At 38.0% G+C, this 72,089-nt stretch overlaps 2 protein-coding genes and 1 pseudogene across 2 annotated transcripts; 2 read left to right on the top strand and 1 right to left on the bottom strand.

Annotated features, from left to right (window-relative positions):
• The first annotated feature begins 22,373 nt into the window (after positions 1-22,373).
• Positions 22,374-23,306, top strand: LOC113905081 (olfactory receptor 4C16-like). Its single transcript, XM_027562100.1, has one exon. The coding sequence runs from the start codon at positions 22,374-22,376 to the stop codon at positions 23,304-23,306; it is 933 nt and encodes a 310-aa protein (XP_027417901.1).
• A 22,074-nt stretch (positions 23,307-45,380) lies between these two features.
• On the top strand, positions 45,381-46,315 carry LOC113905164 (olfactory receptor 4S2-like). Its single transcript, XM_027562142.1, is given in 2 exon segments — positions 45,381-45,420; positions 45,423-46,315. Coding segments are annotated over 2 exon segments (933 nt in total).
• A 7,424-nt stretch (positions 46,316-53,739) lies between these two features.
• On the bottom strand, positions 53,740-54,671 carry LOC113905080 (annotated as a pseudogene).
• Positions 54,672-72,089: the final 17,418 nt, after the last annotated feature.

The following is a 72,089-nucleotide window of genomic DNA, read 5'->3' as shown; positions in this document are numbered from 1 at the left end:
TGGTTTATTTGCTTATTTAACTTATATGCAGAGTACATCATGAGAAATACTGGGCTGGAGGAAGCACAAGCTGGAATCAAGATTGCCAGGAGAAATATCAATAACCTCAGATATGCAGATGACACCACCCCTATGGCATAAAGTGAAGAAGAACAAAATAGCCTCTTGACTAAAGTGAAAGAGGAGAGTGAAAAAGTTGGCTTAAAGCTCAACATTCAGAAAACTAAGATCATGGCATCTGGGCCCATCACTTCATGGCAAATAGGTGGGGAAACAACGGAAACAGTGGCTGACTTTATTTTTCTGGGCTCCAGAATCATTGCAGATGGTGATTACAGCCAATAAATAAAAGACGCTTACTCCTTGGAAGGAAAGTTATGACCAATCTAGACAGCATATTAAAAAGCAGAGACATTACTTTGTCCACAAAGGTCCATCTAGTCAAGGCCAAGGCTTTTCCAGTGGTCATGTATGGATGTGAGAATTGGACTATAAAGAAAGCTGAGCACCAAAGAATTGATGCTTTTGAACTGTGGTGTTGGAGAAGACTCTTGAGAGTCTCATGGACTGCAAGGAGATCCAACCAGTCCATCCTAAAGGAAATCAATCTTGGGTGTTCATTGGAAGAACTGATGTTGAAGCTGAAACTCCAGTACTCTGGCCAACTGATGTGGAGAGCTCACTCATTTGAAAAGACCCAGATGCTGGGAAAGATTGAGGGCAGGAGGAGATGGGGACGACAGAGGATGAGATGATTGGATGGCATCACTGACTCAATGGACATGGATTTGGGTGGACCCCAGGAGTTGGTGATGGACAGGGAGGCCTGGCGTGCTGCAGTTCATGGGGGTAGCGAAGAGTCGGAAACAACTGAGCGACTGAACTGAACTGATTTGAGTAAGTGTATTTTTTGAAATGGCAATAGATCATACTGATAGATATGATACAATAGATATGATACAATAGATACAAATAGATCATACTTACATCTGATTTTTAAAGTGTTACTCAATAGTGTGGGCTTCCCTGGTAAGCCAGCTTGTAAAGAATCCGCTTGCAATGCAGGAGACTCAGTTAGATTCCTGGGTCAAGGAGATCCCATGGAGAAGGGATAGGCTGCACCCTCCAGCATTTTTGGGATTCTCTGGTTGTTTAGACAGTAAAGAATCTGCCCACAGTGCTGGAAACCTGGGTTTGATCCCTGGATTGGGAAGATCCCCTGGAGAAGGGCATGGCAACCCACTCCAGTATTCTTGCCTGGAGAATCCCCATGGACAGAGCAGACTGGTGAGCTACAGTCCATGGGGTCACAAAGAGTCAGACATGACTGAGTGACTACGCACAACACGACACTTAATAGTGTGGGCATATTTTTGTGTGAATATGTGTATTTCTGCCTCGTCATTTTCCTGTTGTCTGGTCTGTCTGTCTGTATTCATTGCTTTAATAGCTGCCTCCTATTCTGTGAGTCATTAAATCCAATCCTCATGATGGAATATTTCCTTATCTTGTAAATAACTGTACAACCAGCATCGTTGCACACAATTCTTTGTGCTTTTATCTGCTTCCTCAGGATAAACTCCTAGAAATGGGGTTGTTAGAACAAAAGTAGATGGAGGGCCCAGGAAGCTTTGCCAGCCTGAAATTCTCACTGGCAGTGCTGAGAACCCATACCTCCCAGCTGTCCCCAATGCTCACTGCCCAAATGGGCTTTCATGCCAGTATTAACAGTCACACATCTTGGGCTGAGGCTCTGAACTTAAATTTGCATTGATCTCTATTTGCTCAATGTGTCCATTCTTTTTCTATCACCACACAGTATGAAGTAGTGATAGTGGTAAAGAACCCGCCTGCCAATTCAGGAGATGTAAGCTACGTGGGTTCGATCTCGAGGTCTGGAAGACCCCCTGGAGGAGAAAATGGCAACCCACTCCAGTATTCTTGCCTGGAAAATCCCAAGGGCAGAGGAGGCTGTTGGGTTACAGTCCGTGGGTTTACAAAGAGTCGGACGCGACTGAAGCAACTTAGCATGCACGCAGTCATGCCATCCATATAGTAATCTATCATTAAAGTGTATTTATAAGTTGTTACAAAGTTACTGGAAACTGTTAGGAAACATGTTAATTTCATTACAGTGCCTCCTGTATCTTTTCAGTACTTTCTCATTACACTTTATTACACTCTGTTACACTCTCATTACACTCTGTTACACTTTATGTCAACTCATATATAGTGATTCTAGTGTTTTTTGTTTTTTTAAATTTCATCCCCTTATACAAATCACACATATATCATTATTGGAATTCCATGCAACATTCCCTGTTTTACAAATCTCTATCATCCTTATACTCACAGTCTCAATTACCTTGCATGGTTTCCTATTTCCTAAGAGTAACAGAAAAATCCACTGGCTTTACATTCATAGCCTTTACATTCATTTTCAACCTCTTGGGCTTAGCTATTACTATGTGCTCACTCAGTCATATTTGACTCCTTGCATTTGCACGGACTGTAGACCACCAGGCTCCTCTCTCTATGGGATTTTAAAGGGAATAATTGCAATGGGTTGTCATTCCTTTCTACAGGGAATCTTCCTAACTCAGCAACTGAAACTGCCTCTCCCCTGTCTCTTGCATTGGTAGGCAAATTCTTTCCCACTGAACACCTGAGAAGCCCTGCTACTACTATGTGTAAGACCTATTGATTCACATTAGGTTCTGGGTCATAATCTCTCATGATTAAGTGAGCACAGATGGTCTCCAACCAGTGTGTTCATAGAGTTCCTCAGGTCTCCAACTATAAACATATCCTAGGAGGGGATTTGAGTTAACTTTAAGAGATCAGAAGTATTTTTTCCTATATCAAAAGAAAAAAAAATACCCTTCAAAATTCACAGCTCAATAGAATTTGGCATTTATTACATGAAAAGGATAATGAATTCAAAATTGACCTATTATGATGTTTTTTCAGGTAATATAATTAAGCATGATATACATGACAACGTGAGAGTTTGTTCTACTGGGACTCACACAGAATCCAAAGATGCAGAAAGTCATATTTGCTGTGTTTCTGGTCATTTACATTGTCTTTATGGTACGGAATGTGCTCACCTTGGTCACCATCACAGTCAGCCCATTACTGGGGTGCCCAATAAGGAGAAAAGGAAAGATATAGGCATCTGAATGCAGAGTTCCAAAGAATAGCAAGGAGAGATAAGAAAGCAATTCCTCAGCAATCAATGCAAAGAAATAGAGGAAAACAACAGAATGGGAAAGACTAGAGATCTCTTCAAAAAATTAGAGATACCAAGGGAATATTATATGCAAAGATGGGCTCGATAAAGGACAGGAATGGTATGGACCTAAGAGAAGCAGAAGATATTAAGAAGAGATGGCAAGAATACACAGAAGATCTCTACAAAAAAGATCTTCACGACCCAGATAATCATGGTGGTGTGATCACTCACCTAGAGCCAGACATCCTGGAATGTGAAGTCAAGTGGGCCTTAGAAACCATGACTACAAACAAAGCTAGTGGAGGGGATGGAATTCTAGTTGAGCTATTTCAAATCCTGGAAGATGATGCTGCAAAAGTACTGCACTCAGTATGCGAGCAAGTTTGGAAAACTCAGCAGTGGCCACAGGACTGGCAAAGGTCAGTTTTCATGCCAATCCCAAAGAAAGGCAATGCCAAAGAATGCTCAAACTACCACACAATTGCACTCATCTCACACACTAGTAAAGTAATGCTCAAAATTCTCCAAGCCAGGCTTCAGCAATGTGTGAACCATGAACTTCCATATGTTCAAGCTGGTTTTAGAAAAGGCAGAGGAATCAGAGATCAAATTCCCAACATCTGCTGGACCATGGAAAAAGGAAGAGACTTCCAGAAAAACATCTATTTCTGCTTTATTGACTATGCCAAAGCCTTTGACTGTATGGATCACAATAAACTGTGGAAAAATGTGAAAGAGATGGGAATACCAGACCACCTGACCTTCCTCTTGAGAAATTTATATGCAGGTCAGGAAGCAACAGTTAGAACTGGACATGGAACAACAGACTGGTTCCAAATAGGAAAAGGAGTACGTCAAGGCTGCATATTGTCACCCTGCTTATTTAACTTCTATGCAGAGTACATCATGAGAAACGCTTGGCTGGAAGAAGCACAAGCTGGAATCAAGATTGCTGGGAGAAATATCAATAACCTCAGATATGCAGATGACACTACCCTTATGGCAGAAAGTGAAGAGGAACTAAAATGCCTCTTGATGAAAGTGAAAGAGGAGAGTGAAAAAGTTGGCTTAAAGCTCAACATTCAGAAAACGAAGATCATGGCATCTGGTCCCATCACTTCATGAGAAATAGATGGAGAAACAGTGGAAACAGTGTCAGACTTTATTTTTTGGGGCTCCAAAATCACTGCAGATGGTGACTGCAGCCATGAAATTAAAAGACGCTTACTCCTTGGAAGGAAAGTTATGACCAACCTAGATAGCATATTGAAAAGCAGAGACATTACTTTGCCAACTAAGGTCTGTCTAGTCAAGGCTATGGTTTGTTCAGTGGTCATGTATGGATATGAGAGTTGGACTGTAAAGAAGGCTGAGCACTGAAGAATTGATGCTGTTGCAGTGTGATGTTGGAGAAGACTCTTGAGAGTCCCTTGGACTGCAAGGAGATCCAACCAGTCCATTCTGAAGGAGATCAGCCCTGGGATTACTTTGGAAGGAATGATGCTAAAGCTGAAACTCCAGTACTTTGGCCACCTCATGCGAAGAGTTGACTCATTGGAAAAGACTGATGCTGGGAGGGATTGGGAGCAGGAGGAGAAGGGGACGACAGAGGATGAGATGGCTGGATGGCATCACTGACTCGATGGACGTGAGTCTGAGTGAACTCCGGGAGCTGGTGGTGGACAGGGAGGCCTGGGGTGCTGGGATTCATGGGCTCACAAAGAGTCGGACACGACTGAGAGACTGAACTGAACTGATATATTTAAGTGATCACCAAAATAAGCCATTGACTTTCATCACCCCACAACTTTGCCATTTTTTCTTGTGATAAGAATGTTCATTATTTACTTTCTTAACAACTTTCAAATGTAAAATACAGTACTGTTAACTAAAACCATCATTCTATACATTACATATCCAGGAAGGATTTATTTATTTTATAAATAAATTTGATAACTGCAACTTTGGACCTTTTGACTCTCTTCACCCATTTTGTTATGCTCCTTCCACCCACCTCTGGCAACCGACAATCTGTTCTCTGAGTCTATGAATTCAGGTTTGTTTGCTTTTCTTTTTTTTACGATTTCACATATAAATACAATTATATAGTATTTGTCTTTATGTGTCTGTCTTACTTCTTTTATTATAATGCTCTCAAGTTCCACCTATGTTATTAAAATGGTAAGATTTCCTTCTTTTGTATATGCATATGCATATATCACATTTTCTTTATCCATTCATCTGACAGTAGACACTTAGGTAGTTTCCGTGTTGTGCTTATTGTGAATAATGCTGCAGTGAGAATGGGAATCATATATCTCTTTGATGTAGCAATTAATTTATATTTTCTTTATATTCCACAATTCAGTCCAACATACCGTGTTTCATTTAGTATTCTTCTCTCTTTACATCATTATTGCTCCTATGTTCAATCTCTTAATCTATATGCTGAGGGATGTAAAGATGAAAAATGCTGTAAGAAGAGCTTAGCATTAAACATTCTAACCACATCTTAAAAACTGCTGCTGCTGCTGCTGCTGCTAAGTCACTTCAGTCATGTCCGACTCTGTGATCCCATAAATGGCAGCCCATCAGGCTTCCCCCATCCCTGGGATTCTCCAGGCAAGAATACTGGAGTGGGTTGCCATTTCCTTCTCCAATGCATGAAAGTGAAAAGTGAAAGTGAAGTCGCTCAGTCGTGTCCGATTCTTAGCGATTCCATGGACTGCAGCCTACCAGGCTCCTCCGTCCACGGGATTTTCCAGGCAAGAGTACGGGACTGGGTTGCCATTGCCTTCTCTGCATCTTAACAAAAATAACAACAACAACAAAAAAAAAGGTGGGGGGAGAGACAGCTAGATGAGATATATGTGGAATTAGAGAATAATAAATTATTTCACAGGTTAATTATTCCACTGGTACTGTTTTATAAAGTGACATAAATAGTACTTCCAGATTAAAAATAGCTACTAATCAAACACCAATTATTCTACTTACAAAAAACTGAATTGAAAATGTAGTTAATTTTGTTGGATTTTGAGATGATGTGATCAGGGTTACATGCCTAAAAATCATCTGGGTTATAGTAATTAAGTCACTATTATATTAAAATGAATACTATAATGAAAAAAAGAAAAAATAAGAGGAAAGTTAGGTTTAGTGCTTTCTGTATTTATCATCAAAGACTACTGTAACTTCTATCTCTTGAGGACCACTTCTTAACATACTTTTCTACACCCCAGTTTCTTCATCTGTGCAATGGAGCTGATAAGAGTTCTCTATCTCTTAGGGTTGTTATAAAGATTAATAAGCTAAACTTCATCAGTTGGTTCATACCTTACAGATAGTAAATATTTGCTATTATTAATGAGGCTCACAGAGCAGAGCAGAACCAAGCATAGTTTTGTATATAGATGTAAAAAGAGGAAAAGCTGTTGAAAAATTATGAGAGCAAAATTACACAATGCTTGATTCCATTGTTAACAAATTAGTCTAATAAGTTTTTTGTAAACGTAGAAAGATATGAAAGAAAGTTCTATATATCTGTAATTTTCCAGAAAAATTCATCTTAACTGGAAGTACATTAAAGAACATTCATTTTGCCCCCTTGGAGACAAAGATGAAAACACTACATGAGGATGGATGAAAAGTACTTAACAGAAGGACTGACTACAGGTTTCCTCATATAATAGCAAGGAGAAAAGAAACTCAAATTGCATAAACAGCAGATCTCAGTCATTAAGGGACTCTAACATGCTGCAGGTTTACCTCTTTTGCAGGGCATTTGTAGTCCACTTCAGGACACTGGTGAGTGGATTATTTGAGAACATACACATAATTATTGTTGCTGTTTAGTTGCTAAGCCATGTCTGAATCTTTGCAACCCCATGGACTTAGCCTGTTAAGATCCTCTTTCCACGGGATTTCTAGGCAAGAATACTGGAGTGGGTTGCCATTTCCTTGTCCAGGGGATCTTTCTGATCCAGAGATCAAACGCACATCTCCTGAATTGGCAGGTGGATTCTTTACCACTGAGCCACCTGGGAAACCCAATATACATAATTAACTTGAACTAAGTAAGCAACCTTTTGGGAAGAAATATATGTACCTTTAAGATATAGAGTTTACCTAAAACTTTACAGAGTTTTGTGCCTAAACCCCTCAGGAATTATGTGCTAATATAAATACAGAGTCTATAAAACTCCATTTGACTAGTTTGGATAACAGAATACTCTTCTTACCCTCAAGCTTTTTTTCTGTGGAATAAACCCCCATCATTTATTTGATTTGATGGTGTTGTAGGGGACAGTAGTTACTAAGATTATGTAAATGTTGTACTATTTTTTTACAGGTCAGGGAAAATTAGAAAGTGAAACTCAGCAGTAGCATTCAAGTTAGAAACTTGAAAGGAAATCACTTGAGCAATTAAAGGATGACTATCATTTCAATGAAGACAGGACAGAAACTGTGCAAGAAGAATAGATTCAAAATAAGTGCAGAGGAAAATATGTGAGTAAATTATGTCTTTTTCTTCCTTACCAGGAGCTTCCATAAACATGTGGTATTTCTTGCAATATATTTTTAACTACTGGGTTAAGAAAATATTAGTTAGCTGTTGCTTTTAAAATATGCTTTATTGTGAATTCTATAGCCTAGGAAATTTTTTGTTTAAGGGACCAGGAAATTCAAGGAGGATCTGTGAGTAAACTGAGGGTGGAATAACAGATTCTGGAAAAATAAGATCAAAGTCATAAAATAATACTTCAGGATGACTGGATTAAAAAAAAGACATATTTTTATAACTCAAGGGAGAAGGTCAGTAAAACATTAAGCAATATTAAGCTAATTTTTATTCTGAAAAAGACATAATAGCGGAAAGGGCTATTAGAACAATGAAGCTAATGTCTTCATTTCACAGAGCCAGTTTTCAAGTTCACAGATATAAGAAGTGGCAATGTTAGGACATGCTCCTAAATACATTTCTCCTATTATTTTACATGGCTAAGAGTTGAGATGCACTGTTAGTGCTCACACTTGAAAGAATATGAAATTTCTTCCTACATAATTTCCTAACATTTCTTGTTACATTTTTGAGTGGCTTATTTATGACAATTTGGAGCTGACTCGGTTTGTGGTTTCTCACAGAGACTTTAGCCTAACTATGTCCTGTGTTTCCACTTACACATTTTTTAAATTTAAGTTTTTGTGACTAGAATGGACCAATGATTGATTCAGGAGGTATCATAGTTTTATCTAGAAGGTTTAAGAAATCTATGCAAACTTCAGAGTTCAGTGAAGTGGGGTTAATGTTAAATCTATCTTGTTGCTTTGCTTTTTTTGTTTGGTTTTGTTTTTCCTTTTGGAAACGTTGTAATGTTATAGCCATGCGTTCCGGGAAATAAACTCACTCAGAAGGACAATGCAGATAGTGGAGTGCAGTTTATTACACCAGCGGGCCCAAGGCAGAGGACCTTAGCCAAGGACCCCAACCAGCATTTGTGAAAATCTTTTATACCCCATGTGTATGTGTCTGAACCCACCACCCCAATTTTCTTGAGACTTACATAAAACAAAGGAAGGGTAAATACAATCACAATAACCCCATTATTCAAGTGTTATCAAGTGTTAGGTGTTCAAACAGTTAATAATCAGCAAGCCTGTGGTTACACTCCGATAGATACAGGGAGAATTTATGACCTGTCCGGAGGAAGGGGTGATTAGAGTATGCTTTTTCTTAGGCGATGAGTAACCTGGATGTGATCTTCAAGATTCTCCTGTCCAGAGGGGGTCTTATCTTTTTATTGTAGTTTTCATAGGCACTAAGTCAGATGACACCACCCTTATGGCAGAAAGTGAAGAGGAACTAAAAAGCCTCTTGATGAAAGTGAAAGAGAAGAGTGAAAAAGTTGGCTTAAAACTCAACATTCAGAAAATGAAGATCATGGCATCCGGTCCCATCACTTCATGGGAAATAGATGGGGAAACAGTAGAAACAGTGTCAGACTTTATTTTTGGGGGCTCCAAAATCACTACAGATGGTGCCTGCAGCCATGAAATTAAAAGACACTTATGACCAACCTAGATAGCATATTCAAAACCAGAGACATTACTTTGCCAACAAAGGTCCGTCTAGTCAAGGCTATGGTTTTTCCAGTGGTCACATATGGATGTGAGAATTGGACTGTGAAGAAGGCTGAGTGCCAAAGAATTGATGCTTTTGCAGTGTGGTGTTGGAGAAGACTCTCGAGAGTCCCTTGGACTGCAAGGAGATCCAACCAGTCCATTCTGAAGGAGATGAGCCCTGGGATTTCTTTGGAAGGAATGATGCTAAAGCTGAAACTCCAGTACTTTGGCCACCTGATGCGAAGAGTTGACTCATTGGAAAAGTATGATGCTGGGAGGGGTTGAGGGCAGGAGGAGAAGGGGACGACAGAGGATGAGATGGCTGGATGGCATCACTGACTCGATGGACATGAGTCTGAGTGAACTCCTGGAGTTGGTGATGAACAGGGAGGCCTGGCGTGCTGCAATTCATGGGGTCGCACAAAGTCGGACACGACTGAGAGACTGAACTGAACTGAAGGATTATTTTGACTGCTTTATAGAGCATCTGGAGTAAATTCTGAAGATACTATAACAATTAGAAAAGAGGTTATGGTAATTTGGGCCAGGTCAGTAGCATGTTTATGGGGAGAAATATTCTGCTTATGGATACAGTTTTCACTGTTGATTGGAATATAAAACTACACATCCAAAGAGGATAAATTTCTGATTCTTCATTTTAAAATTAAACATGCATTTAGTGTATTCTCAACTATTCCATTCTTAGCACCTAAGGTGAAAAAAAAAAAAAAAATGTGTTCACAAAGACTCAAGCTGTAATATTCATAGTAGCTTTGTATGTAATAGTCATGAACTTAAAGTAAGTCAAGTGCATATGAATAACAAAAAGGAAAAAAAAATTTTATGACTACAATGAAATATTTCTTAGACGTAAAAAGGAATAAACTGTTGACATACACATGAGCAATGATCATTCCAAAACTATTTGAATGAAAGACACCTTACATAAAACAGTATGTTCTTTGTGGTTTCATTTATATTAAGTTTTGCAACAGGCAATAGTAATTAGTAGTGGGAAAATGAAATAAAACAGCACTTTTCTTTATAGAGTAAAGTAGTGAAAATTACCTAGGGGTCAGCATGAGGGAAATGCCAGGGTTCATGGGAATGCCTGTATCTTGATAGTAATTGGTTGCACACATGTACTTATTTGTAAAATTTCTTGTAGTTTTGAAAATTTTCATAATAACGTGCTATGAAAAATAAATTTTCTTTGGCTTCTTATGATACCTGTCACTAAGTTTAATATAATTTTGTTTGATCTACCAGAAAAAGTGGCTTTTTTTTATTGTGCTTCTTACTGGGTTTTTCAGTATGTTTTTAGAGAGAACACTTTACCATTATTTTTACTGTTCTATATCATAACATAATTATTATAAATACTCCGTGGAACATTATTTTTAATAAACATACGAAATTTCACTTTACTGATGACAGCAGTATTTTGGTCATACTTTTGCTGTTTTAGTAAGTGGTGCTCTAATTTTCACTTGAATGAGGACTTTGGTGAAAAAGGATACTTTTCCACATTTATGAACATTAAGATAGCAATATTCCACCCAGTCACTTTATATTTAACTGAGCTTGAGGCTCACTGGGTATTAACAATTATATATTTTTCATAGTCAGCATTAGACTTAACTCTTGGACACGTTATACTGAAAGATGATGGTATGCTTAGCCCTTTGACCCAGAATGAAATTTGGGATCAAGGAATATACAACATATGAAAAGTATCATAAAATATAACCAAATGGGACTAAATCTTGAAATGCCAGATTGGTTCATCATAAGAAGATTAATTGACTATGCCAAGGCCTTTGACTGTGTGGATAACAATAAATTGTGGAAAATTCTGAAAGAGATGGGAATTCCAGACCACCTGACCTGCCTCTAGAGAAACCTGTATGCAGGTCAGGAAGCAACAGTTAGAACTGGACATGGAACAACAGACTGGTTCCAAACAGGAAAAGGAGTATGTCAAGGCTGTATACTGTCACCCTGCTTATTTAACTTATATGCAGAGTACATTATGAGAAACGCTGAGCTGGAAGAAGCACAAGCTGGAATCAAGATTGCTGGGAGAAATATCAATAACCTCAGATATGCAGATGACACCACCCTTATGGCAGAAAGTGAAGATGAACTAAAAAGGCTCTTTATGAAAGTGAAAGAGGAGAGTGAAAAAGTTGGCTTAAAGCTCAACATTCAGAAAATGAAGATCATGGCATCCAGTCCCATCACTTCATGGGAAATAGATGGGGAAACAGTGGAAACAGTGTCAGACTTCATTTTCTGGGCTCCAAAATCACTGAAGATGGTGATTGCAGCCATGAATTTAAAAGACACTCCTTGGAAGGAAAGTTATGACCAACCTAGATAGCATATTCAAAAGGAGAGACATTACTTTGCCAACAAAGATCCATCTAGTCAAGGCTATGGTTTTTCCAGTGGTCGTGTATGGATAGGAGAGTTGGACTATGAAGAAAGCTGAGCGCTGAAAAACTGATGCTTTTGAACTGTGGTGTTGGAGAAGACTCTTGAGAGTCCCGTGGACTGCAAGGAGATCCAACAAGTCCATTCTAAAAGAGATCAGTCCTGGGTGTTCTTTGGATGGACTGATGCCAAAGCTGAAACTCCAATACTTTGGCCACCTCATGCAGACAGTTGACTCACTGGAAAAGATTCTGATACTGGGAGGGATTGGGGGCAGGAGGAGAAGGGGACGACAGAGGATGAGATGGCTGGATGGCATCACCGACTCGATGGACATGAGTTTGCATGAACTCTGCGGGTTGGTGATGAATAGGGAAGCCTGGCGTGCTGCAGTTCACGGGGTGGCAAAGAGTCAGACACAACTGAGCAAATGAACTGAACTGAAGCACATTAATTAATGTGAAACACCAGATTAACAAAATGGACATTTAAAATCTCATTATCATCTAATCACAAACAGAAAAATCATTTGACAAATTCAACATTGATATTATGATTAAAACTCTCTCAACAAATTAAGAATAGAAAGAACTTCCCTCACTATAGTAAAAATCATGTATTAAAAATTAAAAAGAGAAAAAGAAAAACAGCTAACATCACATTCAATGGCGAAAACCTGAAATCTGTTCTTATAAGATCAGGAATAAAGCAAAGATTACCACTTGTATGAATTATAGTCAATAAAGTACTAAAAGTCCCACAAGGTAGAACTGTTAGGTAAGAAATAAAAAGCTTCCAAACCATAAAAGTAGTGACACTATTTCTGTCTGTAGATGACATCATCCCATATGTAGAAAATCAAAAAGATACCATAAGAAAGAAAGAAAAAAAAAAAAAAAAAAAAACTCAAAGCTAATAAATGAATGCAGCCAAGTTGCAAACTACAGTTCAGTTCAGTTCACTTGCTCAGTCGTTTCTGGCTCCTTGTGACCCCATGGACTGCAACACACCAGGCCTCCCTGTCCACTGCCAACTCCTGGAGTTTACTCAAACTCATGTCCATTGAGTCAGTGATTCCATCCAACCATCTCATCCTCTGTCATCCCCTTCTCCTCTTGCCTTGAGAACCCTATGAACAGTATGAAAAGGCAAATTACAAAATCAACATAAAAATAAATTGTCTTGGTTTGCTAAATACATTTTGTTTGAAAATGAAATAAGTCAAACTGATTACAATAGCATAGAAATAATACAAATGAAAGTATTAAATGAAGTGAAAAATGATTACACTGAAAACAACACATAATTAATGAAAGAAATTAAAGCAGATAAGATAAATGAAAAGGCCCCTGTGTTCACAGATTGAAAAACTAATATACTTAAAATATTCATACTATTCAAATTGATATATAAATTCAACAAATCCTTATCAAAATTTCAATGGAAATTTTCATGTAAATAAAAGCAATTCTAAAATTCATGTGAATTCACAAATGTCCCCATTTAGTCAAACAAGTAGTGATAAATAAAAATAAAGCCAGAGGCATTATACTTCTTCAATTCAAAATACATTAGCAAGCTACAGTAATTAAAGAAATATGATACTGGCATAAACACAAGTATATAGACCAATGGCACAGAATGGGGACCCCAAAAGTCCAAGCATAAACTATAAGCAGCTCTTTGACAATGAAGTTAAGAATCTACAGTGGGAAAAGGAGAGTGTCTTCGAGAAAAACATTGTGAAACTGGATAACAAACTATATCAGATGAAATAAATTGTACCCTTGTGCTATTCCATACACAAAATCAATTCAGAATGGATTAAATACTTCAGTATTGTAACTGGAAGGAAAAAAAAAATCCTTGAAGAAAACAAAGGTAAAAATCTTCATGACACAAAAGAAAAAGCAGCAAAATCAAAGTTAGACGAGTGAGATAACTTCACAAAACACAACAAAGCAACCCGTAAACGTGGTGAAAAAAAAAAACAAAACAAAATGTAGAATGAATGGGATAAACTATTTGCAAGGCCACACTACAATAAATGTACCAGAAACCTTACAACTAAACAAGAAAGAATTAACAATATGACTCATAAATGAACAAAGGACTTGAATAGACATTTTTCCAAGGAAGACATAAACATTGTCAACTGGTACATGAATATGCAACATCACTAATTATCAGGGAAATTCAATCAAAACCCACAGTGAGATATCACCTCACACCAATGAAAATGGGCTTATCAAAATAATCAAGCTAACAAATGTTGGAACATATGTGGAGAAATCAGAACCTTGTGTGAACTGCTGGGAGCAATTTAAAATAACACAACACCTAGGAAACACAAAATGGCAGTTCCTCAAAATACTGAAAAACATAATTACCATAAGGTTCAACTTTCCACTTCTGAGTCTATGTCTTCAAATATATTAATATCAGGAATGTAAAGAAATATCTGTACACCCATCTTTATCGTAGCATTGTTCACAACAGCCAAGACATGAAAACAACCTGTTTATCAAAAGAAGAAATGATAACAAAAATGTGACATATATACATAATGGACTATTAAATAATCTTTAAAAATAAGAAAATTCTTCCATATACAACAACTTTGATGAACCTGGAGGACATTAAGCCAAGTGAAATAAGCCAGATATAGAAGGACAAATTCCTCATCACAATAGCCAAACTGATAGAAACAGACAAGAGACTGGTGGTTGCCAAAGACAAGGGCAAAGTTTTAATGATGCAAGATGAGCAAGTTCCAGAGACAGTGCAAATCGTTGTGACTATAGTTAATAAACTGTGTGGTGTAACTTCAAGTTTGTTAAGAGGGTGTGTCTCATGTTGTGTTATTACAATAAAAATTGTATAAAATAAATAAACACCCTTAAAAATTATCTTCCTCAAAAAATGAAGTACCAAAATATAAAATGATATACAGATGGCAAGTTACAAAAGACAATCAGTGCTAAATGCCATTAAAGAATTGAAACTAAAACAACAATAAGATGCCACTTATACACCAATAAAAAGTCAAATCTAAAATGCTGACAACATTAACCACTCACAAGGATGCAGAGCAACAGGAACTCTTATGCACTACCTAATGGGATACCCATGAAAGACACTTTTGTGTCATTTTACACAACTAACCTAATCTTCCTACAAAACCCAACAATCACATATGGTATTTACCCAAAGGAGCTGACAATTTATGTCTATGCAACAACCTGCACACAAATATTTATTGCAGCTTTAACTCATATTTACCAATGATAAACCAAGATATTCTTCAGTATATGAAAAGGTGAATACACTGTGCAATATCCACAATATTGGAATCAATCAAGATAGTCTTCAATATGTGAAAAGGTGAATAAACTGTGAAATATCCACAAGGGAATGTTTTTGAACACAAAATCCCACTATCTAGCCATGAAAAGACACAAAGTAACTTTAAATGCATAATACTCAAATAAAAGAAACTAATCTGAAAAGGTTACTTACTATGTGATTCCAGCTATGTAAAATTCTGTAAAAGACATTAAAAAAGAGAGAGAGAGAGAAAATACAGTGATCACTGGTTGGCAGGGGTTGGAGAGAGGGAAGAGTTAATCTAAATAATAAAACAGCCAGATATTTTTACCAATAAAAGAGATTTATTCAGGAACAGGGATGAGTAACTGTGATGAATCACATATATCTGGTAAAGCAAAGGAGAGGAAATTCTCTTTTCATGAAGAGGAAGTTAGGAGAAGCTGTTATAAACAAAAAGTCCACTGGAGGAAACTGGGAGCTTGAACTACAGTGACTTTCTTTACCTGAGTTGTCATAGTCTCTTGTGGCCAACTTATTGTCAGTCAAAGAGAAATTCTTTCTTTCTTCTGATGATGACAGGAGTTTCATACTTGTCTGAGTTGCAAGTGCATCTCTTTCAGCTGGGATCCTTACTGACTGAATGTGCCTGAGACCTCCCCCTTTTGATTTACTGACACCATTTTAATGAGGTTTCCCTTCATTAACTTTCACAAGCAAGATGAGTAGGCAGAACACAGAGATTATTTAAGGCACTGAAAGTACTGTACTATTCTGTAATAATGTGCTCCCCTTATGGCTCAGCTGATAAAGAATCTGTCTGCAATGCGGGAGACCAGGGTTTGATCCCTGGGTTGGGAAGATCCCCTGGAGAAGGGAATGGCTTACAACTCCAGTATTCTGGCCTGGAAAATTCCATGGACTCCATGGTCCATGGGTTCGCAGTCAGACACGACTGAGCAACTTCACTGTAATAATAAATACTTGTCATTTTATGTAGATCAAAACCCATAAAATGTACTACACTAACAGTGGGACCAAACATACCCCATGGAATTTGGTTTATTACGATGTGTCAGTCTTGTGTCAGGTTCAATGATTCCAAGAAATGTACTAGAAATTCCAGTCTAATTCAGGATGTTAATAGAGGGGAAGGTTGTATGTGTGAGGAGTGGAAAGGTGGATGGTATGGAGAATCTCTGTATTTTCTACTCAAACTTGCTATGAACCTAAAATGGTACATAAAAAGAGAAAGTATATTTTTAAAAGTTATGTTTACACCAAAAATTAAAAAATAAGATGTTAAGGTGAACCTCATTAAAATTATATTTATGGACAATGAAAGTACTAGCTACAGACTGAGAAGTGTTATTTATAAAAACACACATCTGACAAAATGATTCATATCCAACATGTACAAAGAACACTGAAGTCCAACAACAAGAAAATAAGAAATCTAATTTTTTTTTAATGGGCATTGATCTGAACAGATATCTCACCAAAAAAGATGTACTGATGGAAAACAAGTATGCAAAAAAATTCTCAACATCATATGTTATTAGGGAATTGCAAATAAAATGATGAAATACCACAAGCACACTTTATAAATTGACTGCATTAAAAACACTAACAGTATCAAATTTTGGTGAAGATGTTGAGAACATGAGAAAAATCATTCACTACAGTGGGAATGCAAAATGGTACAGTCACTCTGAAGATAGTTTGGCCCTTTCTTACAAAGCTAAACATAGATTTACCATGTGATCCAGGAAGGTATCACCCAAACGACTTAAAAACTTAGATCTGTATGAAACATATACGAGATGTTGTTCAGTAGATGACCGGATAAAGTAAATGTTAAGCCCCCATGCCTTGGAATATTATTCAGTAATAAAGAGAAATGAACTATCAAACCACAAAAATCATGAATAAACCATAAATGCCTATTGCTAAATGAAAGAAACCAATCTGAAAGTCGAGGTACTATATGAATCAAACTGTATTATATAGCACAGAGAAACCCTTGGGTCCAGTAAAATGATTGGTGGTTGGCAGGGGTTAGAAGAAAATAAGAGGGCATAATTAGGAGTACAGAGAATATTTAGGATAGTGAATTATTCTATGATATTGTAAAGTTGGTTAAATGTCATTATGCTTCTGTGCAACACCAAGAGTGAATGGTAATGTAAATTATGGACTTTAGGTGATAATATAAATTCATAGATTATTTTAAAACATATATAACTTTAATCAAGATATTAATAATAGAGGCTACTGGGGGTGTCACAAAGGAACTCACTGTACTTTTCATTTTTGTTTAAAACTGATCTCTAAAAACATTAGAGTATTGGTTACCTTTAGAGTGAAGCAGTAACAGGTAGGAAGGTAGTCAGGAATAGATTTAATTACTGTTAGCATTTTAATTCTTAAGATGGCTGGGAAGTTTGCAAGTATTTATGATATTATTTAGATAAATATAAAAACAAAAGTATAAAATGGAAAACAGTAAAATAATTTGGACATAGGTAAATTCTACAGATGAATGTTATTATACAATTGATTTATCTCTTAGCTCTGCTTTCATGTTGACTTTCTCCAACTGTTGATGGTCAGAAGTTACAGATCTGTACTAACTCTTTTAGGGACAAAACTGATTTGGGGGCGGGGGGGGAACTTAATACTCCAAACAAAAGTAATGACTCTATCTTATTTGCTGATAGATCCCCAACACAAATATTACAGCCTGGGGTAAATGTTTCTAAACAAGCTAGTGAGAATCATATTCCAAACTTTGTGAAATAATATCACTAAAAGCTTGTATAGTGAAAAATTAAGAAGTTCTATTCATATTTTCTCAGAGGAAATTCAAGATTCAGTTATTCAAGAAAGAAAATACTCTTGTCAGGTATAAACGATTAGAGCCTACTAAAGAAGTTTTTACATCTTTTTTTTTTAATTAAACGCAGTTAACAATGTACAATATTGTATGTTCACTTCAGTCGCTCAGTCGTGTCTGACTCTGTGACCCCATGAACCGCAGCACGCCAGGCTTCCCTGTACATGACCAACTCCCAGAGTCCACCCAAACCCATGTCCATTGAGTTGGTGATGCCATCCAACCATCTCATCCTCTGTCATCCTCTTATCCTCTGTTTTCCCCTTCTCCCGTCTTCAATCTTTCCAAGCATCAGGCTCTTTTCCAGTGAGTCAGCTCTTTGCATCAGGTGGCCACAGTATTGGAGTTTCAGCTCCAAGATCAGTCCTTCCAATGAATATTAAGGACTCATCTCCTTTAGGATGGAGTGGATGGATCTCCTTGCAGTCCAAGGGACTCTCAAGAGTCTTCTCCAACACCACAGTTCAAAAGCATCAATTCCTCAGTGCTCAGCTTTCTTTATACTCCAACTCTCACATCCATTACAGACACATAACATGGTGATTCACAGGGTTTAAAGATTATACTCCTATTTATAGTTATCATAAAATATTGACTAAATTCCCTATGTAGCAAAATGTATTCTTGTAGCTTATTTATCTTATACATAATAGTTGGTATCTCAGTCCTCTATTTTTTCTTGCCCCTAACTCCTTCCCTCCCCCATTGCTAACCAATAGTTTGTTCTTTACTTTTGTGAGTACATTTCTTTTTTGTTGTATCCATTATTAGCTTGCTTTGTTATTTAGATTCCATATATAAGTAATATCATATAGCATTTGTCTTTCTCTGTATGACTTATTTCACTTAGCATAATATATTTCAGTACCATTCATTCATTGCTGTAAATGACAAAATTTATTCTTTTTTTATGACTGTAGTTCCTTGATAGGGAATATCTGGATCCCATATCATAGAACTTATGTTTTCAAGCACCATAGTGGTTTCCCTGGATTGTAGTTACCAACAACAACAACAAAAAATTATCAGGGCTTAAAGATTTTGTTTCCTAATGCAGGGGTGGGTAATTAAGGCACTTGTGGGAGCATAGTAGTTTCTTGGTGGCCCACTTTCTCTCCTACCAGTAACATAGTTTCTTATTCCTGTTCTCCACTACTCTGTCTTTTTCCTCTTCTTCCCTTTTTTTTTTTTTTTTTTAGACCAAGGAAAATATAATAACTACAAATCCTTGTTTGATCTGGTTCCTGAGTACAAGGTGGATTAACTTGCTGTTCTTAACAGGCTAATTGGATAAACCTAACATTGAGGTTATTACATCTGGGATGAATTTGACTGAAAAGAAACTTTAGGGAATAAACTCTCTACGATGCTAAAAACTTACATCATTAAGTCTGAAAATAGTCCCTCTGGAAAGCAGAGAGGAACCACTGTTGCTTTGTGTATGTATTTTTTTTTTTTTTCAGTATTCTTTAAGAAAGTTGGTAACAGAAAAGGACAGGCAGATAATACTAATTCAGAGACTCTGCTAACAGTTAAGTGATAAATTATATTTGTTTTCTTCCTTCTTCTTGGCTATGTAAAATTAGAACATATTTGTCTACCTACTCTACATAATAGATGATCCCTATAAGTTAATAACACTGTGACTTTGTAACCAACATAATGTGAAAACAATGAGGTAAATGTTACCTTTTATGGAGTTATAGGAAATGATCAAGTTAAAAGCTCTTACTGAGCAACTACAGTGTACAAAGCATTGTGTTGGAACTGTGGAGAATGATATTCAAAGAACATGTAGTTTTCTGATATTCTCATTCCAGGAAGAAAGCTAAAGTAAGCCTACATATACTTATTATAAGCAATAAGGTTAATACTATAAGAAAATTATAGATAAAGGCTTTAGAGAGCAAAAGAGTGGATTTCCTTTCTCACAGGAAATATCTGAAGGCTAGCTAGAGGATATTTCTCAGAAATTTGGTTTGAAGTTCCCAGAAGGTTGAAACAGCTAGAAATGGAAGGACACTCCAGGAAAAAAGAAGAGAACAAGGTGAGTTTGGATATTCTACATCTATTTTTCATCTTTGGCTGCTACATTATTTACATTATAGAGATTTCACATGATGTATCTACTACTTTTACATCTCACATTGCATCATGAATACACCCTGATCATATAAAGGCTTTGATATAGTTCACTTGAGAATTATAGTCTCCATAGTCTAGGTCATGAAGTATTGTATATTACAAAATAGGTTAAAATCCCCTTTTTCAAGATGCAAGGGGAATCACTGAAATGTACTGATGCCTGAGGACACAGTATTTTTCAAATAAATTAGTGACTAAAGTAGTTTGAATTGTTTGGGACTTAAATGCACAAAAATGGACTTTATGGCTGTAGATGTGAGTGGAGACATTTAATGTCTTTCTGAAACTACTGATTAAATATTTGATGAGGACACATGATTATTAACAAGTTAATGATGATATATGTTTATGATTCTCAAGTTATCTTAAATATACAAGTTCAAATGTGAAAAGAGAGATAAACTTGTCCTGGAAAATAATAGGAAAATACGTTTGACAACATACAAACCCAAAACTATAACACTCAAAGCAGTGACCGATGTCAAGGAATATTGACATGAAATAGACTTTCACATCACCTTATTTCCAATGATTAGCATATTTCCAAGTGTTAAATATGTTATGGTACATCACTCTTTAAAACCAATGAAGGAAAGGAGGAGCTATTGTAATGATTAATATATCAAGATTCAATTTACTTATAGTTAAAGATTATGCGAGTTGAAAGAGATTTTTTTAATATTTGAAAACCCAAATTGAGTAACTTTATTAGATATATTCTGAACAGTTTTTTTTTTTTTTCCAGGAATAAGGGATATTCATCTCTGTTGAAGAGAAGAAAGTTCACCATGAGAGAGAAAAATATATTGAAAGGAAATCTTGTCCCTAGCTAGTCTGTCATAATCTGCACTTTGGCTGTTCACAACTTTCAAGACATGCATTGAAGGTTGGATGGATTGAGGAGAGGAACAATGGAATAAGTAAGTCTTCCAGATGATATTTAAATGCATAACATTTCATTTTCTATTTATACTTGCATATAGTGCCACTTGCCAGCATCATCTTCATAACAAAGAACTAAAGAAAAAAGGTGTTCTTGGAAATGACCCCATGATAATATTTCTTATAAAATGTGAAAACAGAAATCTTCATCCAAAGAAGGGACATTTTACGTTGAATAATTATTTGCCAGGACAAAAACAAACTGAATGAAGAAGTCAGTTGTTATTTATTATGACTCTTTTGGAAAATTACATTACCCTTCCTCTTCTGTTTTCCTGCTTTTCCAGCAATGTGAGGTTTTCAGGTACCTGAGAATACAATCTCTACTGGGAATATAACCATGATCAGGTCCTAGACCAACTGCCAGGTGACATCCTCCAATAAAAGAAAACCACCTCAGGTTTAACAAGCTTAGGTAAAAGCTTGAATTTTTAAAACATAAGCTATTAATTAATAAATTCTCTTTCATTTAGAAATTTAACTTCAGGAAGTCATTTTGAAATGTAACTTCAGGAAATATGAGTGCTTAAAATGTACTTTTCCAAGACTGGAGAATGAAAAAAGAGTAATAGGTATTTTTGAAATATTATCAAATAACAGAGATCATTCGCTCTGTTCATCGTATACATCAAGGACTAAATATAAATGTGCTTGGACGTTGCAACAGATTATTTAAAGTAATATGTCTTTTCTCTTTTCAAACTAGGGTATCTAGAAGACAGTTTGTGCTACTTTTAAAATCAATATGTATAATAAAGGAAAAAATATAAGGGTATGTATGAACAAGATATTCTTTAAGGTGCTAAGGATGATGTATGACTTTCTGTCATAAACCACCATGGGCAGTCAAATATACCCTAAATAATGACTGATGCGCAATACTTGGGATTCTGAATATATTGAATATGGCCAAAACATGACAAAGGAAATAATAAAATGGAGCCATATATTACATATATTCATAAAACTAATCATAATCATATCCAGTCTAACAAGGGATTGTATTTAAAGAGTCTTATTAGAAAGTTTAACATTCACAAGTTTATATGATACTCATAATGACCCTATGAAATGGTCATTACAAATTGAAGAACAAATGTTATTATTAAGAAACAAACATATAATATAAATTATTGTAAAGAATATACCTGATAAGCAAATGTTGTTTTACTTAAAATATTCCATCATATAATATATTGCACCATATACTGATTTATTTTTTTGCAGATAATCCATTTCACATTCATCCCTCATCTCATTCATGAAATCATGAAGCTGAACAATAATGTGACTGAGTTCATTCTACTTGGGTTATCACAGGATCCTGTTAGGAAGAAAATAGTGTTTGTCACTTTCTTGTTTTTATATCTGGGGATGTTACTGGGTAACTTCCTGATTATTTCCACCATCAAGACCAGCAGGACACTTGGGAGTCCAATGTACTTCTTCCTTTTCCACTTATCTTTATCTGATACCTTTCTCTCAACTTCCATAGCCCCTAGAGTGATTGTCGATGCCCTTAGGGAAAAGAGCACAATCTCCTTCAATGAGTGCATGATCCAAGTCTTTGCATCACATTTTTTTGGTTGCCTAGAGATCTTCATCCTTATTCTCATGGCTGTTGACCGCTATGTGGCCATCTGTAAGCCCCTTCGATACATAACCCTCATGAGCCATCGAGTCTGTGGTGTCTTGGTGACTGTGGCCTGGGTAGGGTCTTGCGTTCATTCTTCAGCTCAGATTCTTCTAGCCTTGAGTCTGCCTTTCTGCGGTCCCAATGTGATAGATCACTATTTTTGTGACTTGCAGCCTTTGTTGAAACTTGCCTGTACAGACACTTATGCGACCAACCTACTCTTGGTGTCCAACAGTGGGGCTATCTGTACAGTGAGTTTTGTCATGCTGATGTTCTCCTATGCTATCATCTTGCATTCTCTGAGAAACCACAGTGCTGAAGGGAGGAAGAAAGCCCTATCCACCTGCATCTCCCACATCATCGTGGTCATCTTGTTCTTTGGTCCTTGCATATTTATCTACACACGTCCTGCAACTACCTTCCCCATGGATAAGATGATAGCTGTGTTTTATACAGTTGGAACACCTTTGATAAACCCCCTGACTTACTCACTAAGGAATACAGAAGTGAAAAATGCCATGAGAATGTTATGGGGTAAGAAACTGATCACAGGTGACAAAATATAAATGGAAGATAATATGAAAATTTTTGTATTTTTCTTCAATTTTAGATTGATCTAGAAGTCCCCAGAAAATATTACCTTTTAATGTCAGTTCAGTTCAGTCACTCAGTTGTATCCAACTCCTTGTGACCACATGAATCCCAGCACACCAGGCCTCCCTGTTCATCAACAACTCCTGGAGTTCAATCAAACTCATGTGCATTGAGTCAGTGATGCCATTCAGCCATCTCATCCTCTGTCATCCCCTTCTCCTCCTGCCTCAATCCCTCCCAGCATCAGAGTCTTTTCCAATAAGACAACTCTTTGCATGAGGTGGCCAAAGTATTGGAGTTTCAGCTTTAGCATCAGTCCTTCCAATGAACACACAGGATTGATCTCCTTTAGGATGGGCTTATTGGATCTCCTTGCAGCCCAAGGGACTCTCAAGAGTCTTCTCCAACACCACAGTTCAAAAGCATCAATTCTTCGGCTCTCAGCTTTCTTCACAGTCCAACTCTCACATCCATACATGACCATTGGAAAAACCATAGCCTTGACTAGACGGACCATTGTTGGCAAAATAATATCTCTACTTTTTAATACGCTATCTAGGTTGGTCATAACTTTCCTTTCAAGGAGTAAGCATCTTTTAATTTCATGGCTGCAATCACCATCTGCAGTGATTTGGAGCCCCCCAAAAATAAAGTCCGTACTCCTTGGAAGGAAAGTTATGACCAACCTAGATAGCATATTCAAAAGCAGAGACATTACTTTGCCAACAATGGTTCATCTAGTCAAGGCTATGGTTTTTCCTGTGGTCATGTATGGATGTGAGAGTTGGACTGTAAAGAAGGCTGAGCGCTGAAGAATTGATGCTTTTGAACTGCGGTGTTCGAGAAGACTCTTGAGAGTCCCTTGGACTGCAACGAGATCCAACCAGTCCATTTTAAAGGAGATCAGCCCTGGGATTTCTTTGGAAGGAATGATGCTAAGGCTGACACTCCAGTACTTTGGCCACCTCATGCGAAGAGTTGACTCATTGGAAAACTCTGATGCTGGGAGGGACCGGGGGCAAGAGGAAAAGGGGACAACAGAGGATGAGATGGCTGGATGGCATCATTGACTCAATGGACATGAGTCTGAGTGAACTCCGAGAGTTGGTGATGGACAGGGAGGCCTGGCGTCCTGCAATTCATGGGGTCGCAAAGAGTCGGACATGACTGAGCAACTGATCTGATCTGATCTGATCTGAAAAATAAGTCTGACACTGTTTCCACTGTTTCCCCATCTATTTCCCATGAAGTGATGGGACCAGATGCTATGCTCTTAGTTTTCTACACGTTGAGCTTTAAGCCAACTTTTTCACTCTCCTCTTTCACTTTCATCATGAGGCTTTTAAGTTCCTCTTCACTTTCTGCCATAAGGGTGGTGTCATCTGCATGTCTGAGGTTATTAATATTTTTCCCAGAAATCTTGAATCCAGCTTGTGCTTCTTCCAGCCCAGCATTTTTCATGATGTACTCTGCATATAAGTTAAATAAGCAGGGTGGCAATATACAGCCTTGACATACTCCTTTTCTCATTTCGAACCAGGCTGTTGTTCCATGTCCAGTTCTAACTGTTGCTTCCTGACCTACATATAGGTTTCTCAAGAGGCAGGTCAGGTGGTCTGGTATTCCTGTAGTGTTGATATAATCCTATGATACAGAAGTAGTATTCATTTCCTTCAGGAAAGTAAGCACTGTAAATACAAGCAGTGATTATTGTTCAGTCACTTTTATGTAGAGGGTGGCACAGCATCCATATACCGGAATGTAAATTTCTTTGCCTAAGGTGTTTTGCACTGCTGTGTCTCTGTATCTCTTGACTGACTTACATAGCACAGTGGTTTTAATATAATGTTTTCCATGCCCTTTTACATTTTGACTTACAGTCTTTACTATGTACAGTTGCACTTAAATACTTATATTCACAGTCTGGCAGGTTTTCCCTCTTTCAATTTGTTCTGTTTATTAGACATTTTGATCACATTTGTCTTATTATAGACCTTCAACTGAGTTTTTCTTCCTGACTCAGCAGAAAGTAACAGATTCAAATAATATAGAATCATAATATTGTAATGGACAGGGTATAATCTAGACAACCTCCCTTCAATTTATTGGTGTTATACTTTCAATTCATACCATGTTTTTATATTGATCTTTATAACAATGACAGGATATGGAGACAAAATTCCACTTCTGAACTTTAATATTCTGAATAATAATATTATTAGAATATAGGAAGGCCTTGGCTATTGTATTTATACTTATAGTGATATTCTTTTGGTAAAATATATGTTCCTAATTCATTTCCTTCTGAATTTTGAGTGGTTTAATTTTTCCCATGAATTATATATGTCTTAATATTTTGTTTTGTATTGATGTCTTGTAACTGTAAAATTGATGACCCAAATTAAGTGTGATATATTTACACATTCTAGAAGGAGATAAGCAGCTGATGTAAGTGAACATTAACACATCAGTAGATTAAACAAATAATGAAATAATTGGGGGGATTTTAGCTTTAAAATAGCAGAATGTGCATTATGGATATGAATTATGAATTCCAGTTCAGCAATCACAGCACTTAACATTTACCCAAAGGACTTGAAAGCTTCAATTCAATTCATTTGCTCAATTGTGTCTGACTCTTTGCGACCCCATGAATCACAGCACGCCAGGCCTCCCTATCCATCACCAACTCCCGGAGTTCACCGAGACTCACGCCCATCGAGTCAGTGATGCCATCCAGCCATCTCATCCTCTGTCGTCCCTTTCTCCTCCTGCCCCCAATCCCTCCCAGCATCAGAGTCTTTTCCAATAAGACAACTATTCGCATGAGGTGGCCAAAGTACTGGAGTTTCAGCTTTAGCATCATTCCTTCCAAAGAAATCCCAGGGCTAATCTCCTTCAGAATGGACTGGTTGGATCTCGTTGCAGTCCAAGGGACTCTCAAGAGTCTTCTCGAACACCACAGTTCAAAAACATCAATTCTTCGGTGCTCAGGCTTCTTCACAGTCCAACTCTCACATCCATACATGACCACAGGAAAAACCATAGCCTTGACTAGACGAACCATTGTTGGCAAAGTAATGTCTGTGCTTTTGAATATGCTATCTAGGTTGGTCATAACTTTCCTTCCAAGGAGTAAGCGTCTTTTAATTTCATTACTGCAGTCACCATCTGCAGTGATTTTGGAGCCCCCAAAAATAAAGTCTGACACTGTTTCCACTGTTTGCCCATCTATTTCCCATGAAGTGATGGGACCAGATGCCATGATCTTCGTTTTCTGAATGTTGAGCTTTAAGCCAACTTTTTCACTCTTCTCTTTCACTTTCATCAAGAGGCTTTTTAGTTCCTCTTTACTTTCTGCCATAAGGGTGGTATCATCTGCCTATCTGAGGTTATTGATATTTCTCCCAGCAATCTTGATTTCAGCTTGTGCTTCTTCCAGCCCAGCATTTCTCATGATGTAATCTGCATAGAAGTTAAATAAGCAAGGTGACAATAGACAGCCTTGACGTACTCCTTTTCCTATTTGGAACCAGTCTGTTGTTCCATGTCCAGTTCTAACTGTTGCTTCCTGACCTACATACAAATTTCTCAAGAGGCAGATCAGGTGGTCTGGTATTCCCATCTCTTTCAGAATTTTCCACAGTTTATTGTGATCCACACAGTCAAAGGCTTTGGCTTGAAAGCTTACCTCCACATAAAAATATTCACTGGTATTCATAGCAGTTTTAGTCTCGATTGTTAGAGCTTAGAAAAAATCAAGATGTCCATCAGTGGGTGAACAGATAAACTGGTCAGTTTAGTTTAGATCAGTTCAGTTGCAAAGTCCTGTCTGACTCTGTGATCCCAAGGATGGCAGCATGCCAGGCCTCCCTGTCCAGCACTAATTCCTAGAGTTTACTCAAACTCATGTCCATTGAGTCGGCAATGCCATCCAGCCATCTTATCCTTTATTGTCCCCTTCTCCTCCCACCTTCAGTCTTTCATGGCATCAGGGTCTTTTCAAATCAGTCAGCTCTTCGCATCAGTTGGCCAAAGTACTGGAGCTTCAGCTTCAGCATCAGTACTTCCAGTGTACACCTAGGACTGATCTCCTTTAGGATGGACTGGTTGGATCTCCTTGCAGTCCAAGGGACTCTCAAGAGTCTTCTCCAACACCACAGGGCAAAAGCATCAATTCTTCGGCACTCAGCTTTCTTTATAGTCCAATTCTCACATCCATACATGACTACTTGAAAAATAATAACCTTGACTAGACAGAACTTTGTTAGCAAAGTAATGTCTCTGCTTTTTAATATGCTATCTAGATTGATAAAAGCTTTTCTCCCAAGGAGTAAGTTTTTTAAGTTCATGGCTGCAGGCACCATCTGCAATGATTTTGGAGCCCCCAAAATAAAGTCTGACACTGTTTCCACTGTTTCTCCATCTATTCGCCATGAAGTGATGCGACCAGATGCCATGATCTTTGTTTTCTTAATGTTGAGCTTTAAGCCAACTTTTTTACTCTCCTCTTTCACTTTCATCAAGAGGCTCTAGTTCTTCACTTTCTGCCGTAGGGAGGTGTCATCTGCATATCTGAGGTTATTGATATTTCTCATGGCAATCTTGATTCCAGATGTGCTTCTTCCAGCCCAGCGTTTCTCATGATGTACTCTGCATATAACTTAAATAAGCAAAATGACAATATACAGACTTGACGTACTCCTTTTCCTATTAGGAATCAGTCTCTTATTCCATATCTATTTCTAACTGTTTCTTCCTGACCTTAATACAGATTTCTCAAGAGGCAGGTTAGGTGGTCTGTTATTCCCATCTCTTGAAGAATTTTCCACAGTTCACTGTTATCCACAGGGTAAGGTTTTTGAAAAATCAATAGAGCAGAAATAGATGTTTTCCTGGAACTCTTTGCTTTTTTGATGATCCAGAGGATGTTGGGAATTTGATCTGTGGCTCCTCTGCCTATTCTAAAATCAGCTTGAACATCTAGAAGTTCACAGTTCCCGTATTGCTGAAGCCTGGCTTGGAGTATTTTGAGCATTACTTTACTAGCATGTGAGATGAGTGCAATTGTGCAGTAGTTTGAGCATTCTATGGTATTGCCTTTGTTTGAGATTGGAATGAAAACTGACCTTTTCCAGTTCTGTGGCCATTGCTGAGTTTTCCAAATTTGCTGGCGTGTTGAGTGCAGCACTTTCACAGCATCATCTTTCAGGATTCAAAACAGCTCAACTGGAATTCCGTCACCTCCACTATCTTTATTCAGAGTGATTCTTCCCTAGGCTCACTTGAGATGTCTGACTCTAGATGAGTGTGAGTGATCACACAATCGTGATTATCTAGGTGGTGAAGATCTTTTTTGTACAGTTCTTCTGTGTATTCTTGCCACCTCTTTTTAATATCTTCTGATTCTGTTAGGTCAATACTATTTCTATCCTTCATTGAGCCCATTGTTGCATGAAATGTTCCCTTGGTATCTCTAATTTTCTTCAAGAGATTGCTTGTTTTTCCCATTCTATTGTTTTCCACTATTTCTTTGCATTGATCACTGAGAAAGGCTTTCTTATCTCTCCTTGCTACTCTTTGGAACTCTGCATTGAAATGGGCATATATTTCCTTTTCTCCTTTGCTTTTCACTTCCCTTATTTTCAGAGCTATTTGTAAGGTCTCCTCAGACAGCCATTTTGCTGTTTTGCATTTCTTTTTCTTGGGGATGGTCTTGCTCCCTGTCTCCTGTACAATGTCATGAACCTCTATCCATAGTTCATCAGGCACTCTATCAGATCTAGTCCTTAAATCTACTTCTCACTTCTACTGTGTAATTGTTAGGGATTTGATTTAAGTTATACCTGAATGGTCTAGTGGTTTTCCCTCTTTTCTTCATTTTAAGTCTGAATTTGGCAATTAGGAGTTCATGGTCTGAGCCACATTCAGCTCCTGGTCTCTTTTTTTATGAGTATACAGAGCTTCTCCATCTTTGGCTGGAAAGAATATAATCAATATGATTTCGGTGTTGGCCATCTGGTAATTTCCATATGTAGATTCGTCTACTGTGTTGTTGAAAGAGGGTGTTTGCTATGACCAGTGTTTCTCTTGGCAAAACTATATTAGTCTTTGCCTTGCTTCAATCTGTACTCCAAGGCCAAATTTGCCTGTTACTCCAGACTTCCTACTTTTGCATTCCAGACCCCTATAATGAAAAGGACATTTTTTTGGGTGTTAGTTCTAAAAGGTCTTGTAGGTCTTCATAGAATTGTTCAGCTTCAGCTCTTCAGTGTTACAGATCGGGATATAGCCTTGGATTACCGTGATATTGAATGGTTTGTCTTGGAAACGAACAAAAGATCATCCTGCCATTTTTGAGACTGCATCCAAAATGACTCTCTTTTTGACTACGATTTCTACTCTATTTCTTCTAAGGGTTTCTTGCCCACAGTAGTAGAAATAATGGTCACCTGAATTAAATTCACCCATTCCAGGCCATTTTAGTTCTCTGATTTCTAAAATGTCAATGTTCACTCTTGCCATCTCCTGTTTGAACACTTCCCATTTGCCTTGATTCATGGACCTAACATTCCAGGTTCCTATGCAATATTGCTTTTTACAGCATCGGACCTTGCTTCCATCAGCAGTCACATCCACAAGTGGGTATTGTTTTTGCTCTGGCTCCATCTCTTTAGTCTTTCTGGAGTTATTTCTCCGTTGTCCTCCAACAGCATATTGGGCACCTACTGACCTGGGGAGTTCATCTTTCAGTGTCCTATCTTTTTGCCTTTTCACATTGTTCATGGGGTTCTCAAGGTAAGAATACTGAAGTGGTTTGCCATTCCCTTCTCTAGTGGGCCACATTTTGTCAGAACTCTGCACCATGACCCATCTGTCTTGGGTGGCCCTACATGGCATGGCTCATAGTTTCATTGAGTTAGAGAAGGCTGTGGTCCATGTGATTAGATTGGTTAGTTTTCTGTGATTGTGGTTTTAAGTCTGTCTGCCCTCTGATGGTGGAGAAGGCAATGGCACCCCACTCCAGTACTCTTGCCTGGAAAGTCCCATGGACGGAGGAACCTGGTAGGCTCCAGTCCATTGCATCGCACAGAGTTGGACTCGACTGAAGCCGCTTAGCAGCAGCAGCAGCAGCCCTCTGATGGAGAATAATAAGAGGCTTATGGAACCTTCCTGGTGGGACAGACTGACTGAAGGGGAAACTGGGTCTTGTTCTGGTTGGCGGGGCCATGCTCAGTAAATTGTTAATATGGTATATCCAGATAAATGAATATTATTCAGCACTAAAAAGAAATAAGCTGCCAAGGCATAAAATAACAAGAAGAAATCTTGCATGCATATTCTTAATAAAAGAAACCAATGTTAAAAGGTTATGTACTGTACAATGCCCATTATAAGACATTCTGGGGGGGGGGGGGGGGGGCGGAACCCTCTGGAGACAGTATAATGTTCAGTGGTTGCCAAGGATTCAAGTGTTGGGATAGATCAATAGGTGGAGCACAGAGGACATCTAGAACAGTGAAACCATCTGGGTGGTACTATAATGATAGATACATGTTACTGTACATTTGTCAACCCATATGTTGTACATCACCAAGAGTGAAGTCTAATGTAAACTCTGGACTTTGGGTGATAATGATATGTCAACCTAAGTTCATCAATTGGATAAATACATCACTTTTTTGGGAGGTTAACAATGTGGGAGGGCCAAAAGGAGCTACTTCACGTTCAAGGTCAGGAGGGACAGCTGTGAGAAGATACCCCTTGTCCAAGGGAAGGAGCAGTGGCTGCACTTTGCTGGAGCAGCCGTGAAGAAATACCCCATGTCCAAGGTAAGAGAAACCCAAGTAAGATGGTAGGTGTTGTGAGAGGGCATCAGAGGGCAGACAAACTGAACCATAATCACAGAAATCTAGCCAATCTGATCACAAGGACCACAGCCTTGTCTAACTCAATGAAACTGAGCCATGCCACGTGGGGCCACCCAAGACAGATGGGTCATGATGGAGAGATCTGACAGAGGCGGTCCACTGGAGAGGGGAATGGCAAACCACTTCAGTATTCTTGCCTTGAGAACCCCATGAACAATATGAAAAGGCAAAATGATAGGATACTGAAAGAGGAACTCCCCAGGTCAGTGGGTGCCCAATATGCTACTGGAGATCAGTGGAGAAATAACTCCAGAAAGACTAAAGAGATGGAGCCAAAACAAAAACAATACCCAGTTGTGGGATTTGACTGGTGATAGAAGCAAGGTCTGATGCTGTAAAGAGCAATATTACATAGGAACCTGGAATGTTGGGTCAAGGCAATGAGTCAAGGCAAATTGTAAGTGGTCAAAGAGAAGATAGCAAGAGTGAATATCAACATTCTAGGAATCAGCAACTCCTGATTTTCCACGAACCTCCATCCATAGTTCATCAGGCACTCTATCAGATCTAGTCCGTTAAATCTATTTCTCACTTCCACTGTATAACCATAAGGGATACGTGAATGGTCTAGTGGTTTTCCCTCCTTTCTTCAATTTAATTCTGAATTTGGCAGTAAGGATTTCGTGATCTGAGCCAAGTGGAAAAGAAATGCAAAATGGACAGGAATGGGTGAATTTAACTCAGATGACCATTATATCTACTAACGTGGGCAGGAATCCCTTAGAAAAAATGGAGTAGCCATCATGGTCAACAAAAGAGTCCGAAATGCAGTACTTGGATGAAATCTCAAACATGATAGAATGATCTCTTGTTCATTTCCAAGGCAAACCATTCAATATCACAGTAATCCAAGCCTATGCCCCAACCAGTAATGCTGAAGAAGCTGAAGTTGAACAGTTCTATGAAGCCCTACAAGACCTTTTAGAACTAATACCCCAAAAAGATGTCCTTTTCATTATAGGGGGCTGGAATGCAAAAGTAGAAAGTCAAGAAACACCTAAAGTAACAGGAAAATTTGGTCTTGGAGTACGGAATTAAGCAGGGAAAAGGCTAATAGAGTTTGCCAATAGAACGCACTGGTCATAGCAAACACCCTCTTCAAACAACACAAGAGAAGACTTTACACATGGACATCACAAGATGGTCAACCCCAAAATCATATTGATTATATTCTTTGCAGCCAAAGTTGGAGAAGCTCTATACAGTCAGCAAAAACAAGACTGGGAGCTGACCGTGGTTCAGATCACGAAATCTTTATTGCCAAATTCAGACTTAAATTGAAGAAAGGAGGGAAAACCACTAGACATTCATGTATCCCTTATGATTATACAGTAGAAGTGAGAAATAGATTTAAGGTACTAGACCTGATAGACAGAGTGCCTGATGAACTATGGATGGAGGGTCATGACATTGTACCAGAGACAGGGATCAAGACCTTCCCCATGGAAAAGAAATGCAAAAAAGCAATATGGCTGTCTGAGGAGGCCTTACAAATGAAAAGAAGAGAAGCAAAAAGCAATGGAGAAAAGGAAAGATATAAGCATCTGAATGCAGAGTTTCAAAGAATAGCAAGGAGAGATAAGAGAGCCTTCCTCGGCAATCAATGCAAAGAAACACAGGGAAGGCAATAGAATGGGAAAGACTAGAGATCTCTTTAAGAAAATTAGAGATACCAAGGGAACATTTCATGCAAAGATGGACTTGATAAAGGAAAGAAATGGTATGGACCTAACAAAAACAGAAGATGTTAAGAAGAAGTGGCAAGAATACACAGAATAACTGTACAAAAACAGATCTTCATGACCCAGATAATCACGATGGTGTGATCACTCACCTAGAGCCAGACATCCCAAAATGTGAAGTCAAGTGGGCCTTAGAAACCATGACTACAAAGCTAGTGGAGGTGATGGAATTCCAGTTGAGCTATTTCAAATCCTGGAAGATGATGCTGTGAAGGTGCTGCACTCAATATGCCAGCAAATTTGGAAAACAGCAGTGGGCACAGGACTGGAAAAGGTCAGTTTTCATTTCAATCCCAAAGAAAGGCAATACCACAGAATGTTCAAACTACTGCACAATTGCACTCATCTCACACGCTAGTAAGTAATGCTCAAAATTCTCCAAGCCAGGCTTCAGCAATACGTGAATGATGAACTTCCATATGTTCAAGCTAGTTTTAGAAAAGACAGAAGAACCAGAGATCAAATCACAACATCTTCTGGATTATAAAAAAGCAAGAGAGTTCCAGAAAAACATCTATTTCTGCTTTATTGACTATGCCAAAGCCTTTGACTGTGTGGATCACAATAAACTGTGGAAAATTCTGAAAGAGACAGGAATACCAGACCACCTGACCTTCCTCTTGAGAAATCTATATGCAGGTCAGGAAGCAACAGTTAGAACTGGACATGGAACAACAGACTGGTTCCAAATAGGAAAGGGAATACGTTAAGGCTGTATATTGTCACCCTGCTTATTTAACTTATATGCAGAGTACATCATGAGAACCGCTGAGATGGAAGAAGCACAAGCTGGAATCAAGATTGCCGGGAGAAATGTCAATAACCTCAGATATGCAGATGACACCACTCTTATGGCAGAAAGTGAAGAGGAACTAAAAAGCCTCTTGATGAAAGTGAAAGAGGAGAGTGAAAAAGTTGGCTTAAAGCTCAACATTCAGAAAACAAAGATAATGGCATCCGGTCCCATCACTTCATGGCAGATAGATGGGGAAACAGTGGAAACAGTGTCAGATTTTATATTTTGGTGCTCCAAAATCACAGCAGATGGTGACTGCAGCCACGAAATTAAAAGACACTTACTCCTTGAAAGTAAAGTTATGACCAACCTAGATTGCATATTAAAAAGCAGAGACATTACTTTTCCAACAATGGTCTGTCTAATCAAGGCTATTGTTTTTCCATTGGTCACATATGGATGTGAGAGTTGGACTGTGAAGAAAGCTGAGAGCCGAAGAATTGATGCTTTTGAACTGTAGTGTTGGAGATGACTCTTGAGAATCCCTTGAACTTCAAGGAGATCCAACCAGTCCATTCTAAAGGAGATCAGTCCTGGGTGTTCTTTGGAAGGACTGATGCTAAAGCTGAAACTCTAATACTTTGGCCACCTCATGCAAAGAGTTGACTCATTGGAAAAGACCCTAATGCTGGAAGGGACTGGGGACAGGAGGAGAAGGGGATGACAGAGGATGAGATCGCTGGATGGCATCACCAACTCGATAGACATGAGTTTGAGAGAGCTCCAGGAGTTGATGATGGACAGGGAGGCCTGGTGTGCTGCAATTCATGGTGTTGCAAAGAGTCAGACATGACTGAACTGAACTGAGCAATAGGACGGGAGGACTTCCAGTATGGTCCAGTGGTTAAGCCTCAACATTCCCAATACAGGGGCCCTGGGTTCAATCCATAGTCAGGGAATTGGATTACACATTCTGCAACTAAGCAAAGAATTGTCATGCCACAGCTAAAGATCCCACATTCCTCAGATAAGACCCAGTGCAGCTGAATAAATACATACATAAAAATAAATATTAAAAAAATGGAGCAGGCAAGGCAGGAATGGGGCAGGGAGGTACATGGACAATCTCTATATCTTTTCCTCAATTCTGCTGCAAACCTAAAGCTACTCTAAAAAAATAAAATCTGTTTAAAAATATGTAAATAGGGAAGACAGAATTTAAGGGTAGACAAAAACACCAACTAAACTTCAAAGAATACAGGAAAGAAAGTTATAAAGGGAACAAAGAAAAAGTAAACTGCAAGATCAAGTAAAATTCAAAATTTTTAACAATTACATTAAAAGTAAACTGCAGCATTTAAAAGCATTTCACCTTCATCTTCCTATGCAATATTTCTTGGACCTATACTAGTTGGGAGATGGGGAAAGTTGGCCCCTCAGTTCCATTCAGTCACTTTGTCATATCTGATTCTTTGCAGCCCCATGGACTGCAGCACGCCAGGCTTCCCTGTTCATCATCAATTCCCAGAGCTTGCTCAAACTCATGTCCATTGAGTCAGTGATGCCATCCAACCATCTCATCCTCTGCAATCCTCTTCTCCACCTGCCTTCAATCTTTCTGAGCATCAGGGTTTCTTCCAAAGAGTCAGTTCTTTGCATCAGTTGGCCAAAGAACTGGAGCTTCAGTTTCATCATAAGTCCTTCCAATGAATATTCAGGACTGATTTTCTGTAGGCTGATTGGTTTGATCTCCTTTCAGTCCAAGGGACTCTCAAAAGTCTTCTTCAACACCACAGTTGAAAAGCATCAGTTTCAGTTTTTTTGTAGTCCAATTCTCACGTCTGTATAAGACTACTGGCAAAACCATAGTTTTGACTAGACAGAACTTTGTGGCAAAGTAATGTCTCTGCTTTTAATATGCTGTCTAGGTTGGTCATAACTTTTCTTCCAAGAAGCAAGCACCTTTTGATATCACGGTGGCAGTCACCATCTGCAATGATTTTAGAGCCCAAGAAAATAGTCGCTCACTCTTCCCATTGTTTCCCCATCTATTTGCCATGAAGTGATAGAACTGGATACCATGATCTTTGTTTTTGAATCTTGAGTTTTAAGCCCATTTTTTCACTCTCCTCTTTCACCTTCATCAAGAGGTTCTTTAGCTCCTCTTTGCTTTCTGATATAAGGGTGCTGGCATATGCATATCTGAGGTTATTGCTATTTTTCCCTGCAATCTTGACTCCAGCTTTTGGTCATTCAACCCCGCATTTCATATGATGAACTCTCAAATAAGCTAAGTAAACAGGCTAACAATATACAGGCTTGATGTACTCCTTTCCCAATTTGGAACCAGTCCATTGTTCCATGTCCATTTCTAACCATTACTTCTTGACCTGTATACAGATTTCTCAGGAGGCAGGTCAGGTGACCTGGTATCCCTATCTCTTTTAGGAATTTTCCAGTTTTTTTGTGATCTGCACACTCAAAGGCTTTGGCCTAGTCAACAAAGCAGATGTTTTTCTGGAACCCTCTTGCTTTCTTGATGATCCAACAACTGTTGGCAATTTGATCTCTGGTTCCTCTGCCTTTTCTAAATCCAACTTGAACATCTGAAAGTTCTTGGTTCATGTACTGTTGAAGCCTCACTTGGGGAATTTTGAGCATTACTTTGCTAGCGTGTGAGATGAAAATCTGATTAAGTGAGTCTTTCAGACCCATGACCCCACCTGGACTGACATCAAATGGTGTTTTTGTTGTTGCTGCTGTTGGCTTGTTTTGAGTCCAAGAAGAAGCAGGTAAAGAGAACAGAATGCAAACCACACTATTTTCAGACCTTGAAAGCAAGTGGTCCAGATAACAAACCCAACTGGGACCACCAAGACAATGGAGAGGAGGCTGACCCATTATAAAAGTATGATCTTAAATAGAATGCAGGCAGCAGGAAATAAACCTGTCATTTGGAATAAGATGAAGAAAATCGGGAGCCAATAGAAAATCCTTCAGCATTCCTAGAGCACCACAGGGAAGGCATCTGAATTTATACTGCCACTAGCCCTGAGACACTGGAAAGGAATGCAGTGACTACCTGGTGTTTAGTAACCAATATATAGAGGAAGAAATGTCAGAGAAAGAAAAAGGCCCACATTCAAGTCTGCCCACTGACTGTTTCCCTCTAGTGTCAACTGGTCAGCACAGGAATCTACACTAATGCCCACAGAGATTCTCAGCTCTGGTAAAGGTACCTGACCTCTGCTCCTTCTGAGGGAGAACAAACCAGGACCCAACACTGCACCATGCCAACAAGAGGGATACTAGAAGAGAGAATGTACTCAAATAGTCATAAATGGCAGGCCCTGGCCACTACCCCCAAAAGCTGAGGTTCAAATAGATGAAAAATGATGGGCCCAGCAAGGCTTTCCCTAGTCCAATGACTAATACTTCACACTCTCAATGCAGGACGTGTGGGCTTGACCCCTCGTCAGGGGACTAGATGCCACGTGCTGAAGCTAAGACCTGGCAGAGCCAAAAATATAGATAAACAGGCTTCCCAGGTGGTGCTAGTAGTGAAGAACCCACCTGCCAATGTAGGAGATTTAAGAGATGTGTGTTCAATCCCTGGTTCAGGAAGATCCCCTGGAGGAGGGCATGGCAACCCACTCCAGTACTCTTGCCTGGAGAACCCCATGGACAGAGGAGCCAGGCAGGTTACAGTCCATAGGGCCCCTTAGTGGGGTGGCCTCCTTGCTTAAGAGTAGCTGCTCCCACAACTCTGCTCGGGGAGGTTGAAAAGTGAACACTTGATTAACCATTCACTATATGGGCTCCACATCAAGTTCAGGCTTTATTCAATTTTAAGGGAACAAGAGGGCTATATCCCCCAGAAGGCTGACTCACATTCAGGCTACCCTTTCAGACATCCTAGTGGCTACCAAGGAAAAAAAAAAAAAAAAAACAAAGTCACACACAAAAAAATTGTCACAAGCTAAATCTTGCTGCCCTGCTACCCACAGAAATAGGGCACCTGGAGCATGATTGTATAGAGACCAAAGGCATGACCTATTCTAGATGTCCTGACCTAGGAAATGAGCCTCCTATAAACTCCAAAGAGGGATGGTTCCCAGATAGGAACAGGTTTACAAAAGAAGGAAAAAGCCTGGTGGGATATGCAGTAACCTTCCAGACCCAAGTCAGAGAAGCAAAAAGGCTTCCCACAAGGACTTCTGTCCAAAAGGTGGAACTGATACCCTTAAAGGAACTTTAGAGCCTGGGACGGGGAACATTTTAAATATTTATTCATATTCTTGGTATATATGTGTGTTTCCCTTGTGGCTCAGTAGTAAAGAATCTGTCAAAATGCAGGCAATGCAGATTCAATCTCTGGGTCTGGGAGTACCCCTAGAGATGGAAATGGCAACCTGCTTCAGTATTCTTGCCTAGAAAATCCCACGGACAGAGGAGCCTGGTGGGCTACAGTCCATGGGGTCTCAATAAACACAATAAACTGGTTTATGCATGCCATCCTACACCCATATAGTGTATTATATATATACATACACACACACACATATATATGTGTGTGTGTGTATATATAGAATACATCCTATGGGCCATCATACACCCATATAGTGTATTTTATATACACTATAAATATAAATATATTTATAAATATTTACAAATATATATATATATATATATATATATATAAAATACATCCTATGGGCAATCGTAAACCCATATAGTGTATTATGCTGCTGCTGCTGCTAAGTCACTGCAGTCGTGTCCAACTCTGTGTGACCCCATAGACGGCAGCCCACCAGGCCCTGCTGTCCCTGGGATTCTCCAGGCAAGAACACTGGAGTGGGTTGCCATTTCCTCCTCCAATGCATGAAAGTGTATGTGTGTGTGTGTGTGTGTTTGTATATATATATCACTAGTCCAATGACTAATATTGGATATATTGGATTTATATATATCTCAACTGAAAATATATGTATAACTGAATCACTGTGCTATACAGCAGAAATTAACCCAACATTGTAAATCACCTATACCTCAGTAAATCTAAAACAAAAAAGAAAGGACAAAAACTGGGTTAATTTGCTTCTCACTGCCCTTCTTTGCATGTGCTTACCCCCAGTGGCTAAGTTAAAATTAAATGCATTTGATCTTCTATATTGTAGACACGTTCCTCTAGCCTGAGTGAATGGACACCCTAAATACCTTGAAATGGAACAGTTCAAGTGTGTCCTCCAGGTAGGAGAATCTGTGAAAACTCTCACAAAACATGGTAACTAGGTGCTACCCTGACCTGGCTCACTATCTCTTCTGGCCAGAAGCCTGGGGGCATCTAAAAATCAGAAAAACCAACAACCTGCAAGACCAGCTCACTCCTAGGTAGAACAACCCCACTTGGTGATCCTAACCACACATTCCATGCTGAAGTCGCTGTGGTCACTTCATGGGGTCATCATACTCAAGTGAAGAGGGATCACAAGCCTCAACCTCCAGAGAAACGACCTAGGACAATGGCCTCCTTGACTACCCCTGTGAACCTCTCTGACCTGAAGCTTCTCTTCCAAAAAACAACCAAAGCCTGAACAGAGACATTCAGACCCGGCCAGTGAAGCTAAACATCAAGGCATATTTGCCCACAGGCAAACCTAGATACTTTACTCTTTCATGTTTCTTAAAGTGTCCGATGTCCTTTCCCTCCAAAAGTTTAGAAAACTGGGGTTCATCTCATGAAGATGAACGTTTAGGACTGAAGCTTGGTAACAACCAAACATACGTAATGGCAGCTGAGGGGAAATTCTGCTCCTTTGCACAGGGCTATGATGATGCCTGAAATCAGCAGGAAACAATAACAGAGATAGAGCAACACCCCTCCGCATCCCTCGAGAGTAAGAAGCCAGACAGAGGAGGGATTTTTCACCAGCAAAGCTCATTAGGAAGTCCCTGGCAATAACATTAGAAGCAGGGTTAAAAAAATAAGAAAAAACTAACTAACCTTTCTCTTTTCCTTTGTGTTTCATCTGGTTTCACTTGCTCACAGGCTGCCACGTGCAGAAGCCTCCTGCTGGTGCTTCAGACCAGAGTTCCTCTGCTGAAAGGCTGTGCTGGCTCTGCTCAAGGATGTAGGGAGAAGGACTCAGAGACAAAAGATGACACAGCTCAGAGACTCAAGATGGTAGCGGCCAGTTGAGTGCAAGCGGAGCAACACATCTGGATGTTCCCGCGAGAACTCCGCCTCTTCTACACTGGCAGCCTCAGCAGCCCTGCCAACAGCCTGTCTGTGATGGAGATACTGTGCTCTAGCAGTGGTTTGGAGAAGGCAATGGCACCCCACTCCAGTACTCTCGTCTGGAAAAATCCCATGGATGGAGAAGCCTGGTAGGCTGGAGCCCATGGGGTCTCGAAGAGTCGTACACGACTGAAGTGACTTAGCAGCAGCAGCAGCAGCCGTGGTTCCCGAAATTTTTGGCACCAGGGACCACATTCATGGAAGACAATTTTTCCATAAACAATGGGATTGGGTACTAGGGGATGGTTTCCAAATAGTTCAAGCACATTGCACTTATTTGCACGTTATTTCTATTATTATCACATCAACTCCATCTCAGATCATTAGGCATTAGATTCAAGAAGCTGGGGACGGCTGCTCTGGAGCCAGCTCATTCCTCTCATTCTTTGCTCAAAGAACATAGTTTCCCTTCCTTTGCTTCTGAACTGAGCTCCTTTCATTCTATTGGCTTGAACAACAAGGACAGGAAGACCCTTGTTGGAGTCTGACTCAAAGGGTCAGTAAAAATGGATGCAAGCTTAGTGATGTCCAACTCTTTGTGACTCCTAGACTAGCCCACCAGGCTCCTCTGTCCATGGGATTTAACAGGCAAGAACAATGGAGTGGGTTGCCATTTCCTCCTCCAGAGGATCTTCCAGACCCAGGATCAGACCTACATCTCTGTCTGCAACATTGGCAGATGAATTCTTTTACTACTGAGCCATCTGGGAATCCCTCAGGAACAATATTGCATGTAAATTTTTTAATACATGAGCAAAATGTGGGGAAAAGTGATATTGTATGATTCCTGAAGCTTAGGTTGAGAGACCTTGAAGATTTAGCTTTTGTGAAACAACTACTGCCCTGAGACAGCCATGGTGTGAGAGAGCCCTGTAGATGCTACTGGAGAATGAGAGAGAACTGACTGAAAGGCACATGAGAGAGGCCATCTTGGAGCATCTACTCCATTCAGGCTATCAGAGTGCTGCCAGGAAGCATCAGTGGAAGAACCACCCAGGTGAATCCAAGGAAAACTGCAGAATTATAACCAAATACAATGTTTTTATTTTAAGCCTTTAAGTTGTGGTGTTACGATTTTTAAACTACTAATTTGGGGATTAAATTGTGTGTTGGTAAGCCACTGATTTTTGACTTAGCTCTGTTTGCCAAAGTATATCAATAGATAGCTTACAGGCATACAAGGCAGAAAGTGAAAGAAAAACACTGAAAATTTCCTGGAATTTCCCTAGAGATTCCTTGTTGCTGATGAGCAGGTATATACTGCATGACATGAGTGGATCCTAAATACGCTCAGAAGTTTCCCATCAAACTCCTTCCTGCTACTATGAATGTCCCTAGTATTTTCAGGACTCTGTTTTCTCCCACAACTACAGGAAGAGTACATGGCCAGAGACTGCAGAGAAAATGGCCCCTGTGTGGTGAACTTTGGCTCATGGGAAAGAAAACTTGATGAATATGTACATCTTTCCCTGTCCTGTTAGCAAATTGCTTGGAAAATGAATCCATATTGTCTATTAAAAGCTTCAGTGAGACAAAAAAATCAGCTTCAATGGGCAACTCATAAGTTCTCCCTAAAAGTATGAACTAGTTGCCTTATGACATTTTATTATAAATGAAGAAGGAGGTGAGATGAAAGTAAGAAGGAGAAAGAAGGTATAGAAAGAATGAGGGGAAAGGAAAGAGTAGAAGTACAAGAGGAATAAGAAAGAATATCAGTGGTCAAGAGTCAACCATAACAGTTTGCAATCAAAATATAAAAGAATGAAAGCCCGCACTATGATTATTCCAAGTATAGGTTGGAAGTGAATTTGTTCCCACCAGTTTCTCCAGAAATCACCAGAAACTATATTAAAAAAGAAAAAAAAAATGGTACTAATACTATTGAATATACTATTTTCCAATCAAATGGAACTTTTAAAAGCAGGACAATTAAAATTCAACAGAGAAATACCTCCAAAAAGATATCTTTTAAATAAATATATATAAACTATCAAGTAAATTATATTACATATATGTATATATGCATACATACACATTATTCCACTGAACAAGGTAAACCTCCATAAAATAATCTTATATCTATGTTTACTGAAGTGTTTGGAATAGTGTTATTGTTCTAAATGCACAAATTAATTGTTTTTTAATTTTTTTTTAATTGGAGTATGGTTGCTTTACAATGTTGCTCTGGTTTAACTTTAATAAATTAAAAGCTTTTTAACATTTCTTTTTTTTTTTTTTTTTTTTAGCAAACTGAAAAGACATCTGGAAATTAAAGCTCACTGTTCTCTGAAGTGGTTCTGATTATAGAGGGTACTTTGGGAGAAAGGTTTTCCCCAGGATCATTCACATTTTGTATCATTCCCTTTAGAATGACCTTATAAGAAGTAGAGATAACAGCATTTGTTGCCAAGAGTACTGCAAAATGGCAGATTTCACTTGGTGAGAGACAGACCAGGAACAACAAAATTCTGCCAGTTTTTTATTTTCTGGACTCAGGGATTCTTTGAAACCAATTATTCACAAAATAATTCTTAAGGCATCACTCTTAACTTCGTTTTGAATAGTTGCATCCAAATTATCTCAGGAGTGATAGAAAAACAAAGCAAAATCCAAGGTCTGGACAATACTGGTGAGATTTTTCAATTCTAAAACTAACATTAAAGGTTTCTGAAAAAGCGAGAATTTTATCAAATTTCTATATTTTGAATACTCGTAATATAATTGCAAGGTGATGTTCTTAGAAATAGGGGGAGAATAAAAATTTTAAGATGATAATAAAATGATGAAGTGCATGCAAACCAGACTATGAGATGGATACTAATGACATATGAGTAGGAAAATTCTTGACTTTCAAAAGAAAATGGGTGTTAGTGTGTTTGAAATGTTCCAAACGTGGAGGAAGAAATTCTTTGAGGTGAATCTTGATTCTGGGAGAAAGACGCCTTCCTCCTGAACCTTACAGGATGGACAATGGAGACACAATCCCCAGATCCTCAGGCTTGATTTTAAATGACCGGTTTCTTTGAGATGATAACCAAGTCGCTTTATTCACAGTTGTCAAAAACTGCTATGATTTGAGATCTCTTAAATTGAAGGACTCTCTGAGTGGAGAATAAAATGTTTTATTTAATTCAAGAGGACAAACAAAAGGAGAGTGAGAATGTACATGAATTTTTGGACCCCCTATTTGATATCAAACTCTCATACCGAGAGATGCAGTGTAGGAGAAAGAAAACCAAAATTATGCAAATCTGATTTTAAGATAGTAGTGCTGTCCCTCTAGATAAATTGCTAAGTTTCATGGGGCTTCTGCTATCCCTCCTGCAAAATAAGAAAGTTTTAAGGGATATGTTCAAGTCTGAATTGGGTTGTCATTATATTACAGTTTTTATCATTATTTCTACTGTAAAAGAGAAGACACACCTGGAATGACTATGTTATAAAGTCTAAAATTCAGGTCAGGAACAACATTTCTACAAAACATAACTTAGATCACAGACTTCAGTTGGAATTAACAGATCTTTGGGAGATGTATCCTCAGTTCGATAAAATTCCTGATAATTACCTAAGACACTGTGTAATCCTATCCTAAACCAGAACTTACAGAATCATTTATTAATACATCTGTAGCTTGGCTTGAAAAACAGCTTGAGAGGGGCTTTAATCAAAGGTATTCCCCAGGCCCCTTATTTGTACATATGCTGCAGTGACCTCACTAGAGTTTCTGACATGACACCACTGGAGAGTCATCCATTATAAGTAAATATGAAGGACTAGTGAGATTAAGGAATGAGTCATATCTATTTATTTACTGATGTTAACAGATAAATATATAAAATATCAAAGCAATGCAATTCCTGGGGAATCCTCCAACACTGAGTTTGAAGGTAAGATTTCCCTCCCCTCTATTTAAATCAAACAAATCTTGATGTGCCTCCAACAGTTCCTTTTAAATTTGATCCCTTTAAATTTGATATAACAGAGTCATACAGAGCAACTTTTTGTGGAGGTGGCTTCTTTTACTCTACAATAAGTTTTTGTGAAAATTTTTTATGTTGAGTAGCTCTAGTTCACTCATTATGACTGTAAAATAGTATTACATTATGTGACTTTATCACAATGTATCTACCCATCCTACTCTTCTAATGGTATAGATGAACTTATTTGCAAGGTAGAAATAGAGTGACGGATGTAGAGAACAAATTATGAATATCGACGGGGGATGTAGAGTTGGTTGAATTGGGAGATTGGACTTGGCATATGTATATTGCTATGAATAAAACTGATAACTAATGATAATCCTAGTGTATAGCACAAGGATATCTAGTCAGTGTTCTGTGCTGGCCTAAATGGGAAGAGAATACACAAAAGAGGGGATATGTGTATATGTGTGTCTGATTCACTTTGCTGTACAGCAGAAATGAACACAACACTGTAAAGCAACTCTACTCCATCAGTTTCTTTCATTGTTTTCTTTAGTTTCTGCCTCCTTTTCAGGTTTTTATGGCTATTCCAAGCTGAAAGAGTTGTGTTTTTTTTTTAATTATTTCATACTAGAAATAACTCTTTATGTTATAGATGATAGTGAAATTAAAACTTTCTCATTTTGCAAGTGGGATAACGGAAGCCCCATGAAGCTTAACAATTTATCTAGAGGTACAGCTCCAAGATCTCAGAATCAGATTTGCATAATTTTGCTTTCCTTTCTACTATATCACATCACTCTTTACTATAAGAATTTTATATCAAATATGGGAACAAAAACGCATGTATACAAATATCACAGTTTCTTCAGAAGAACCTGCAATGTCATCCAGTCTCAGCTATTTGAACACTCATAGCAGTATTCAGGCAGGAAAATATGGGTGTGTGTGTTTGTGTCAAAAGTAAGATGAACATTTTCAGGATATAGATGTTGTCATATTCCAAAACTCAAAAGTTGTTTCAAATTTCAGTTGAGTGTATTAGACAGGTTAGGAAAGAAGCAAATTGTTAGAAACAGATGAAAGAATCTTTGTGAAACATGAGGGAAGTGAGAGGGTTGGATAGATGTGTGACTTAGAGGATTTACTTTATCTCTTTGGACTTTGTGTCTAAATTTGAATTAATGAAAGGACTATCATCTTGACATAAGATGATTAAACTATGTAGAATATGTGCACTTCCATTTCTTTAGGTATACATGCTAAATGGTGGTAAGTACCCATTTTTTCATTTTTATAGGTTCTGGTTATTCATTTGTTTTGAGTTAGAAATAAATGCTGGTCTTTGTTACATTTTTTCTTTTTCTTTCAGATAATGTAATTGTCTCTTGAGAACTGGCCTGCTAAACTAATTCCATGGAAAAAATAAGCAATGCAACTGAATTTGTTTTCTGGGGTCTTCTCAGAACATAGAGGTTGAAGAAGTGTGTTTTGTGGTGTTTTCTTTCTTCTACACAGTCATTCTTCTGGAAAACCTCCTCATCATACTGACAGTTTGTGTGGGCAACCTTTTCAAGTCTCCTGTGTATTTCTTTCTCAACTACCTGTCTTTTGTGGATATTTGTTACTCTTTGGTCACAGCTTCTAAGATGATTGTGGACATATTAGCCAAGAGGAAAATGATCTCCTATGTGGGGTGCATGTTGCAGTTCTTTGGGGTACATTTCTTTGGTTGTACTGATATCTTCATCCTTACTGTAATGGCCTATGATCGTTACTTGACTATTTGTAAACCCCTACACTATATGACCATCATGGATGGAAGCAGATGCAATAAAATCCTGCTGGGAACTTGGATAGATATGTTCTTACACTCCATCATCCAAGTGTCTCTGGTAGTCCAACTACCATCTTGTGGACCCAATGAGATTGTTCACTACTTTTGCGATGTTCACCCTGTGCTAAAACTCACCTGCACAGTCACATATGTTGTTGGTGTTGTTGTGACAGCCAACAGTGGTACCATTGCTCTGGGGAGCTTTGTCATTTTGCTAATCTCCTATACCATCATCCCGGTGTCCCTGAGAAAGCAGTCAGCAGAAGGCAGGTGCAAAGCTCTCTCCACCTGTGGCTCCCACATCACCGTGGTCATGATCTTTTTTGGTCCTTGTACTTTCATGTATATCCGTCCTGATACTACCTTTTCAGAGATTAAGGTGGTGGCTGTGTTTTATACCATCATCACCCCCATGTTAAACCCCCTGATTTATACACTGAGAAATGCAGAAGTAAAAAATGCAACGAAGAAACTGTGGGGCAGGAGAGTTTTCTGGGAGGCTAATGGGAAATAGTAAAAAGTGACAGTCCAAGGTGGATGATCTCAAAGTTTCTCATCTGCACAGTGAAGACAATAATAATGATCTCACAGGATGTCTTGAGGGGAACAAATAAGAGAATAACACATTCTACAGAAGCAAGTTATTATTTATCATTATGATTATATTTGTTCTAATATTTCATAATCATAATTTTCTGAAATATCTAGAACAAAGAAATCCTATCAAACTCAGAAATTTAGCATGGTCAGACTTTGCCCTTTTCATTTTTTTTTTTTCCTTTTTTTCAATTTTCTTTAAAGAATGAGTTCACCATGGTTGTATTAATACTTAAGACTATTTTCTAGTGTTTGGATTTATGATTCTTACATAATGAACATTTGATATGTGTATGTTGTTTGAATGAAAGGATTCAGGAAAAATGACCAAAATCTGAGTTAAGGAATTCTGGTACAAATCCTCCAAAACAGCAAAACTAAACCTTGTAAGGTTTGGATGGGAGGGTTTGTGGGCAGAATGTCAGAGATAAAACACAGACTTAGAAAGCAAAAGACCTGTTACCCTCTGGTTTGGGGGAAAAGCTTTCTTTCTCTAGGACTCATTTTCCTTACTCAAACAGTCTATTGGAAAAAATATATATATTACCCCTAATATCTGGATTTTAACTTTAGCATCCTATTTATATGCTTCTGATAACTGACTCTTGTAGTCTGTAGTCAGCCATCACTATTAATGTAAAGTGATTAACAGGAAACACTTAAAAAAACTGAACAATACCAAAGACATCTGTGATGAATACAAGATTGTGTGTTAATCAAGAGGGTAAATGTAATTTACTGAAATGCATGGTTGGGAAACCATATTTTCTCCAGTGTTTGAACCAAACAGCTTTACTGAAAACAGTGAGCCATTTATCACTGCTTCTTTGACTGGCAAAACCTGATTTCTAGCTGTGGATTCTAGAGAGAGTCATTCTGGACAAACAAATGTACCTTTCTTATGTAAACTGGTACTTGCCCTAATAACGCATTCCTCTTCTCTTTGCCCTACCTAAGCTTTATTTTTCCACAGCAATAAACCCATCACTGATTATCTCTCTGTCATTTATTTTCATTGTTTTTTCACAAGTCTGATTATTTAAATTACTGTCAATATGTGGACATGTGATTGTGATTTTGGAGTGTGTGTGTGTGTGTGTGTGTGTGGTGTACACATATTATTGATACATTAAGCACTGTACACTGTCAACGCCTTACACAATGATCTCAGCTATTGGAGCACTCATATCTCAGCTTTAAGATGGTAACTAGGCGGTACTCTCCAAACTCTTCTGATCATTTTAATCCTCTTGAGGTGTTTTTGAAAAGACGACAGTATCTATTCTACGAATCTATGATTCAATAGACCAACGTTCGGTTCAGTTCAGTTCAGTCACACAGTCTCTTTACGACCCCAAAGACTGCCACACGCTAGGCTTCCCTGTCCATCACCAACTCCCAGAACTTGCTCAGACTCATATCCATAAAGTCAGTGATACCAGCCAACCATCTCCACCAATGTTAAAGGGTATAAAAAAAAAAAAAACCCTGTATTTTAAACAAGCTCCTCCGGTAATTTTTATACAAGTAGTGACATATCAAAAATTTAGAAACACTGGGACTAGATGATACTTGATCTTAGAGCACAAAAGGGTCTTTGAATCAATCAATTCCAAAGGGTTATATATTCCCATCTGTTCTACTATTTAAAAGGAAACTAAATTTGAACTGAATTTAGAAAATTGTGGAATAAATTAATGTAGTTCATGTATAAATTTTTCCACAATATTCTTTCCTTTATGTTTCTGCATCAAAGACTTGACTACTGAGAGTTATTTATATTGATGATCTGAAGTTCTGAAGAATGTACAAGCTGACAAATTCAATACTCTCAAAGACCTAGAAACAAAACATATTGATGTAGGAGACAGATGGACTCCAATGTAGATGTTTACAGCTGCTCTCCTGTTTACATTTCATGGGGTGAAAAGTGAGCTTCAGGCTGAATACTTAAAACTGTTGGCATTTTCTGAGACAATGGATAGGTGGGCTCCAGTTAAGGCATTTACAGCTTCCTGTTTGCTCTGGGAAATGAAAGTAACAACATAAACAGGGTAAATAGCCAGTGTTTGTCTCTTGTAAGCATCTTAAGAAAATAGTCATGGCAATAGCCAAAGGAATAGTCAAGGCAAGGACAAAGAGTGGCAAAACCTTGTTTGAGTGAAAGATTAAGGGACCTTCCTCCTCTTCTTTGTGAGACAAGGGAGAAATTACGCATGTGCAGGAAGGCTTCATCTGGGTCAAAAGCCAAGTGGTAATGGCAGGCTATAATGAGTCTTATTCTTCCCAGAAGGATCTTCCAAGATCCTTCTTGGTGGGGTGGCGGGGGTGAGGGGGGTGTTTGCTCATCCAGGGGAGTGCCCCAGGTTAGGTCAAGTGTGGAAAAAGAAAGCAGATAATTGGCTAAAGATAGATAAAACCTGAAAGAACTGACCTATATAAATGACTTAAATACCTCCTTACCGCACTACCCCTCACTCGGAGGGACACCCACACTCTTTATCTCTGAGTGTGTGTCTCAGGCCTTGCTTCTGTCTTAACAAGCAGTTTCTCTATGTACTCTCCCACTTCTTGCTGTGCTACATCTCTAATAATAAACTTTGTATCTTCATTTACAGTTTTTGCCTACATGGCAAAGGAATTTTTCACTGGGGACAGAGATTCAGGGAAAAACAGCTTCTAGCCTCTTAGCCCTAGCTCGTTTGGTGGCTAAGATTCCTGGTTTCCATTCAGGTTGTGTGTGTCTTAGTCACTTAGTCATGCCCAACTCTTGGCAAGCCCATGGACTGTAGTCCTCTGTCCATGGATTCTGCTTGCAAGAATACTGTAGTGGGTTGCTATGCCCTTCTTCAGGGGATCTTCCTAACCCAGGGATCAAACACCGGTATCCTGCATTGCAAGTGGATTCCTTACCATCTGAGCCACCCCAGCCAGGCTACCCAGGTTCAAATCTTGGGCAGGGAATTAAGATCACTCATGATTCTACTGCTCACAGCTGCCTTCTCAAGATCAATATGAAAGGGTATTCAGGTTTGCTGCACTGATTTTATAAACTTCACAGAAGTTTGTCAGAGTCAATCTCAATCACAGGAGCTCAGGGAGACTGCTCATGGGAGTGCCTTATTTTGACAGTGGTCTGATGTATTCAGTTCTTACATGATAACCTGGCTTGTTTTGTGTTTGAAGTACAATACAACTTCATCACTTAATTAAAATCTTACAAGTATTCCTTTTTCTACAAGTTTAGCATATATATACACATATACACATATATATATATATATATATACACATATACATATATATATATATATATATATATAATCAGTTCAGTTCAGTCACTCAGTCATATCCGACTCTTTGCGACCCCATGAATCGCAGCATACCAGGCCTCCCTGTCCATCACCAACTCCTGGAGTTCACTCAGACTCACGTCCATCGAGTCAGTGATGCCATCCAGCCATCTCATCCTCTGTCGTTCCCTTCTCCTCCTGCCCCCAGTCCCTCCCAGCATCAGAGTCTTTACCAATGAGTCAACTCTTCGCATGAGGTGGCCAAAGTACTGGAGTTTCAGCTTTAGCATCACTCCTTCCAAAGAAATCCCAGGGCTGATCTCCTTCAGAATGGACTGGTTGGACCTCCTTGCAGTCCAAGGGACTCTCAAGAGTCTTCTCCAACACCACAGTTCAAAAACATCAATTCTTCAGCGCTCAGTCTTCTTCACAGTCCAACTCTCACATCCATACATGACCACAGGAAAAACCATAGCCTTGACTAGACGGACCTTTGTTGGCAAAGTAATGTCTCTGCTTTTGAATATGCTATCCAGGTTGGACATAACTTTCCTCCCAAGGAGTAAGCGTTTTTTAATTTCATGGCTGCAGTCACCATCTGCAGTGATTTTGGAGCCCAAAAAAATAAAGTCTGACACTGTTTCCCCTGTTTCCCCATCTATTTCCCATGAAGTGATGGGACCGGATGCCATGATCTTTGTTTTCTGAATGTTGAGCTTTAAGCCAACATTTTCACTCTCCACCCTCACTTTCATCAAGAGGCTTTTTAGTTCCTCTTCACTTTCTGCCATAAGGGTGGTGTCATCTACATACCTGAGGTTATTGATATTTCTCCCATGCATCGAACCTGGACTGGTGACTCTTTTCATATTTGATATTAAACATGTTTCAATGCCATTCTGCCAAATCATCCCACCCTCTCCCTTTCCCACAGAGTCCAAAAGACAGTTCTATACTGAGACTGAGTTTTACATTCTATATGTGTGATATCTGAGTGTACCACTGACTGTTATGAAAGTACATCAATGCACATAACTCTCTATACTGTGGTGCACTTACCTTGTGGATCTTTATATATATATATATATACACACACTATATATAAATGTATATAATATATATTGTATATATATTATGCATGTGATATAATATATATAATATATATTATATTACTATATATTGTTTTATATATTATATTAATTATAATTATATATGTTATATATTATACATTATATATATTATATTATACTATTATATAATATATTATATATATAATATATATATTGATATATATAATGATATATATCATATATATGGTATATATTATATATTATGATATATATATATATTATATATATATAAAGATCCACAAGGTAAGTGCACCACAGTATAGAGGGTGATGTGCATTGCTGTAGTTTCATAACAGTCAGTGGTACACTCAGATATAACACATATAGAATGTAAAATTCAGTCTCAGTATAGAACAGTCTTTTGGACTCTGTGGGAGAGGGAAAGGGTGGGCTGATTTGTGAGAATGGCATTGAAACATGTTTAATATCATATATGAAAAGAGTCACCAGTCCAGGTTTGATGCACGATACTGGATGCTTGGGGCTAGTGCACTGGGACGACCCAGAGGGATGGTATGGGGAGGGAGGAGGGAGGAGGGTTCAGGATGGGGAACACATGTATACCTGTGGTGGATTCATTTTGATATTTGGCAAAACTAATACAATTATGTAAAGTTTAAAAATAAAATAAAATTAATTTAAAAAAAATTTAAAAAAAAAATTCAGTCTCAGAAGACTAAGATAGAACTTCCATTTTCTTCATTAGAAAAAATAAAACAACATAAGATATATGTGAACCCACCCTGAGGTTTGGAATGAAGCCTGGTCAAGATTGACCTAGATCAACTGAACCCCAGCTGACCCAAAGACACATGAACAAGGATTCTTAATGCTTATTGAATAATCCTTGAGTTTGGAATGGCTTTTTAATCTGACTTATCCAAGAATGGTGTGATCAAACTGTGGGAGTAGGGGTTCTGAGGCATATTACTGAATTAATTTTTTAAAAATTATATTTAGAGTTAGCTAATTGAAAGGAGTAGTATAAAAGGCTAGCTAAAGAGAATGGGAAGGAGATTGGTTATATAAACACAGGACAAATTCTAAATACCTAAGTCTGCAGCAAGTCTCCCTCTCTCTATTTTTCCATGAACAATATGTGGGAAGAGAAGGATATAGTGATAATCACACTTGGGTAGCTTCATTTTCACCCCTCCTTTGTTGATTAATTGCAGAAGAGAGTTAACAACAGGTAAATCCAAGCTATATTCGAACAGATTCTTAAAGCTTTGTCGTCTTCTGCAAAAAAAAAACAATACTGAATTTTCACAATAAGAAAGTGTAATTCATTACTGGAGAAAGTGGCCTAACTAAGCATCAAAGGCAAGCTTATGAAAAATAGACACTTGAATTAGCTGCCCCTGCAGCTATAGACATTTCTGTTCTCCTTTACCTTCCTGAATCCGATAATACACCAGAAAGTAGTCACCACCAGACCTACATCAAAAAGAAACCCTGACTTGCTCTGCTACTGTCTTTTTTTCTCCTTTGCTAGATATTACATTATTTTTCTGCCTCCCTTTATGTTCTAAGATTTCTAAATTTTCAAGCAGAACACATGTCAGGGACTTCTTGGAAGAGAAACACTATTGCTGAAATCTTCAACATATACCTAATTTCTGCATGTGTGTACTTCATTTTAGAGTGCATATTCCTGTTGAACAAGGGACAGTAATTCTTTAAGAGTACACAGTACAATTTCTTAGTGAGATCAATGGCGAAGAAGGTGGAGCACCAGAAGATAAAAGTCTGTGTCTCTCATAGTTGAGAACTTGGTGAACACACCCTCCGAGTCTTAGATGACCCTAGACACCTAAGAGATGTCTGAGATCAGAATCCTGACCTCAGAATTCTCTTTAAAATTCATGAAGATTGAAGATTCTTTTCTAAATTAAGGAAACACCTTAATGTGCCAAAAAATATTTTAGTTTATGCCCCAGTTGTCAGCTGGCTATGCCTGTTTCTTAGTCTAATCACCTTTATTTCTCCGTAGAATGAAAATGAGGGAAAATGAGACAGATTTACCTAGTTTGACTAATGGAAGACACCATCAAAATACATTATTAGCATGATGAGAGCGAGGATTAACAAAATGCATCCCAGGAGCATCCATTTCTTCAGCTATATGCCTTCTTAAGCTCATGACATTTCACAGAATGGGAGATAATCCATGTTGCACATTTACAAAGAACATAAGTTTTACATACTCATGAAGATTGTTTAAATAAAGTGATAAATATGGTCATAGAATTGCATTTATAAAAACGAAAAGAATTGCTCATTGGCAAAACCAATACAATATTGTAAAGTTAAATAAAATAAAATTTAAAAAAATGAATTGCTCATTTTTCAAGACTTTTAATTATCTACAATAAGGTACTAAGTTTTAATTAGAATTTCTGTAAGTATAGCATAAGTAGAATAATTATATGCAATACATTGTTTTAGATGCAGGATTCGTTAATGTAAAAAAAATTAAAGTATTGCAGTGGAAACCTCAAAAAAAAAAAAAAAAAGTGTTTTAAGAAACCTCTGTGAGAGATGTCTCACTCAAGATTATCTGTTTCCTGAAAGAGGTCAGAAAACCCAACCATGCAGTTTTCACAACTTTCCCTGAAAAAAGGTGCTGAAATGCACTCGCCATGTCAGGGAATACAAAGGCCAGAATGTTCCAGAATGTCAGAGCTGGAAAGTACCTGAAGGGCGTCTGATCCACTCCCCTTGTAGGGAGTCTCAGTCAAGTGACAGATGGACAGTGGCTGAGGAGGGCTTCACTCTTCAGGGTTGCAGCTTTGAATGACAGCACACGATCCTTCTGTATCTGTTGTACTTGTCAACATTAATGATTGTGTGGGTAAAACTAGATCCGACAAAGGGCAGGACAGCCAGAGGCTTCATTTTCCTGCAGAGAGTTTATCTCAGCCCCACACTTTCCTCGTGGCATTTTTCATGTCTGTGTTTCTCAGGGTGTAGATGAGAGGGTTGAACATGGGGGCAATCACGGTGTAAAACATGGCAAAGACCTTGTCGTTCCTGACAGAATCAACCATGGGAACATAGGTGAAGATGAGGGGCAAGAAGAACCTGAAGACCACAGTGATGTGTGAACCACAGGTGGAGAGGGCTTTGCAGGCGGACCTTGGATGAGTGAGTCCTTAGGGTGGACAGGATGATGATGTAAGAAATCACCAAGGCAACAAAGGTCAAAATGGACAACACCCCTGTGGTGGTAATGATTGCAATCACCCACAGTCTAGTGTCCATGGAGGTCAGCTTCAGCAAAGGGAATACATCACAGAAATAGTGGTCTATTTGACTGGGGGCACAGAAAGGAAGTCCAATAATAATTAATACTTGAATGATTGAATGGCTAAAGGCTCCCATAGCAGAAGCCATTACAAGGACATAGCACACCTGTCTGTTCATGATGACCATGTAGTGAAGAGGTCTGCAGATGGCAGCATAGCAGTCATATGAACATCTCAGTGGTTCCAAAGAAATGGGCATATGAACATCATATGTACATCTCAGTGGCTCCAAAGAAGTGGGCAGAAAACATCTGGGCCATGCAGCTGTTGTAGGAGATGGTCTTCTGTTGGGCCAGCAAGTCAGTGATCAATTTGGGTGCCACCGTGGAGGTGAAGCAGACATCCATCAAGGGCAGATAGCTGAGGAAAAAGTACGTGGACTGTTCACTGAGGCAGCTTCCCCTGATGGTGAGAAGAATGAGCATGTTCCCTGAGAGAATCTCAATATAGCAAAGTAAAAACAGCACAAAGCAGGCAACTTTCATATGTTCATCAGTAAAAAGCCCCGGTAGGGTAAATTCTGTGACATTTTCATGTCCCATTGCTTCTGTGGGTTTGATTGTTTAGAAGGGTAAGTTAGTATACCTGAAACACACAACTTTTTCAAATTATTTATGTATTTCAAAAGTCATTCATCTAGTCAATAAATATATATTGGTGTTTCCAAATGATACAAACATTATAACTGCTGATAAGGGTACAGAAGTATACAAAATACACACATCTCATCCACACATAAAGTTTATTAGACAAGACATACAGTGACAATAATAGCAAAAAATAATCGACTTATTGAGGTGGAGCCAAGGAGAATGCAGAGTCTGCATCTCCCCACCTTAGGGAACCTAGCTGACAGTGGTGGGGATGTCAACGCCCAAGAAGATGGGAGGAACCTCTGAGTGACTGGAGAATATTAACTCTGGTGAGATCTCCCAGAGGTCCACATTTCAACACCAAGACCTGGCTCTACCCAACTCTCTGCAAACCCCAGTGCTGGAAACCTTGGGCCAAATAATTAGTAAGACAGGAACACAGTCCCATCCAAAAAAAAAAAGGCAAGAAAAAAATATGTTACAGACAAAGGAGCAAGGTAAAAATCTACAAAACCAAATATATAAAGAGAAAATATATTCTTATATTTTTTAAACTACATGAGAAAAAAATTTAGAGTAATGACAGTAAAGATTATCCAAAATCACAAAAAAATAGAGTGCAAACAAAGATTGAGAAAATATAAGAAATGTTCAATAAAAACATATCAGGACTAAGGAAAAGATGTGGAGATGAATGGCACAATAACTGAGATGAAAAGTACTTTAGAAGGAATCAATAGCACAATAACTGAGGCTTAAAAAATGAGTAACTAAGCTGGAAGATAGAATGGTGGAAATGACTACTGAGGAGCAGAATAAACACAAAATGAAAACAATTGAAGACAATCTCAGAGAAATCTGAGACAACACTAAACACACTAACGTTCAAATTTTAGGGGTCTCAGGAAGAAGAAGGAAAAAAGAAAGAGCCTGACAAGATATTTGAAAAGATTATACTTGAAAACTTCTTTAATGTGGGAAAGGAAATGGCCACTCAAGTCTAGGAAGCTCTGACAGTTCCTCCCACCTTGGATAAACTGTAGGAGAAACACACCAAAACAATATTAATTGAAGTAACAAAAAATAAATGCAAAGGAAAAATATTAAAACTGAAAGGGAAAAGCAAAAAACAATGTACAAGAAATCCCCATAAGGCTATCAGCTGATTTTTCAGCAGAAATTCTGCAGCCCAGAAGGGAGTGATAGGATCTATTTAAAGTGATGAAAGAGATAATTCTACAACCAACATTACTTTGCCCAGCAAGGATCTTAGATTTGACAGAGAAATCAAAAGCTTTACTAACAAGCAAAAGCTAAGAGAATTCTGCAACACCAAACTAGGTTTACAACAAATGCTAAAGGAACTTCTCTATTCAGGTGATACCCCATATTAACAAATTAAAGAATAAAAACTCAGCATATTTGAAAGCAGAGACATTACCCTGCTGACAAAGGTCCATCTAGTCAAAGTTATGGTTTTTCCAGTAATCCTGTATGGATGTGATAGTTGGACCATAAAGAAAGCTGAGCACTGCAGAATTCATGCTTTTGAACTGTGGTGTTGAAGAAGACTCTTGAGACTCCCTTGGACTGCAAGGAGATCCAACCAGTCAATCCTAAAGGAAATCAGTCCTGAATATTCATTGGAAGGACTGATGCTAAAGCTGAAACTCCAATACTTTGGCCACTTGATGTGAAGGACTGACTCATTAGAAAAGACCCTTATCCTAGGAAAGATTAAAGGCAAGAGAAGAAAGGGATGACAAAGGATGAGATGGTTGGATGGTATCACCGACTCAGTAGACATGAGTTAGAGTAAGCTCCTGGAGTTGGTGATGGACAGGGAAGCCTGGTGTGCTGCACTCCATGGGATCACAAAGAGCTGGACACAACTGAGTGACTGAACTGACTGAATCATCTCAATAGAAGTAGAAAAAATTTTGACAAAATTCAACACCTACTTATGGTAAAAACTCTTCAGAAAGTGGGCATAGAAGGAACCTACCTCAAGATAATAAAGGCCATCTATGACAAATATAGAGCAAATACCATTCTCAGTGGTGAAAGCATTCCCCTAAAATCATGAACAAGAAAACGCTGTCCACTCTCACCACTATTATTCAACATAGTTTGTGAAGTCCCGGCCATGGCAATCTGAGAAGATAAAGAAAATAATATAAGTTGGAGAAGAAGAAGTAAAAATATGTGTTTGCAGATGACATAATATTACACATAGAAAATCCTAAAGATGTCACCAGAAAACTACTGGAGTTAATCAACAAATGTGGTAAAGTTGAAAGATAGAAAACTAATGCACAGAAATCCCCTGCATTCCTATACACTAACAATGAAAGAGCAGAAAGAAAAAATAAGGAGAAAACCCCATTTACCACTGCAACATAAAGAATAAAATGCCTAGGAATAAACTTATCTAATGAAGCAAAAGACCTATACTCAGAAAACTATAAAACACTGAAATGAAAGAAACCGAAGACGATACAAACAGATGGAGAAATATACTATGTTCTTGGATTGGAAGAATAAATATTGTGAAAATGAATATACTATTCAAATCAATCTATAGATTCAATGAAATCCCTATAAAATTACCAGTAGCATTCTTCATAGAATTAGAACAAAATTTTTTACAATTTGTATGGAAACACAATCTATGGGATCTCAAAGAGTCAGACATGACTGAGTGACTGAACTGAACCACCTGATGGAAGCAAAAAAGACCCCAAATATTCAAAGTAATCTTGTGAAAGAAATACAGAGCTGAGGTATCAAAATCTGTGACTTCAAACTATACTGCAAAGCTAAAGTAATCAAGACAGAATTTTACTGGCACAAAAATAAAAATATAAACAAACATAGACAAATGATACAGGATAGAAGCTCAGAAATAAGCCTACATACCTATAAGCACCTAATGTATGACAAACGAGGCATGAATATACAATGAGAAAAGACAGTCTTTTCATTAATGGTGTTGGGAAAACTGGCCTACTATATCATACCCAAAAATAAAATCAAAATGGACTAAACACCTATTTGTAAAACTGGACACTATACAATTGTTAGAAGAACACATAGGAGAAATACTCTGACGTAAGCAAGATTTTTGACCCACTTCCTAGCTGAGTGAAAAAAAAAAAAAAGGCAAATAGGTCCTAATTAAACTCAAAAGCATTTGTACAGCAAAGGAAACCATAAGCAAGTTGAGAAGATAACATTCAGAATGGGAGAAAACATTTGTAAATGGAGCAACAGACAAAGGATTAATCTCCAAAATATACCAACAGCTCATGGAGTTCAATATCAAAATGCAAATAACCATCAAAAAATGGGCAGAAAACCTAAAGAGACATCTCTCTAAAGAAAACATACAGAAGGTCAAGAGACACATGAAAAGATGTTCAATATCACTAATTATCAGAGAAACAAAAATCAAAACTACAATGAGGTTTCACCTCACAACAGTCAGAATGGCCATTATCAAAAAAATGTACAAACAATAAATGCTGGGGGGAGTGTGGAGAAAAGAATACCTTGTTTCATGGTTAGAGGGAATGTAAGTTGATACAGTCACTGTAGAGAACAGTATGAATATTCCTTAAAGAAACTAACCATAGAACTACAATATGAACAAACAAGCCCACTCCTGGGCATATACCCTGAGAGAACCAGAATTCAAAAAGACACATGTACCCCAGTATTTATTGCAGCATTATTTACAATAGCTAGGGCATGGAAACAGCCTAAATGCCCAATGACAGGTGAGTGGATAAAGAAGATGTGGTACAAATACACAATGGAATATTACTCAGCCATAAAAATGACAAAATAGGGTCATTTGTAGAGATGTGGATAGACCTAGGGTCTGTCAAACAGAATGAAGTGTCAGAAAAGAGAAAAGGAAATATTGCATATTAATAATTATATATGAGAAATCTAGAAAAATGGTACAGATGAACATATTTCCAAGGCAGAAATAGAGACATAGACATAGAGAATGGACATGTGGACACAGTGGAGGAAAATGAAGGTGAAACAAATTGGGGGATTAGGATTGACATATATGCACCACCATGTGTAAAATAGCTAGCTAGCTAGTGGGAACACACTATAAAAGACTGGAAACTCAGCTTGATGCTGTGTGATGACCTAAATGCGTGGGATGGGTAGGTGGAAGGGAGACTCAAGAGAGAGGAAATATATGTATACATATAGCTGGTTCACTTCATTGTGCAGCAGAAACTAACACAACATTGTAAAGCAATTATATTCCAAGAAAAATTAACATGCAATTATGGTAAATTCCTCAGTCTCACATCTACTATGAAGGGCAGAACAAATACAAGATGAAACATTGCAGTGGTGGGGGAGGGGGTTAAGTTTTAGATGAAATTTCAGTATTCTGCCTTAAGAGTGATTTTGCAGTCTCTGGTACATATGAAATAGCATGGAGGCTATTTGTTCTTCAAGGGCAGGAGGATCGCTATGATTCTTAGTCCTCCCCAGTAACTAAATGTATGCTACATTCTGACAGTTTAATAACATCATTAGATTTCAATGAGGCCATAATTTTAAATTTGGAACATCTGGGTGACAATTTCAGAAAGTGTCTTAAGAAACTTTCTCATGAACAGTTTCAAAATGGAGGCCAAGAAAGAGCAAAGAACACATCTCTGGAGAAAGTTTGCTCCATTGTATGGGCTTCTGGTACATTTGGTTTCCTCAGTGGCACAGTGATAAAGAATCCTGCCAATGCAGGAGATGCAAGAGATGCAGGTTTGACCCCTGGGTCAGGAAGATCCCCTGGAGTAGGAAATGGCAACTTGCTCCAGTTTTCTTGCCTAGAAAATTTCACACAGAGAGGAGCTTCGGGGGCTACACTCAATGGGGTTTCAAAGAGTCAAACACGACTGAGCAGCTGAGCAGTACATTTTGTCTTCCAGTAATCAACCCAGTTACACTCCAGCCTAACATAGGAAATTTCATCGTTTTTTTTTTTTCCTTTAGTCCCACTTTCTAGCATTTCCTTTTATGACAGCATCATGAAAGGAATGGCAGACTGCATTCAAAGATTCATTTACACTCAGTGTCTTCCATCACCTTGTGCTTCTTTGAATTGAAACTTAAAAAAAAAAAAAAGTGGCTCATTACATGCTCACAGGACCAAGTCACAGAATATTTTAATTAAAATGAAATTTCTCTTTGGTGCAAAATATAACACTACATCTCTTCCTATATTCAACCTGCTATAAAATATTTCACAAAACTGTTACACTCAAGGTTCCATTTCATAAAAAGATAAAGCTTATGCATTGATACATGTGTTTCTGAAATGTTATAAGAGCAATTGAATACTGCATTTTACTCCATCTGACCTTAAAAGAATGTTGTTTTTTTCTAAATTAATCAATATATTCAGCAATTAAAACAAAAGTTCTGACAATTTTCCTGAATTTGAGAATTTGATTTCAAACTTCAGAAACAGTTAATAACCAACATAGTTAACCTAACTTTTTAAAAGAAAGTACACAAAGGAAAGACATACCTTTCAGAATTGAAGCATATTATAAAACTATGGCAGTTAAAGAGTAACTGCTAAAGACAAATTGCTTCACTTGAACATAGTCAATAAGTAAACATATAAATATGTTGAAATTTAGTCTATGCTTTATTGAAATTTTAAGTTGATGTAAAATAATGAACTTTTCAGTAACTGGGTGTGAGGACTTTGAATTACTTTCTGGAGGAAAAAAAGCACCTCATAGGGCACATAAAAAGATTATATTCCAGATAATTGAAAGATATAAATGTATCAAGCAAAATTAGAAAAAGTGTTTGAAAAATAATTAGAAAGAATTTCTATCATAGTATAGGAAAATTTTTAAAGCAAAGTGCTAAAGCAAATTCATAAAAAATCATATAGTACATTTAAATTTTCTGCATGATAAAATCCCACATGGACAAAATATTTTAAAAAATGGCAAAATGACCACTGTCTCTATGGCTGATTCATGGTGATGTATGGCAAAAACCAATGCAATATTGTAAAGAAAATATTTTCCAATTAAAGACAAATAAATTAGAAGCAGAAAAATAACAAAATTCGATAAATATAAATCCTATAAATCAATACATTCAAGATATATAAGGGGGGAATGAGAGAGTCATTTCCTAGGCAGGTTGATAGGGAGTCTAGGGGTCCCCAAGGAGAGAGGGGTCTGGAATTCTCAAGGAGGAAGAAAGGACAAACTTTTTTTCTTTCTCCACATTCCTTAGGATTATATACCAATAATGTATCCTGCCTAAGGACAGTCTTTGGATTCAACCTTCTGTTATTTTAAAATGTTAATTATGGGAGTATACCTGGTCTTTACAAGGATGTATCTTGCCTGAGGACAGTGTTATCTTAAAATGTAAATTATGGGAGTAGGTCGGAGGAGGTCTTTACAACCTCCAGACATTCTTTGGATTATATAACCTCATTATTAACACTAGCAAGCGGGTACTCTTTCTGCCCCCTTCTGATGCCTATGTCAGAAGCTTTCTCTATCTCCTTTATACTTTAATAAAACTTTATTACACACACACACACACAAAAGATATATAGCCCAGTTTTCTAAAAGAACAATGCATTTCACTGGACAATGCATAGAAAGGAAGCTACTAGTAGCCAATCAGATGTGTATGAAAATACGCAGTCTCCTTAAAATCAGAGTAATGCAGAATAAACAATGAGATGCTATCTCCACTCATCAACTTCATAAAAATAAAAAGTTTGTGCATATAAAATTTTTATGTGAAACCCAGAGCAACTTTCCCTGAAACTACACAAAGACATTCATTGCAGACTTGTCTCCATTCAAAAAAAAAAAAAGAAATGACCTAAATATTTGAAAACAGAATAGAAATAAGATGTCTTATGTTTTTATTAGGAAAATTAGGAAGAAATTTTGATGTTGAATCCATGTGGCACATCTACCATGATATAAATCACTAAGATATATTTTGAATAAAAACATAAAAAAGTACACAGGGATAATCAAAGTATAATACCTGTATGTTAAAAAAACAAAAATCACATCCACTGAATATTGTGCAGTTGTTATCAGAACCTCTGTACTTATAAATTAACATGGGAAAGTGTGGAGGAAAGATTTACTTGTCAGCAACAAAGAGAGAGATGGCCAGAGGGGATTTCGGTGGTAAACAGGATTTTGATTTCTTTATTAAAGAAGCTGTAATATCAGTATTTCTTCCATAATTAAAATTCATTTAAAATCTCCTATTTTGTAATATGACTTAAGAAGTATACAAAACATAATGAATAAGATTAAAGTAAAATATAAACCCAATTCTTTACAAGAATTCACTAAACACATATAACTTATTTCTCATCGGTTACATCATTTTCTTAACGAATGCAACCAATGTAGACATTGATGCCATCAGCTGTAATTAAATATGCAAACATAACAAACTGATGCATTTCACCCCCCGCCCCCGACTCTTCTCCACAAAGAGGTATCTGAGATACCAAAATGAGAAACACATCTATATATACACCTGCTGCTGCTGCTGCTGCTAAGTCACTTCAGTCGTGTCCAACTCTGTGCGAACCCATAGACGGCAGCCCACCAGGCTCCCCCGTCCCTGGGATTCTCCAGGCAAGAACACTGGAGTGGGTTGCCATTTCCTTCTCCAATATATACATCTGCTGCTGCTGCTGCTGTCGCTTCAGTCGTGTCCGACTCTGCGACCCCATAGACGGCAGCCCACCAGGCTTCCCTGTCCCTGGGATTCTCCAGGCAAGAACACTGGAGTGGGTTGCCATTTCCTTCTCCAATGCATGAAAGTGAAAAGTGAAAGTGAAATCGCTCAGTCGTGTCCGACTCTTAGCGACCCCATGGACTTCGGCCCACCAGGCTCCTCCGTCCATGGGATTTTCAAGGCAAGAGTACTGGAGTGTGTTGCCATTGCCTTCTCCAGTATATACATCTACATTGATACTAATATCTGCTTCTTCTTTTACATGGCATGGGTTTTGTAGCAATATTAAAAAGTCTAGTTATACATTTGTAGTTCTGATAGGATTTAATTAAATTCCAAGATCATTTGTTACATCTAATAGCTGTTATTATTGAAGGATCAAATTTTAAATTTGCTCTTTTTTCATTCCTCCTTGTTTTGCTGAACCAACACTGACTCTTATTACAGCTTTAATAGCAGGAAATAGTGAATTTGCAACAGAGGATGCTAAATAATTAGGTGGTGCTGCTGCTGCTGCTGCTGCTAAGTCGCTTCAGTCGTGTCCAACTCTGTGCGACCCCATTGACGGCAGCCCACTAGGCTCCACTGTCCCTGGGATTCTCCAGGCAAGAACACTGGAGTGGGTTGCCATTTCCTTCTCCAGTGCATGAAAGTGAAAAGTGAAAGGGAAGTCGCTGAGTCGTGTCTGACTCTTCGCGACCCCATGGACTGCAGCCCCCCAGGCTTCTCCATCCATGGGACTTTCCAGGCAAGAGTACTGGAGTGGGGTGCCATTGGTATTTGATATGCAAAGGACTCACTAGAAAGGTCATCATATAAACTTCTTCTAATTAACTGAAAACACCAGCTCTGTTACATATTCATTTAAAAAATCTACATGGAGAACATCTTGACAGAGATGGTTAAGAAAGCAAGGCTCATTCTGCCTTACCACAATCTTCAAAAGAGGAATAAAAATGAAAAAAAAAAAAAAAAAAACTAAACCCCTGTTATTCAGGATCATCTTGGTTTCTTCAGTCTCAAAGAAAGTGTTTCTTAGAAAAGAGAACTGAGTAATCTTCAATTCCTAAACTAAAATTGGCAATAATATCCCCCCAAAGACAGCTTATCAATGGTTAAGGAGAGTGCTTGAGTTAAACTAAATGGATTTCAGTATGTGGCCTGCTATGGCTGGATGGCATCACCGATTAGATGGACATGAGTTTGAATGAACTCCGGGAGTTGGTGATGGACAGGGAGGCCTGGTGTGCTGTGATTCATGGTGTCGCAAAGAGTCGGACACGACTGAGCGACTGAAATGAACTGATGTGGCCTGCTACTTAACTGTTAAATAATCTTAGGTGAGTTACATATTCTCTGAGCCTTGCATTTTTTCCATCTGAAAACAGTGATGATAATAGTACCTATTACATAGGATTCTTGTGAGAATCCAGTTAAAAGATCCATATAAAGCACTTAGGTACAGACGGAGAAGGCGATGGCACCCCACTCCAGTACTCTTGCCTGGAAAATCCCATCAATGGAGGAGCCTGGTAGGCTGCATGCAGTCCATGGGGTCGCTAAGAGTCGGACACGACTGAGCGATTTCACTTTCACTTTTCACTTTCATGCATTGGAGAAGGAAATGGCAACCCACTCCAGTGTTCTTGCCTGGAGAATCCCAGGGACGGGGGAGCCTGGTGGGCTGCCGTCTATGGGGTCGCACAGAGTCGGACACGACTGAAGTGACTTAGCAGCAGCATGGGCATCTAATGCATTGCAATAATTAGCTAAATAGTAACTCTTTCATTATTAATTCAAAAAGTACTAATATTCTACAAATGTTTCACCATTTATAAGACAAGGGAAGCTGAAGGAATACTTTTTTTTCAATGAGTTTAACATGCCACTGAGTACAGATTTCTATAAAAGTCATAAAGTGTTTTGAAAACTAATCACTACTGAAAATTCCAAATTAACTACCAGGATATAAAGTAAGTAATCAGATTACCCACTTTACTAGTGGAAGAACAGAAATAAAGTTTAAAACTTTATTTAAGGATACCTCCAGTACCTTATAAGAGATGATCTCCTTTACAATTAGAAATAATTGAAAGGAACCCTTCAAGAGAATAACTATTTCATCCACATATTTTACTTGTTGTTTTCTAGTTTTCAGCAGTTGTTTTTTCAATTTGAAAATATATGCAAAAATTAAAATATATAAATATTTATATATGCCTAATCTACATTTTTTTAAGAAATAGCTATTGGTTACATAATGTGAATTTCTCTGGCCGTGGTCACTGAGATTTCTTCCTATGCTGTCACTATTCATTCTAAATACCAGGCATTATTGCAAAGTACTGCAGACGTATGACACAGGAAGGCAGAGAACGCAGGCTCTGCTCCTGATCTGCCACTCCCCTATCACATGACTTAGGAAAAAAATCCTCACACTTGATGAGTATCTCTTTCCTCTTAAGAAAATGAAGAACTGTAGTTCTCAAGCTGTTTTTTTTCAGGTGCAAAAATTATTCCTTTCAAAAATCAAGTGAATTACTAAATCATTTATTTTGCTTATTTCTTGTCTTGTTTAATGATTTAACATTCTTTCAACTTTTTTTCTCATTGTTTTTCTATCAAAAGTATATTGTAAAACATTCCAGAATTTTCTTAGCCTCCCGTCCTAGCATCTAACTGTCCTAAGTTTGACATCAGAATTTCGAGATAGCATTTCCATTGTCCATTTCTGTTAAAACAGAATTCAAGTTCTTATGTGACCTATTAAAATCACAGATTGTCACACAATACAACTTACAAGCTTAAACGGCTGTTAAAGCTATAAAAGACATAGTTACCAAGCAGATATATTTTAAAAAATACACATTTCTGGAAAAATAATTTCCTTGAACTAAAAAGTAGATAAGGATAGGTGATGCTATAGCAATTTAAAGAGATGACTACATAAAGTTATGCATGCAAGTATAAACAAATAAGGAAGAAAGAAAAGATATAAAAAGGAAGCAAAAGAGAACTCACATATTTAGTATCACCAATTCCAATCAACATGAAGGAATATCCTTGACTTCTTAAACTCAAGACAACCTATAAACACACACACACACACACACACACACACACACACACGCACACTTGTCTCCTAAATCTAAATAATAATAAATCTCTTAAGGGATTAAAGCAATGAAAAATCTCATGCTTTGTACAAATTATATTTAAAATAAATATTTTAACATCTATTTTAGGTATACTCAAAATAGGAATGAGAATTATGTCACAAAATTGCAGGAAAATACATCAAACACATATAGACCTTTCTTTCTTGTCTTTTTCCTTTCGATCAGCAAGTCCAGCTCCCTACATGCACGGGCTTTGGAAGCTCCTGGTAAATCTGCAGTGAAGAAGTCAGGAGGGCTATTTAAAGGCACCGGAGGAACCCAGGTGCAATCCCAACGGCAGTCCCTATAGTAATTCTTTGACAAGGTAGATAAAAATAAGCCCTGGTGATTTTAATCTGCTTCCACTCTAGCTTTTCAAGTGTGCTTTATAAAATATGTTCTTTTAGATTGCTTCAAATATCAAATGTAGGTTTTATAATCAGTGACCAAAAAGTTTTAAAATTCGTTTTTGACTTTCTACACAGGGAATAAAACCTAAGGTATTCATTATAATTCTGTGTTGGCCAAAAAGTTCATTTGGGTTTTTCAATAGGATGTTAAAGAACTATATTCAAATTTTTAAATGTAATTAAACCAAAGTTAAACATCTACATTTCCACAAAGTTTATCCTGATTACATTATTTTTTCAGCAATAAATCCATACCCCAAACCAACACATCCCAATCCCAGTATGTAATTTCACCAGATCATTTGATTTACCTTTCATAGACAGTCTGAGGGTTTTGCTTGTTTGTTTTGATTTGGGCTTTGTATGTGTGTGCTAAATATTGGTAGTCTCTTTTCTTTACAATAGATTATGAACTCAGTGACATCAGGGTCAACTGTTTCTCATTTTGTATTTAATAATTCAAATTTTAATGATGGCAAGCATGATAGGGGTAATCAAAAACCATCATGACAAAGAGCTAACTGCAGTAAGCGTCCTAGTACTGTTTCCACAGAGGCACTAAAGAGGTAATTTGATAATAGCCAACTAGTAACTAGCATATTAGAATCTGACTCTGGCCAAAATACTTCTCTAATGCTACAACAATTGTAAAAAGTACTGCCACACTTGACACATAGTAAGTATTTAATCAACATTTCTGGATATTTAATTTAGAGTAAAATAATAAAATAATGAGCTGAATATTTCAAAACCATGTTTAAAATTTTAACTGTATAGTTAAGACTCCAGCTATGCACTGGTATTCAAGTTATACAGTCTGTTCTAATAGAATTTCAATAGCAGGGATAAAGTAAATGAATAAGACAATCTTTATAATTCTGATTGGGCTTCACTGGTGGCTCAGTCAGTAAAGAATCTGCCCACATAGCAGGAGATGTGGCTTTAGTCACTCTGTTGGGAAGATCCCCTGGAGAAAGAAATGGCAACCCACTCCAGTATTCTTGCCTGGGAAATTCTATGGACAGAAGAGCTAGCAAGCTATAGTCCATGGTGTTGCAAGAGTCAGACACAACTTAACAACTAAACCACCACCACCATAGTTTTGATTATTTAATGATATCAAAGTAACATACAATTCAGATAAGTTACTTTTGCATTTTACTTGAACTAAACTTATAATTGTATTCCACTGCCTACAATTTAATTTTTGTGCTTTTAATGTCAAAAACATGGCAAGGAGGAATGATTATTTTCATGTGTGTATGTGCATGGTGTGTGTGAATGTGATAATAACAGGAAGATGGCCAATGAGGGGACAGAGCAACAGTGTCAAAACTAATTAGATATGCATCTAAGTACTCAAGAGAAGAAGTAGCAATTTTATGTAAGAGACCAAATGTCCAGGATAACTTATCTTAGGTGTATACCACCTAAGATGCTTAAAGCTAGAAAGTCTGTATGACTACCAAATGTACTTTTAAGCAGCTATGTGACTTTGGGAAAGATTTTTAATTAATTTGGATTCAGATTCTTTATTACAAATACAGTGAGAATATATATTTCATTATACATAATTAATATGTATCCTCTATTATTAGTGATAGTATTATTGCTGTTGAGTCTGACTCTTTGCAACCCTATGGACTATAGCTTGCCAGGCTCCTCTGTGCATGGGAGTCTCCAGGTAAAAATACTGGGGTGGGTTGCCATGTCCTCCCCCAGGGGATGCTCCCAATCCAGGGATTGAACCTGCATCTTTTAAGTCTCATTGGCAGACAGGTTCTTTACCACTGAAGTATAAGAGTGGAAGTGAAGTGAAAGTGTCAGTTGCTCAGTCATGTTCAACTCTCATGGGCTGTAGCCCACCAGGTTCCTCTGTCCACAGAATTCTCCAGGCAAGAATCCTAGAGTGGGTAACCATTACCTTCTCCAGGGGATCTTCCTGACCCAGGGATTGAATTCAGGTCCCCTTCATTGAAGGCGAATTCTTTACCGTCTAAGCCACCAAGGGAAGCTCCACCTAAGGCACCGAGGGAAGCGCCACCTAAATGCTCATTTAAATTGATATTAAAATGTCACATATATCTTCCAAGGCTCCTTCCCATGTCGAAGGGAATGTTATCTTTTCTCATGGATAAAATTTTGATAGGGAATAGAAAGATGACATACTTAATAGAAATAATAGAGCTATCCTTTTGAAATATGGAATGATACATTCTCTGATTCTCTTGCTAAAGCTATGATTTTTAAAAAATGACTCCTATATTTCTGCAGTAAGCATAATGCCAAAATGCCCCTCAAGATTTCCTGCCCGAACCCTTGGGACTTTAAGTATGGTAATATATCACATCTGTGTTAAATTACATGTCATAACGGATTTTTTAAAAATTTAATTATGGTTACTAATCAGTTAACTTTGAGTCATATTTGAACTCTAATTTAAACCCATAAGTTCTTTAAAAACAGAGAATTTTCCCTGGCTGATAATAGAAGAGGATTTATAGAAATTTAAAGTGCAATCAGGAAGAATGACATGCACGATTGCTACATTTGAAGACAGAGGGTTACATTCAGGGACTTCAACCTGCTGAGAATGACCTCTGGCTGAAAGCCAGCGAGGAAATCAGGGCCTCAGTCCTATAAATACAGAAACTGAATTTTGACAACAATATGAATGAACCAGAAAGCAATTCTTCCATGGAACCTGCAGATTAAAGCCCAGCCCAGTAGATCTTTGATTTTGATCTCACTGATGACAGAAACTTTGGCCACCTCATGCGAAGAGTTGACTCATTGGAAAAGACTCTGATGTTGGAAGGGTTTGGGGGCAGGAGGAGAAGGGGACGACGGTGGATGAGATGGCTGGATGATATCACCAACTCGATGGACAGGAGTTTGAGTGAACTCCGGGAGTTGGTGATGGACAGGGAGGCCTGGTGTGCTGCTATTCACAGAGTCGCAAAGAGTCGGACACTACTGAGCAACCGAACTGAACTGATGACAGAAACTTATTCAAACTCCTGACAAGAAACACTGTGAGATAGTAAATGAGTGCTATTTTAGGATATTACTTTGTGGTAATCTGTTACACAGTAATAGACACATAAAATAATCAAAATAATTACTCTGTTACTAGATTCATTATCTAGAAATTGAGCTTAATTTATTAGCTAAATTTAGATTAGTTTAAATTTAGCACCTAGATTTGTTATCAATATACCTGAAATGCAGCAAAGAATACTAAGTTAAAGGTGATAGAATTCTCATTGCAGTTTTCTTTAAAACTGTTGAAGTCTTTTAGAAAAAAAATAAAAAGAAATTCCTATATAATCTACACACACACACACACACACACACACACACACACACATAACCCAATTGTATCAATGTGTTGTGCTGGTTGGACTGCAAGGAGATCAAACCAGTCCATCCTAAAGGAAATAAACCCTGAATATTCATTGGAAGGACTGATGCTGAAGATTAAATACTTTGCAACTAATGCGAAAAGCCAACTCATTGGAAAAGACCCTGATGCTGGGAAAGATTGTGGGCAGGACAGAAAGTGGGTGACAGTGGATGAGATGGTTGGATGGCATCACTGACTCACTGAACATGAGTATGGGCAAACTCGGGGAGATAGTGAAAGGCAGGGAAGCCTGACATGCTGCAGTCCATGGGGTCACAAAAAGTTGGACAGGAGTTAGTGACTGAACAACAACAAAAATATGATAAGGTCAGCATGGACATTAAATAAGCAACATATATTTGTAAAAGACACAGTTAGATGGTAATAAAATATAAATACAAAACATTGAGTTAATGATTTAACAATATAAGGAAAGCAGCCATATTTGTCAATAAGTTAAAACATTATTTGATAAGGCATTGTCAGAATGGCAAATTAATGATAGATTTGATGGAATAGAAAGAGTGAATCAGAGACTACTAGAACTCTTGATTGCCAAAATGGTTCTGTTTATAAACTGAGGTGGGAAGGTTACATAGAAAATTTGTTTTTTTATATGTATTTCCTTTCCTCTCTTTTTTGTCACTGTTGACTTGAATGTTTTCACACCTTCTTCCAGCTCATGCAAAATAAAAAATGAATAAAGAAACTAACCTACACACCAGAGTATGATTCCGATTCCCTGACACTGGTGATTACTGGATGCCATATTTCCCTTCCTCCAGCCTAAATGAGACTGGATCTACAGGAAAAGGAGACAGAGAGCGTTACGGAAGAGGAATAAGGAACATGATTGCAACAATGGGATAGAGAAGATCACTTGATGTGTGAGCTTGTAAGGAGATTCTGAGACCCTAGGATTAAAGAATGGTGCAGAAGAAACCTGAAGTGCTGGGGCTCCCTCTTTGTGCAGACTAGTCATTCTCCATTAATCCATCACACTTACTCAAATTTAAAAGTCCTAAAACTCTGCAAGTCTTCCTAGAGGAGGGGTTATAAAAAAAACAAGGATTTGTTTGAGGATGTGGAGAAAAGGGAACACTTGTGCACTGTTGGTGGTGTAAATCAATATAGCCACTATGGAAAAAGTATGAAGTTTCCTCAAAGAATTAAAAAGACAACTACCATGTGATTTAGCAATTCTACATCTGTATATATATGCAAGGGGAAAAAAAAGTCTTAAAAAGATATTTTACCCCATGTTTAATGCAGTCTTATCCTCAATAACCAAATATGGATACAATCTAAGTGTACATCAAACGATTCATAGAAAAATAAAATGTGGTGTGCATATGCAATGGAATACTCTTAAACAATATAAAAGAAGGAAACCCTACCTTCTGCAACAATGTGGCTGGAACCCGAGGGCATTATGCTAAGTAAAATAAGTCAGACAGAAAAAGACAAACTGTGTGTTCTCACATGCAGAATCTGTAACAGCTAAACATAGAAATACTAGAATGGTGGTTTCCAGGGGCCAGGAAGTAGGAGAAATAGGGCAATATTAATCAAAGAAAAGAAATTCTCACCTAAAAATAAGTGTTTGGGTGATCTAATGTGTAGAATGGTGACTGTAATCAACAATAATGTATTATATGTTGGATGGCATCACTGACTAGATGGACATGAATTTGGTGATAGACAGAGAAGCCTGGTGTGCTGCAGTCTATGCGGTCCCAAAGACTTGGACACGACTAAGCGACTGAACTGAACTGATTGTATGTTGGAATGTTATCAAGAAAGTAGATCTTATATATTATCACCACATATGAGCACACACATATACACACCCATAATAGTATTTGGAGTGAATGCATTAAGTAAATTCATTGTGATACTCATTTTCCAATATATACTTGTATCAAATCATCACAACCCCTGTCACAGATAAATCAAGTCCTGCTCTTTTCTCTGATGAGAGCTCTCAGATGGTCTCAGGTTCACTTTCATCAGCAATGAGTCATTAATGCAACCTGTCAGGCACCATGTGAAGGGACAGTATCTCTTGCTGCTTCCTGAGCTCCCACCTCACTGGGCAGCTTACTGTTTCCTGAACCCACTGGATGCATGACTTCATGTGGCTGTCCTCATGGCTGACTCTCTTATCTTTTTGTAATACTTATTCAATTAATATGTCCTTCATGAAGACTATCTTGATCATGCATTTAAAATTGCAGACTACCTCCTAGCACTAAATATCTTCCTTACAATATGCTACTTTTAATTTTTATATAATACATAAAAGCATAATGACACATGATATCCACTTGTTTGTGTGTGTGGTTAGTCACTCAGTTGTGTCTGACTCTTTGTGACCCTATGGACTGTCCATGGGATTGTTCAGGCAAGAATACAGGAGTGGGTTGCCATTTCCTTCTACAGGGGATTGGCCAATATCTACTTGCATGTTTGTAATTGTAATTAGCAATTTCTCTCTCCTTCTCTAGGATCTAAATTCACAAAGGGGAAGGAATCTTTACTTGTTCTGTTCACTGTTTTAGCTCAAGCACCTAAAATATGTCTGGCACACAGTAGCTAATCAATAAAT

Source organism: Bos indicus x Bos taurus, chromosome 15, assembly GCF_003369695.1.
Source record: "Bos indicus x Bos taurus breed Angus x Brahman F1 hybrid chromosome 15, Bos_hybrid_MaternalHap_v2.0, whole genome shotgun sequence".
In the NCBI taxonomy this organism is placed as follows: domain Eukaryota; kingdom Metazoa; phylum Chordata; class Mammalia; order Artiodactyla; family Bovidae; genus Bos; species Bos indicus x Bos taurus.
The sequence above is the reverse complement of the archived record's forward strand: the minus strand, read 5'-3'. Positions and strand labels throughout refer to the sequence as shown.

Excerpts from the sequence above, each read along its gene's own strand:
- LOC113905081 (XM_027562100.1), top strand. The coding sequence starts at position 22,374 with ATGAAGCTGAACAATAATGTGACTGAGTTCATTCTACTTGGGTTATCA.